Source organism: Camelina sativa, chromosome 8 (assembly GCF_030686135.1).
Source record: "Camelina sativa cultivar CO46 ecotype springtype chromosome 8, ASM3068613v1".
Lineage (NCBI taxonomy): Eukaryota > Viridiplantae > Streptophyta > Magnoliopsida > Brassicales > Brassicaceae > Camelina > Camelina sativa.
In genome coordinates this window covers 21507427-21573233 of record NC_141887.1, presented here as the reverse complement: position 1 = coordinate 21573233, position 65807 = coordinate 21507427, and the positions used below count along the sequence as shown (strand labels likewise).

Below are 65807 nucleotides of genomic sequence, written 5' to 3'. Positions count from 1 at the left end.
ATCTCGGCCATTCAGGCTGGGAAGATGATCGAGAAGGACCGTGAGGCTTATTTGGTTACCATATCTATGCCACAGTCAGTGGGAAAGTCTACGGTTAGCGGTATTCCGGTTGTAGAGGAGTTTGAGGATGTGTTCCTATCGTTGCAGGGGTTACCACCATCTCGGTTTGATCCTTTTACGATTGAACTGGAACCAGGGACGATGTCGTTATCCAAGGCTCCTTACAGAATGGCTTCAGCAGAGATGGCAGAGCTGAAGAAGCAGCTAGAGGATTTGTTGAGTAAGGGATTCATCCGTCCTAGTGTATCACCATGGGGAGCACTGGTGTTGTTTATCAAGAAGAAGGATGGGAGTTTCCGGTTGTGTAGTGATTACAGGGGTTTGAACCGGGTCACTGTGAAGAACAACTACCCTCTCCCGAGGATCGATGAGTTACTGGATCAGTTGAGGGGTGCTACTTGGTTCTCCAAGGTAGATCTGGCGTCGGGTTATCATCAGATTCCGATAGATGAGGCTGATGTGAGGAAGACTGCATTCAGGACGAGGTATGGGCATTATGAGTTTGTGGTGATGCCTTTCGGGTTGACTAACGCACCAGCAGCGTTTAGGAGATTGATGAACAGTGTGTTTCAGGAGTTCCTGGATGTATCTGTCATCATTTTCATTGACGATATCCTGGTTTATTCTAAGAGTCCTAAGGAGCATGCAGTGCATTTTAAGGCAGTTCTAGAGACGCTGCGAGAGCAGAAGTTGTTTGATAAGTTGAATAAGTGCAGTTTTTGGCAGTGTGAGATGGGTTTTCTGGGTCATATTGTGTCTGTAGATGGAGTTTCTGTAGATCCGGAGAAGATTCAGACTATCAGAGATTGGCCCAGACCGCAGAATGCCACAGAGATCAGGAGTTTTCTTGGATTGGCAGGTTACTACAGGAGATTTGTGCAAGGCTTTGCAAGCCTGTAGGAGATGTTGACTACTGCGCCAGTGTTGGCTTTGCCTGAGCAGGGAGAACCCTATGTGGTTTATACAGATGCATCTAGAGTTGGTTTGGGGTGTGTTCTTATGCAGCATGGGAAGATGATTGCCTACGCTTTGCGGCAGTTGCGGAAGCATAAAGGCAACTATCCTACTCATGATTTGGAGATGGGTGCTGTAGTTTTTGGCCTGAAGATTTGGAGATCTTGTCTTTATGGTGCAAAGGTGCAGGTGTTTTCATATCATAAGAGCCTGAAGTATATATTCACTCAGCCCGAGCTGAACTTGAGGCAGAGGCGATGGATGGAGCTGGTGGCGGATTATGATTTGGAGATAGCCTACCACCCTGGTAAGGCTAACTTGGTTTGCAGATGCTCTGAGTCGGAAAAGGGTAGCTTTGGATGAGGAGCAGGAGATGTAGTTTCTGGTAGGAGAGATCGGTGTGTTGAGTTTGTGTGCTGTGTCTCAGGAACCGTTGGGTTTGGAGGCGGTTGATAGAGTAAATCTTCTGAGCAGAGTGCGGTTGGCTCAGGAGAAGGATTTGAGGCTGGTGAATGCCTCAAAGGATGTTGATTCAGAGTATCAGGTCTTAGATAATGGTACTATCTTGGTGCACGGTCGGATTTGTGTGCCCAAGGATGAGGAATTGAGGCAGGAGATCCTGAGAGAGGCTCATGGGAGCAAGTTTTCTATTCATCCAGGAGCGACTAAGATGTACCGTGATCTCAAGAGGTACTATCATTGGGTCGGGATGAAGAAGGATGTAGCTAGTTGGGTCGCAAGGTGCGATGTGTGCTAGCTAGTGAAGGCTGAGCATCAGGTTCCAGGAGGGTTACTGAAGACTCTACCCATTCTAGAGTGGAAGTGGGACATGATTACTATGGACTTCGTGGTAGGTTTGCCAGTGTCGAGGACGGTTGATGCTATTTGGGTCATTATGGACCGGTTGACTAAGTCGGCACATTTTCTGGCCATTAAGAAGACTGATGGAGCAATGGTCTTGGCTAAGAAGTATGTGAAGGAGATAGTCAGGTTGCATGGGGTACCAGCGACCATTGTGTCCGATAGGGATCCTAAGTTCACTTCGGTGTTTTGGAGAGCGTTTCAGGCAAAGATGGGCAAGGTGCATATGAGTACAGCTTATCATCCCCAGACAGATGGACAGTGAGAGAGGACGATCCAGACGCTGGAGGATTTACTGAGGATGTGTGTGGTGGACTGGGGACGCCATTGGGCAGATCACCTAAGCTTGGTAGAGTTTGCTTACAACAACAGTTATCAGGCAAGTATTAAGATGGCTCCTTATGAAGCTTTGTATGGGAGGACGTGTCGTACACCGTTATGCTGGACTCAGGTTGGGGAGAGGAGCATTTACGGTGCAGATTTTGTTCAGGAGACCTCAGAGAAGATTCAGGTTCTCAAGCTGAACATGAAGAAGGCTCAGGATCGGCAGAGGAGTTATGCCGATAGGAGGAGGAGAGATCTTGAGTTTCAGGTAGGAGACAGAGTGTACCTCAAGATGGCCATGTTGCGGAGTCCGAGGTATATGGGTCCGTTCAGAGTGATTGAGCGTGTTGGACTAGTGGCTTATAGACTGGAGTTATATGAGGTTATGCATGCATTCCATAAGGTTTTCTATGTTTCTATGTTGAGGAAGTGTCTCTGTGAGGATGATCAATTGTAAGCAAAGATTCCTGAGGATCTTCAGCCTAACATGACTTTGGAAGCGAGACCAGTGAGGGTTCTCGAGAGGAGGATCAAGGAATTTCGGAAGAAGAATATTCCTTTGATGAGAGTCCTTTGGGACTGTGATGGTGTTGAGGAGCAGACTTGGGAGCCTGAGGCGAGGATGAAGGCAAGGTTTAAGAAGTGGTATGAGAAGCAAGCTGTGACTTCAGCTTGTCTAGCCTGGTCCTATCTATAATCCGTGGCTGGAGCGGGAATGGAGTATTCCAGCCCATCTCTTTTGTTTACTTGGTCGCTTGGGATGGTTGGTTGTGCGACTAAGTAACAAGATGAGGTGGTGCTGGGGATACAAAGTTTCTGTGAGGCGGGGTATTTGGAGGAAAGTTTCCAGAAATAGAAGTTTCTAAAAGTGGAAGGTGGTAAAAGTGGAAAGTTTTATGTCAGTTAAAATTTGTCCATTTTAGTGGGGAGAGCCGTGGAGGGGCTTGTGTGGCCTTAGTGGCGGACTTTTTTGTCATTGTGTGGCCTTAGTGGCGGTCTTTTGAGACATTGTGTGGCCTTTGTGGCGGGCTGTTTAGCGAGATGTGTGGCCTTTGTGGCGGGCTATTTAGCCAGATGTGTGGCCTTTGTGGCGGGCTGTTTATCCAGAATGCCTGTTTAGGCGGTCCTTCGGGACAGATGGTCTTTGTGACGGTCCTTCGGGACAGATGGTCTTTGTGATGGTCCTGTTTAGGACATTTGTGTGGTCTTTGTGATGGTCTTGTTTAGGACATTTGTTTGGCCTTGGTGGTGGTCCTGTTTAGGACATTTGTTTGGCCTTGGTGGCGGTCCTGTTTAGGACATTTGTTTGGCCTTTGTGGCGGCCCTTGCAGCAGTGAGATGATCCATGTGTGGTCATGAGGTATCCCAGTGAGGGGATATGTGGTTGGTAGGACATTGTGATGTCTTACGCGAGCCACGGGAAAGAAACCTGGATAGGGATAGGACTCAGACGTGTTCAGAATTGTTTGCTCGCGACTCTTGGGGGACTTAGCTTCTCCTAGTACTACCATATTCTGTGACATTATGGCTTGAGGGTATGGTTGGTATATCGACTTTGGATGACGATCCGGGGGCGCGCTGTAGGGTGGCAACCCGAGAGACGAGTATTGGATTTTTCCTTATAGATTATTGGCATGCTGGTTTAGGCCCAATGAGGAGCCAACATTATGGCATGCAGACTTAGGTATGATGAGGAGCCAATAAAAACTCAAGGTTTAGGCCTATGAGTAAAGGAAAGTCCAAAAGTCGAGAGCAAATAATGTCTGGAGCGTGAGTCTATCGCCTAGAAGTGACCTTTCGTAGATCGGTCGGAGGAGTGCGGGCCGTGGAGACGGTTGCATGAGAGTCCTTGGCTGATGGTTGTTCGAGATTCGAGGACGAATCTCTGTTGGTGGGGGAGAATTGTAACATCCGCAAACCAAAATATAGGTTTTTGGGATGGGTCGATCGACACCAATGTTGTCTGGTTCGATCAGTTCGATTCAATTATCAATTTAAACCGGTTTGGTATAGGAAAAAACACTAAACCGAGATATTTAAGTGGTTTGTCGACCAGAAGGGTTTTTTGAAGGTTGTCTTGTTCGCCGTTTATCATTTTTTGAGAGAAAAAGAGAGAAAACAAGAGTTCTTGAGCTTTTGAGAGAGATTGGTGAGATTCCTTGCTGTTTCTTATAACATCCGCGAACCAGAATCCCGATTTAGAATATGCATCGATCGATGCAGGTGGAGCATCGCTCGATGCTGACTCAATTTCGTGCGTTTTGACTTAAGTTAAACGCTGCGTTTTGGGAAAAGGGAGAAGGAAACCCTTAAGTCGAGCTTTTGTCTCATTCGACGTGTTTTAACCGTTTTCAAGAAAATGAAAGAGAGAAAGAGTTTTGTGGGTGTTCTTGGTGTTTTCTGGATATTTGAGGCTGTTCTTGTGGAGATCTGTATCTGGAATCGTTGTAGGAACTTCGTAGAAGTGTTTTCTTGCGTGGTTAAGGTTCAGAATCGTCTTGGCAAAGGTAAGTGCAGGACCATGGCTTAGCTAAGCTAGAGAACTCTTTAATCTGCTTGTTGTGTGATGTTAGACTTGTTAGATTGATAATTCGGACGTTAGGAAGCTTTCTTGTGGCTTGGGATCGAGTCTTGTGGTTGTAGGAACGAAGATCCGGCGAGAAGCTTTGGGGAAAACATGATGCTCGGCATTGCATCGGTCGATGCATATCTTGCGTCGGTCGATGCAAGTGCGAGGACGACGGTAAAACTTTAGGGTTTTCGTGTTATGTCGAGCATGCGTTGGCTGATGCCGATTGGGTGTCGGTCGATGCAAGTGTAACTTGCATCGGTCGATGCAGCTTCTGTGTCGGTCGATGCATCCCCATGTGGTGTCGGTTGATGCATGTTGGTGTCGGTCGATGCAGAGTCCTGGTTTGTTATTTGTTGTTTATTGATTGTTGTTTGATGGTTAGAGATGACTTTATTGCTTGTGTGTATTAAATACTCATGCATTGCAATATGTGTTTGTGGTGCAGGTAAAGGCAAAGTGTGATCGTGGAATCAAGGCAATGAAGAGGAGGATGTTCTAGTGGTTCGTTTGGTTGTCTGGCTTCGGTTAGGTTGCTAGAGTTGAGTCCTAGAATGTTGTTTAGGATTGTTGGTTCTCTGGTTTATACTGTTTAGATTATTAGTTTATGAATTGGAATTAATGTTGGAATATTGGTATCTGTGATTTCCGCTGTTGGTTGTGTTTGTGGTTAGGGGGCTAGTTGGTATGGGACCACTAGTTGTAGTTTATTCATCATTATTATTATTATTTTATTATTAGATATTGTATTATTAAAAAAAAAAAAAAAACGGGTCAGGTCGTTTCAGTTTGGTATCAGAGCCCTTACGGTTCTAGGTTTGGGTTCACTAGGTTTCTGTTGTGATGTTTGGGATTGCATGTTTGATTGATTATGTGAGTTAGTCAATTGTGTGTGGCATGGAGTCCTAGAACATCCTCTTCGAGCCTACTGTGTGATTTCATGGTGAGTATATGTTTCTGTGTTGTAGTACAAATTGTTTGCGTAGTCTTCTATTCATGGTAGTGCAGATGGCTAGAGATGGTGCTGTTGCTGGTCGTGGTCATGGACGCGGACGTGGTCGTGGTAGAGGCAGAGTCCCAGTGGTTAGTGAGACCGAGGACCAGAGTGTGACAGCAGAGGGTGTCGGCGAGTCGAAGGGTGTCCAGGGGGATTCCGTGAGTGTGGTGGGAGGGGGCAGTGTTGATGCTTCAGTGGCCGATGATGTTAGGACCCCAGGTGCGGGTGTCCCAGTGGGTGGAGTCCCAGGTGTCGACCTTTCGGGTTTGCTGGCACAGTTGTTAGAGCGGTTGCCGCCAGTGGCACCAGCTCAAGCTCAGGTATTGCCACCAGTGGTGGCGGAGGAGCGGCAGCCAGTGGCTGTGGATGTGGGGGTCCATTCTCGTTATATCAGTATGCTGACAGAGATGGGTTGTATTCGTACCGAGCGGTTTTTGGGAGGTACTGATCCTACCGCTGCGGAGGCGTGGAGGACGAGTGTGGAACGTAACTTCCATACTCTGAGATGTCCTGAGGAGTTTTGGGTGGACATTGGGGTCCATCATTTGACTTGTGATGCTCAGTTGTGGTGGAGTTTTGGAGTTCAAACGAGAGTATTTCCCTAGAGAGGCACTGGATAGTGCAGTTCCTTCAGCTAGCTCAGGGGACTCGGTCAGTGCGGGAGCTTGACTTGGAGTTCAGTCGACTTCTGAGGTATGGGGGTCGGGATATGGAGTCTGAGGAGGCTCAGATCAGGAGGTTTTTTAGGGGCCAATGTGATGACTTGAGGATTCACTGTAGAGGGCAGAGTTATGCTACGCGTGCGGAACCAAGAGGAGATGGGTTCTAGCAAGAGCGCCATTGGAATAAATTTTCTCCTGCGTGATGAGAAAGCAAAATTTTACTGTTCAACCAAAATAGTTATTTCTTTATTAATTAATTAATTTATCTATTTTTTTAATTACTTCTAAAACAGGAAAATACTATTCAAGGCTCTGTACATCATTCTCTTATTGAAAGGTTTGGAGATCCATTATGTGAAGGAAGTCTTATTGAAATTTACTACAATTACAAACATGGATCAACAATTTTGTAAAATACCTCCTGAAAGTTTTCGATTTAGAAATCATGAGGATTTAGCTAAACTGAAAGATATGACACAACACGGTAAATACTCTTTATTTTAAATATTCAATTTTTATAAATATATATTTAATTGATGTGTTTTCTTTTTCCCTATACAGATATAATTGGATATAACAAAAATATTGAAAAATGGATGTTCGTACTCCTACTACACCCATTCTAAAAATGGTTATACTAATTATCTTATTAGAAAGTTACATACTTTTTTCCTTGATAAATCTCTCTACTTACTTTACTAGTGAGAATTGCTATTATCTTATATATTATTATATTTTTTGTTTTAGAAAGTTGGATTTTAAAACTTAGACATTACCAAGATTTTAACGCAAGGTGAGGGAGTTTGGACGTATAACACCCGTGAACTAAAACTGTGCGTTTTGGAGAAGGGTGTCGATCGACACCAAGGGGGTGTCGGTCGACCCCAATGTTTTATGGTTCGACCAGTTCGATTTAATTATCGATTTGGACCGGTTTGGTTTAGGAAAAACCACTAAACCGAGATATTAAGTGTTTTGTCGACCAGAAGGGTTTTGGAAGGTTGTCTTGTTCGCCGTTTATCGCTTTTGAGAGAAAAAGAGGAAAAAGAGAGTTTTTGAGATTTTTGGTGAGATTGGTGAGATTCCTTGTTGTTCTTGAGAGATCCAAGGCTAGGAAGGAATTAGAAGCTTCAAAGAGAGTGCAATCAAGAAATCACAAGTCAAGCCAATTCAAAGAGAGTGTTTTTATCTAACAATCCTAGAACGGTCAAAATGCAAAACGGAATCGAGTCACAGAACTAGAAACGAGAATGCATGACGAGAAACTAAAATGAATGAAAACGGAGACAAGTCTAAGCATAAACTAAAAAGCAAGAAACGAAACAATCTCAGGAATGTAATAAAAATTACAAAGAAAGAAGTCCTAAGGATGGGATTAATTGATGTCGGTGGAGTATCCTAGTCTATAGAGTGCTTAACATGCCACAAGCAAACCATCCCTAAACAATGAACATCACTTCTTAGCTAATCCAATCTCTTGACAAAAGCTACTCAAACTCAACCACTTCAAAACCTAGCTCTCGCTAGAGAACCATGATCAAGCATGGCATGAAAAACAAGTTCATTCACGTCAACAAACATCATAGACAACTAATCTCTTAGGCTAGGAACTTAACTCTCTGGCACTAGTTGGTCAGACATTTCATCGAACACATTTTGGGTGCGGAAATGTCTAAAACCTAGTTCCAATTGATCAGATAGAAACTAGCATACAATCAAAGCTCAAACACTCTACATCCTAAGATCCTCCACCTAATCTATCCCATCCTTAAGAACCACCACACTACTCAGGTCCGAAAATCATCATCAAGGATGCATACACAGAAAACATTGAAACAAGCATTATTAGGTAGATAAAAATAAGATGAACAACTTTGTAGAAGGAATCAAATGCAAAATCTGAATAAATCTCGAAGATATCGGAATACAAGTCTCATAACGTATTTTGTGGCTAGGTTAAAAACCTTCTGGGAAAGAAAACAATACGAGATAAAAGATTCGATCCCTCAGCAAAGACTTAACAAAATGTATATATAGTAGTCCAACATGGAAAGCCCTAAAACTTAAAACGACAAGGTAAAGCGTCGGTTTGGTAATCTCCTAAAGCGTGTGAAACCAAACGTCTTTCTTCCTGACATGTGCGATCGAGTCCGTGCGCGTAGAATGGAATGCAACGTCATCATGGCTCGGACGGACGGTTGAAGAGCGTGGCGGGGGAGCATGGCTCGATCAGAAAAGCTGGAGTGCGTGGTGGGGGAGCATGGCTCGATCAGACAAACTAGAGTGCGTGGCGGGGGAGAGTGGCTCGGACGAGAATGGCTTCCAACGTCTCCTAAATACCTGAAATACTCCAAAATGCACAATGTATGCAAGGATGATGCAAGAACTATCTAGACAAGCAAAGTGTATAGAAAGGACTAGAAAATGATGCAAACCAATGAGTTATCCTAGCTAAATGCATGATAAAAATATGCTAAGGAGAGACAAAATATAGACATATCAGTGAGTGCATGACCATGGCTAATCTAAGCCTTTGATTTCCTTGGTCTTGCCTGTTGTTGTTGTTTTGTGTGTTTTTTTCTTGCTGGGGAATTGGTTGCTACAGGTTCCTATCGACGTATTTGGCTTGGGTTTTGAGTATTGGACGATTTGGAAGTGGTTGGGAAGCGAGATTCGACTCTTGGCTTAAAGCGGATTGTGGTTGCAGAGGGAGTGTCGATCGACACCACTTGGTGTTGGTCGACACCAGCAAATTAGGCATCGATCGACACTGTGGGGTAGTGTCGGTCGACACCAAGGCCAATGCCGATCGACACTTGGCTGGTGTCGGTCGATACCTCCCTTCCAGCGAGACGATGTTTGGTTTCCTGGTTTGTATGTCTTGTTTGTTGATTGTTTGGAATATTGGTATCACTGTTGCTTGTGTGTATAGCCCAGTAGATGAGAGGATTGCCTCACTGAGTGTTTATCAAATACTCATGCATCTCAATATGTGTTTGGTGCAGGTAAAGGCAAAGTGTAATCGTGGAATCAAGGCGATGAAGAGGAGGATGTTCTAGGGACTCGATTGTATGTTGTCTGGCGTTGCTAGGTTGCTAGAGTTGTCTTTAGAAACATTGTTAGGCTGCCGGTTTCATGTTTCATGATGTTTGATTATGGAATTGTTATTATGGATTATTATTGGTTATTTTATTATTGGATATTTATTGGTATTGTTATTTCGGCTGTTGTTTGTTGTTGCGGATAGGTGGCTAGTGGGTATGGGACCACTAGTTGTAGTTTATATTATATTTATATTTATTGTTTATTAATTTAAGAAAAAATGGGTCAAGTCGTTTCAGGACGCAAGGTTATCTCTCCAAGAGAGGAAGGCGGAGCGAAAGTTCTCTCTATGGTGGAGGAGGTTAGACGCAAGGGTTTGTCCATAAGGGAGGAGGACAGAACCGAGGTTCTCTCCATGATTAGTAGAAACGACCCGACCCGTTTTTTTTTTTTAAATAAGAAATAATAATAAGAATAAATTCACTACAACTAGTGGTCTCATACCCACTAGCCACCTAACCACAAACACACTAAACAATGGAAATCATAATACCAAATAACCAATAATAAATATCCAATAATACTCCAATATTTATAACATAAACAATATCTAATACTCAACCAACAAGAAACATAAAACCAGCAACCTAACAATGTTTCTACTGACCCAACTCTAGCAACCTAACAAAAGCCAGACAACAACCAAACGAGCCACTAGAACATCCTCCTCTTCATTGCCATGATCCCATGGTCATACTTTGCCTCTACATGCACCACAAACACAATGAGATGCGTGAGTATTACCAGAAGTACTCAATGAGACGATCCTCCCATCTACGAGCTATACACACAATCAAATCAAGAGTACAACTACAAATAAAATATAACAAACCAACCATTTAAACAGAACAACCAATAACACTTTCACCACACCTACACATCATCACACAAAACAAGTCATACAACCCAATCGCTTAGATAAGCTCATGGTCACGCACTCACCTTAACAAGTGATTCCCGAAAATAACAACAACCAAATGAGAGGCTCTCCAATATCCAAGAACAACCAAACTCGCTCCTACAACCGATCACAACAATAAACAAACATTGAAAACAAACTGCCAGAAAAATCAGAAAAGAGCAACCTCACAAGTGAAACCACAAAATTAAACGAACCGTTAACTTTCTAATCCCTCCGGTGAACGGCAAGGTCTGTACATCCTGAATCTTTTCACAAAATTTCAGCACGATCAGATCTTAGATGAAACCGAAATCGATCCCGAAACACCCGCTGGTCTCAATCCGCGACTGAGACGAAACGCCCCACGAAACTGCCAATATGTCCTTTCCTTTACTCATAGGCCTAAATCTTGAGTTTTTTATTGGCTCCTCATCAGACCTAAATCTACATGCCATAATGTTGGCTCCTCATCGAGCCTAAGCTCGCATGCCATAATATCTAAGGAAGTCCAATATTCGTCTCTCGGGTTGCCACCCTACAGCGCCCCCCGGATCGTCATCCGAAGTCGATATATCAACCATACTCCCAAGCCACAAAGTCTCAGAATATGGCAGTACTAGGAGAACCAAAGTGTAATGACCCTTACCAAGGGGTAAATTATAAAATAAAAACCCCTGGCCAAAGGACCTGGAAAGGACATGAAGAGAAGGCAAGGAAGGAAGGTAGAAGAATTACTGAAGAAGTGTCCGAGAAATTCTGGATGGACCGAGGATGGCCGATGGTACCATGTACCGTACCGGACGTACGTTGAACGACCGGACATACCAGGCGAACGCCGAATGGACAAGGACTGTGTCCTGGATGGGAAGCGAGAGTGGGAAGGAACCCACTAAGGAGGGTGAATTAAATATTAAAAAGTAGAGTTAGTGGAGTCTCCACTAAGTGATTATTTAATCACAAAATTAACTAAGTGGAATTTTCCACTAAGAGTTAATTTAATCTCATGGAAGTAAGTGGGAGACAAGAGAAGATTCTCTTGGACAAGTGTTTTGCTCACTTAACAAGTGTACACACATGAAAATTGGTGGCTTAGAAGAGGGACACTCTTCAAGCATGCATTGGGACAAGTTGTCGCCTACACTCTCTATATAAAGACCTATATCCTCTCTCATTTCGCCAAAAATTCTAAGGGAGAAGAAGAGAAAGAGAGAAAAGAGAGGAAGAGAGAAAGAAGAGAGAAAAAGAGAGAGGTGTTGCCGCAAGGGAGAAAGAGTGAAGGAGAAAGGAAGCAAGACAAGACTATCGACTGTTGCAAGGTGTTGAGTCGAGTGGGAAATCGATTTCAACAAGGGAAGGGACTCAAGTGTGCTGTGAAGGAGCTTCATCAAGAAAGTCCGACCACTCCTTACAAGAGATCGCCGGTTTTCTGTGAGTTCAGGCACATATTGCTCCGGCTAGATGGGGATTAAAGACATCCATCTAGTGAACGGTTTGCATGAGCATTTAGTTGCATTTTTACTTGAATTTCTTTTGTGATTTTCTTGTTTAAATGCATGTGCTGTGAGGTTATACCAGTTACTAGTTCGAAATGTTCTAGTAACAAGGGTGATAACTATTGTTGATACTTGTAAAATTATGAGCTTAAAAACCATAAGAACTCAAGTATCAACCTTGTGGAAGTCTTAATGCGTTTTAGTCTGCGACAAAGTCCGGCTAGCGTAGTAAGACTGGGGTATTGCTGTCCTTCCTATTCCGTACCACATGAAGCTGCGACATGCAACCCATGTTCGTGTGTTTGTAGGGTTGGTTACGAAGAGCTCGGAGGTTACTGGGCTCGCTACCCTGGCCTAAGCTGTCTACACAACGGTGTGGCTCTAAATGATGTCCGGTTGCATGCCTTTTTGGTTGCAACGCGGTTGTTCAGAAGGGTGTTAAGGAAAGGAAGCATACCGGGCCCACAAATTAAAACTTGTTTATAACTCTTTGTTTTTATTCAAGTTCGTGGTGTTGCATGTTGTTGCATGTTGTTTCATGTTGTTGCATGTTGTTGCATGTTGATGCTTGTTGTTGTGATTGCTGGCTAGATGAATTTGCGTAGCTCATTATCTTCCGCATGCTATCTCTGATTGGTTGTTGGTTGAATGCTTGCTTGCATGTTGTTTGTTATTGGGGTTTGGGATTGGGGCTAATCTCTTTGCAGGAACCCTGAGCTCACTAAGTAATCTTATATTACTTATGATAAATATTTGTGTAGCAGGTAACCCTAGAGGGAACTAGAGGGCGTGGTGAACGATAGGAACCCGGAGTAGTTTTATTTTGTATCTATTGTAAAATTCAAGTATGTTTCTTTTTGAACCAAACTTTGGCACTAGGCCATATCTAAAGCTCTACCATCTTTTGGTATCTATTTTGTAATAAACTCTTTTTATTTATCAAAGTATTCGGGTTTCTTTTCAACGGGCGAGTGGTACTGATATAGACTTTATCCGAGTCAGCTCAACGCACGGTGTGTCACAAGGGTTGCAAAGCCTTAAGGATGTGCCGTGTGGTCGGGAACCTCACCGATGGACTGGCCAAAGGTTCCTGATCCGTTCTTGCACCCGGCCGGATTGTTGGTGAACGTTTCCAAAGTGGCGTCCCGGCGCCATACGGCGGTTTGGGGGCGTTACAACGGTGGTATCAGAGCATGGTTATGAGGCTATATTACTCGTGTTTTCAAATGTTTTATCGAGTGAAAATGGTCGTAGTGGACACTTAGGATAATCCGGTTCGTTCATCACTTAGGGTTAGATGGGATTAAGTAAACCTTGTTGATCGTGGATGCAGATGTCTGGTAAAGGATCCGAAAGGTCTAGATCGTTGCACTTTTCGCCGGACACAGGGAGGGGTTCAAGTCAACAGTTTGGTCCGGAGGAATGGGGTCCGCATTTTGGGGATGATCAAGGGGAGGAATTGTTTCCAGACCTATTCGAATCAAATATGTATATGCCTGAATGGGATGTACCTGTCACGACGCCGAGGTACACACCATCAAGTGATACTCGGTACAGTACGCCTGAGAATATGTACCAGCCGGCACCAGGATTTTCATCGATTGGTCAGTTCGCTGCCAATCCAAACCAGAATGTGCCAAGGGGAGACCAAGTTCGTGGAGGAGGCTCGAATGAGCCGAGTGTACCAGAGACTCAGCAGACACTTAAGATGATTCAAGATCTTTGGAATCACATGATCCAGCAACAACAGCAGAACCAAGGAAATCGGTCAGCAGAAACTCCATCAGACCACTTTCTAAGATTGGTGGTGATGATGAGGAATCTAGGACTTCGCAAGTTCAAAGGAGATCAGAACACGGTCTTAGCAGATGCATGGACAAGAGAATTGGTGACTAATTTTGAAATGTCAAGATGTCCGAAGGAGTTTAGAAGACCAATCGCAGTCAACTTCTTAGAAGAGGATGCTCGTGCATGGTGGGATAGCGTAGTTCCTCGCTATAGATACCAGTTTATATCATGGGGGATATTCAGGAGAGAGTTTGAGCAGAAGTACTTTCCACCAGAGTCACACGATCGACTAGAGAATCAGTTCTTGCGACTGGAACAAGGTGATATGAGTGTTCTCTAGTCACACGATCGACTAGAGAATCAGTACTTTCCACCAAGTTTTCACTAGACTTCGGAGATATTTGTATCAAGGTAATGACGATGAGATAGCTATGGCCCAGAGATTCTTTAACGGACTCAGGCCAGATATAAAGGGAAGGTTGCACGCTGTGACATACAGAAGCGTTGCAGAAGTGAAAGAGAGAGCGGTGAGTGTTGAGGAGGGCATTGAAACGGAAAAAGAGATTATGGCCCGAGATAAAAAGAAGGAACTAGTGCAGCAAAATAAGGTTGTGAACCTTCGAAACGTGAATCAAGTAGCGGGACAAAATTGGGGTGCAGGTCGTGGTAAAGTCAGTATGACTATTAACCAAGGAGGACGTACCGTGAGCAACATGGATCCTAGGGGATGCTATGTGTGTAGTCAACTTGGGCAATTTGCTCGAGCTTGTCCAACCGTTGTGGAAACGAAGAATACTAGTCTGTCGTCCGTCACATGTTTCTACTGTGGCGAGATGGGACACTATGCGACCTCATGTCCATCGAAGCCGACCAAACTGAACGCCCAAACTGTGAACCGTGCCCAGCCAGTGCAGCAAGTGAAGGAACCCCCAGCGAAGAAGCAAGCAACCCCAGCAAATGTTTTTGCTTTAGGAGTAGAGCCACCCAAACCTCCAAAGCCTGCAAAAGGCCCTATAACAGGTTTGATTGGGTTCTAACTCTCTTGTGATTGATTGTGAGTTTGTGTGATTGTGTGTTTAGCTTTTGCATTGCATTTTTATATTTGCCTTGCATTTAGGAACATTACAAGTTAGAGGTAACCTGATAACTCTCTCATTTATATGTTTTTAGCATCTTTTTTTGTCCATATTTTGCATTGTTCATACCTCTAACTTAGCATTTTTAGGTCATTAATTGTAGAAATTAACTTTTAGACCATTTAGGGTGTTGCATTTCTGCATTTGCATATTTTGGATGAAAACAGGTGCTAAAGAGCCAAAAATAGGAAAAAACAAGGACAATCCGAGCATGTACCCGAATGAGCCATTGAGCTGCAAGAACAAGTCTGAACCCCAACACGATCGAGGAGGATCCAAGACCATGAAGAACAACCCGAAGATCCACCCGAGGAGTAACCCGACTTCACCCTCGTGTACCCCATCGAGTAGACCATCGGGCAAGTCTAGGAAGCTAGGTCAAAGGGGTTTCCATATATAAACGCCTCCTCTCCTAGCTCGCAAACGAGCAGGCCGCAGACTCTCAAACCAGAGAGCGAGAGCTTTTGTGAGAGAACTGAGCGACTCAAACATTTTCCTTTTCGTTTTTGCATTTTTATTTCATAGTTTTTATAGTTTTCTTAGATTTATATCTTGTACTCTTTCTACTCTACCCTATCTTTTAATACAATGCAATTTTCATTCATTTTCGTTATTATGTTCCTTGTTGTCATGTCCGAGTAGTGTAGTAAAGTTTCTAGAGATGGGATAGATGATTTTGTGTTCTTGATCGGTTAGGATGTTTTAGTTTGATTGTAAATGATTGATAGATTTCCTTCTAGGTTGGTGTTCTTAATGCTGTCAACAGACCGAGAGGTTGTGATTAGATCTAGGGCGTTTCAGCGACCGAGAGGTGTAGATGAGATGCGTGAATTAGCCAATGCTAGAGGTTTACTTGACTCTGAGTAAGAAATTAGATGAGTTTGAGTTTACTGACAATAATGAATTGTTCTTAATGCCTGCTTGTTCATATTGCTAGTGCGAGAGTGTGGTAAGTGATCAAGGTTGATTGTTGCTAGTGCGAGAGTGTGGTGACAAGGTTTTAGAGATTCATTGTCTAGGAAATAATTGCTTGAGGCATGTAAGGCATCCGTACTGGTCTAGAATACTTAGGATTTGATTACCCCATCCTTAGGAGCTTTCGTATTTTATTTGTTTACATTTTCTTTACTTACTCGACTACTTACCCGATCAGTTACAAGATAACCTGCATCGAGTACTACCTCGAGTTGTTCATATCTCATTTGCTTACTCGATCACCCCACTCGATCATGTACTCGATTGCTTGCTTCGAGTGCTTAGGTCGTGTGGTTTCTTTGTTTACATTCTTTTCTTTTATTTATTCTAGGACTGTTAGAATAAAAACCCTATCTGCTTGGCTTGACTTGTATTGTTCTGATCATATCCTTCCTTCTAGCAATAGACAACCATTTGGATTGATAACCCTTTGTACTACAACTGCATAGGGAATTGATACCCTGGGTGAAAACTTGCTTATCAAAACCCCACACATGTATTGTTCGATTCGGGAGCGTCCAATAGTTTTGTGACTCCCGAACTGGCCGACAAGTTCGGAGATTTGTGTGAAGAGGAAGAAGTGAACATCAATGTCTACACTACTGGTAATCAACCGCCTCTGAAGACAAGAAGATTGTTCAAGGAAGTGTCGATAGTCTTGCAGGATACAAACCTCCCGGTGAATCCTCTAGTGATGTCGTTGGAGAGGTTCGATGCTATTTTGAGAATGGATTGGTTGTCGGAGCACCAAGCCCATATAGACTGCAGCAGGAGCAGAGTTGTATTTGAAAATGGAGGAAGGACACCTCTAGTTTTCAACGGAATTAGCCCGAGTAAGACGGCATACTTCGCATCGGCAGTAAGGATTGGAAGATAGTGTGATGAAGAGAATTTTTACCTAGTCACTCTTACCGCCATGGGAGTAGATGACAAGGGAGACATGGGAGTTGAGGACATCGAGGTAGTCAAGGACTATGAAGATGTATTCAGGCCATTAGAAGGATTGCCTCCACCAAGGAACCATCCTTTTACCATAAATCTTGAGCTCGGAGCTGCCCCGATTGCTAAAGCACCATATCGCATGGCACCAGCCGAGTTGGCTGAACTCAAGACTCAGTTAGAGGATTTGTTGGAGAAGAGTTTTATTCGACCGAGTTCATCGCCATGGAGAGCCCCACTGCTATTTGTGAAGAATAAGGATGGAAGCATGCGTTTGTGTATTGATTACCGAGGAATCAATAACATAACCATCAAGGATAAGTATCCGTTGACATGGATTGATGAGCTGTTAGATCAACTTAGATGAGCAAGTTGGTTTTCGAAGATTGATTTAGCCTCCGGCTATCATCAGATCTCGATTGCAGCACAAGATGTGATAAAGACGGCATTTCAGACAAGATATGGCCAGTACGAGTTCGTGGTAATGCCGTTTGAACTTACCAATGCACTGGCAGCATTCATGCGTCTAATGAATGAGGTTTTCCATGATTATTTGGATTGATTCGTGATAATATTCATTGATGACATCCTTATATATTTACGGAGTGTAGAGGAGCACGCGGTACACTCTTGATGCATCTGTGTACACAACATACGGTGGAAAAGGAGCATTGACAATGGCACCAATTTTAGCTATGCTCGAGCCAAATCAGTCGTATGTTGTGTACACAGATGCATCGAGAGTTGGCGTTGGATGCGTTCTGATGCAAGGAGATAAAGTAATTGGCTATGCCTACAGACAGTTAAGGAAGCATGAGGAAAACTACCCCACTCATGACCTAGAAATGGCAGCCGTGGTGTTTGCGTTAAGGATATGGAGATCATATTTGTATGGAGAAGCTGTTCAGGTATTCACAGATCATCAGAGTCTTAAATACTTTTTCACACAACCAGATCTTAATTTGCGCCAGAGAAGGTGGATGGAATTCATTGCCGATTATGACTTGAAGATCCAGTACCACCCAGGCAAAGCGAACGTAGTGGCAGATGCCCTAAGCCGAAGGAAAGCACAAGTTGATGTCGAGAAAGATATGGAGTCTCTAGCGGATGAATTGAAGAAAGTAAGGCTTCTAGCCTTAGAAGGAGAATCTAGTGATCCATTGGGTTTACAAGCTGTAATTCAAGCGAGCCTCCTACATCGAATTCGCGAAGAGCAACCCAAGGACGAGAACCTGAAGAAAATTATCGAGGAGTTGAAGGGTTTAAACAGACCAAATGCTAGTGGTTACCACTTAGCAGATGATGGCACCTTACTCCTTAATGGGAGAATAACTGTACCTGACCGAAATGGACTAAGAGAGGAGATATTGAGAGCAGTCCACAGTTCAGCGTTAAGTATACACCCTGGGAGCACCAAAATGTACAAGGACGTGCGTAGGTATTATCATTGGCCTGGACTGAAGAGAGCAGTAGCAAAATGGGTAAGCCAATGTGATTCATGTCAAAGAATCAAGGTAGAGCATCAAGTGCCAGCAGGATTGCTTCGCAACTTGCCCATACCAACATGGAAATGGGACTGTATCTCGATGGATTTTATTACTGGTCTACCAACCAGGAAGGGACGAATCAATGACGCAGTTTGGGTAGAGGTTGATCGTTTAACCAAGGTAGCCCACTTGGTTTCAATAAAAAGCACGGATCAAGCGCCAATTTTGGCAGAGAAGTATATAGACGAGATTTTGAAGTTGCATGGAGTGCCAGCAAACATTGTCTCCGACCGAGATCCAAAGTTTGCATCGATATTTTGGCAAGATTTGCAGAGGGCGTTGGGAACAGATGTTCACATGAGCACCTCATTCCACCTAGAGACTAATGGTCAGACGGAAAGGACTATCCGAACCATAGAGGACATGATCCGACTATGCGCATTCGAATGGTCTACAGATTGGGAAGGGAATTTGCCATTGGTTGAATTTGCGTATAACAATAGTTATCACTCAAGTATCGGCATGTCACCATTTGAAGCAATGTACGGAAGGCCTTGTCGAACACCTTTGTGTTGGACCGAAGTTGGGGAAAGACAAGTTTCAATCACAAGTTGATTGATGAGACGACAGAGAAGGTCAAGTTTATTCAAGAGTGCATGAAGAAAGCCCAAGATCGCCAGAAGAAGTACGCAGATCGTCAACGGTGGGAAGTGGAATTTGAAGTCGGGGATATGGTGTACTTGAAAGTAGCACCACAAAAAGGGAAGGATCGGTTTGGTAAAGCAGGAAAGCTCGCGGTAAGGTTCAAAGGACCATACTGGATTGAGAGAAGAGTTGGAGAGGTAGCCTACCGGCTATCTATGCCAGAGACTATGCGGCTACATAAAGTCTTCCACGTTTCACAACTACAAAAGCATGTACCGGATCCTAACATGATTGTGCCCAAGCCTATCGAGGAATTGGAGCCAAATCTCACATACCCCGAGGGACCGTTGGAATTAGGGACAAGAAGGACTCGGAAGTTGAAGAACAGGAGCATCCCTCAAATCCAAGTATTCTGGGGAAAACATAACCGAAAGGTCATAACTTGGGAGGATGAGGATAGGATTCGCAGCAAGTATCCTCAGTTGTTCATCGGAGAAGATGAAGCAGGGCCATCAGATCCTTATGGAATTCGGGACGAAATCTATTAAGGGGAGGGGGGAGAATGTAATGACTCTCACCAAGGGGTAAATTTTAAAATAAAAACCCCTGGCCAAAGGACCTGGAAAGGACATGAAGAGAAGGCAAGGAAGGAAGGTAGAAGAATTACTGAAGAAATGTCCGAGAAATTCTGGACGGACCGAGAGATGGCCGATGGTACCATGTACCATGTACCATGTACCGTACCGGACATACGTGGAACGACCGGACGTACCAGGCGAACGCCGAATGGACAAGGACTGTGTCCTGGACGGGAAGCGAGAGTGGGAAGGAACCCACTAAGGAGGGTGAATTAAATATTAAAAAGTGGAGTTAGTGGAGTCTCCACTAAGTGATTATTTAATCACAAAATTAACTAAGTGGAATTTTCCACTAAGAGTTAATTTAATCTCATGGAAGTAAGTGGGAGACAAGAGAAGATTCTCTTGGACAAGTGTTGTGCTCACTTAACAACTGTACACACATGCAAATTGGTGGATTAGAAGATAGACACTCTTCAAGCATGCATTGGGACAAGTTGTCGCCTACACTCTCTATATTATGACCTCCATCCTCTCTCATTTTGCCAAAAATTCTAAGGGAGAAGAAGAGAAAGAGAGAAAAGAGAGGAAGAGAGAAAGAAGAGAGAAAAAGAGAGAGGTGTTGCCGCAAGGGAGAAAGAGTGAAGGAGAAAGAAACCAAGACAAGACTATCGACTGTTGCAAGGTGTTGAGTCGAGTGGGAAATCGATTTCAACAAGGGAAGGGACTCAAGTGTGCTGTGAAGGAGCTTAATCAAGAAACTCCGACCACTCCTTACAAGAGATCGCCGGTTTTCTGTGAGTTCAGGCACATATTGCTCCGGCTAGTGGACGGTTTGCATGAGCATTTAGTTGCATTTTTACTTGAATTTCTTTTGTGATTTTCTTGTTTAAATGCATGTGCTGTGAGGTTATACCAGTTACTAGTTCGAAATGTTCTAGTAACAAGGGTGATAACTAGTGTTGATACTTGTAAAATTATGAGCTTAATAACCATAAGAACTCAAGTATCAACCTTGCGGAAATCTTAATGCGTTTTAGTCTGCGACAAAGTCCGGCTAGCGTAGTAAGACTGGGGTATTGCTGTCCTTCCTATTCTGTACCATATGCAGCCGCGACGTGCAACCCACGTTATTGGGCTCGCTATCCTGGCCGAAGCTGTATACACGACGGTGTGGCTCTAAATGAAGTCTGGTTGCATGCCTTTGTGGTTGCGACGCGGTTTTTCAGAAGGGTGTTAAGGAAAGGAAGCATACCGTTCCCATAAATTAAAACTTGTATAAAAATCTTTTTTTTATTCAAATTCGTGGTGTTGCATGTTGTTGCATGTTGTTGCATGTTGTTTCATGTTGTTGCATGTTGTTGCATGTTGTTGCATCTTGTTGCATGTTGTTGCATGTTGTTGCATGTTGTTGCATGTTGATGCTTGTTGTTGTGATTGCGTGCTAGATGAATTTGCGTAGCTCATTATCTTCCGCATGCTATCTCTGATTGGTTGTTGGTTGAATGCTTGCTTGCATGTTGTTTGTTATTGGGGTTTGGGATTGGGGCTAATCTCTTTGCAGGAACCCTGAGCTCACTAAGTAATCTTAGATTACTTATGACAAATATTTGTGTTGCAGGTAACCCTAGAGGGAACTAGAGGGCGTGGTGAACGATAGGAACCCGGAGTAGTTTTATTTTGTGTCTATTGTAAAATTCAAGTATGTTTCTTTTCGAATCAAACTTTGGCACTAGGCCTTATCTAAAGCTCTACTATCTTTTGGTATCTATTTTGTAATAAACTCTTTTTATTTATCAAAGTATTCAGGTTTCTTTTAAATGGGCGAGTGGTACTGATATAGACTTTGTCCGAGTCAGCTCAACGCACGGTGTGTCACAAGGGTTGCAAAGCCTTAAGGATGTGATGTGTGGTCGGGAACCTCACTGATGGACTGGCCAAAGGGTCCTGATCCGTTCTTGCACCCGGCCGGATTGTTGGTGAACGTTTCCAAAGTAGGGTCCCGGTGTCGTCTGCGGTCCGCCCGGCCATACGGCGGTTTGGAGGCGTTACACAAAGTCCCACAAGAGTCGCGAACAAACAATTCTGAACACGTCTGAGTCCTATCCCTATCCAGGTTTCTTTCCCGTGGCTCACGTATGACAACACAATGTCCTACCAACCACATATCCTCTCACTGGGATACCTCATGACCACACAAGGATCATCTCACTGCCCCACGGGCTGCCAAAAAGGCCAAAGAAATGTCCTAAACAGGACCGCCACAAAGGCCAAACAAATGTCCTAAACAGGACCGCCACAAAGGCTAAACAAATTTCCTAAACAAGACCGCCACCAAGGTCACTCGTCCCGAAGGACCGTCACAAAGACCACTCATTCCGAAGGACCGCCTAAACAGGTAACTCTGGCTAAACAGTCCGCCACAAAGGCCACAGATCTGGCTAAACATCCCGCCACAAAGGCCACACATCTAGCTAAACAGCCCGCCACAAAGGCCACACATCTGGCTAAACAGCCTGCCACAAAAGCCACACATCTGGCTAAACAGCCCGCCACAAAGGCCACACATCTGGCTAAACAGCCCGCCACAAGGCCACACAATGGCTAAACAGCCCGCCACAAAGGCCACACAATTGGCTAAACAGCCCGCCACAAAGGCCACACAATTGGCTAAACAGCCCGCCACAAAGGCCACACAATGTCTCAAAAGACCGCCACACACGGGCCTAATGACTCAAAAGTCTGCCACGAAGACCACACTAGCCCCTCCAAGGCTCACAACCACTAAAAATGGACAATTCTAACTCCCATTAAACTTTCCATTTTTAGAACTTTCCACTTTTGAAATCTTTCCTCTACTAGAAACTTCTATTTCAGGAAACTTCCCCTCAACACCATCATAGTCCCAAAAGACTCTCATCAAAGGAATCTTCTTCTTCCGAAGTTCCTTGATCCTCCTCTCGAGAACCCTCACTGGTCTCGCCTCCAAAGTCATGTTAGGCTGAAGATCTTCAGGAATCTTAGCCAACAACTGATCATCCTCACGGAGACACTTCCTCAACATAGAAACATGGAAAACCTTATGGACCCATATACCTTAAACTCAACTTAGTGTCTGTCAATGACCAATTCGGACCCCTCAGCATGGTCATCTTGAGGTACACTCTGTCTCCTACCTGAAACTCAAGATCTACTCTCCTCTTATCAGCATAACTCCTCTGCCTATCCTGAGTCTCCTTCATGTTCAGCTTGAGAACCCTGAATCTTCTATGTGGTCTCCTGAACAAAATCTGTCCCGAACATGCTCCTCTCCCCCACCTGAGTCCAGCATAACGGTGTACGGCATGGCCTCCCATACAAAGCCTCATATGGAGCCATCTTAATACTCGCCTGATAGTTGTTGTTGTAAGCAAACTCTACCATCAGGTGATCTACCCAATGGCCACCCCAATCCAACACACACATCCTCAGCATATCCTCCAGCGTCTGGATCGTCCTCTCCGACTGTCCATCTATCTAGGGATGATAAGTTGTACTCATATGCACCTAGTGCCCATCTCTGCCTGAAATGCTCTCCGGAACACTGAAGTGAACTTAGAATCCCTATCAGACACAATGCTCGCTGGCACCCCATGCAACCTGACTATCTTCTTCACATACTTCTTAGCCAAGACCGCTACTCCATCAGTCTTCTTAATGGTCAGAAAATATGTCGGCTTAGTCAACCGGTCCACAATGACCCAAATAGTATCAAACGTCCTGGACACTGGCAAACCTACCACGAAGTCCATAGTCATCATATCCTATTTCTACTCTGGAATGGGAAGACTCTTCAGCAATCCACCTGATACCTAATGCTCAGCCTTCACTAGCTGACACACATCGCACCTCGCAATCCAACTAGCCACGTCCTTCTTCATCCCGACCCAGTGATAGTACCTCTTGAGATCACGGTACATCTTAGTCGCTCCTGGATGAATAGAGAACATGCTCGCATGACCCTCTCTCAAGATCTCCTGTCTCAACTCATCATCCTTAGGCACACAAATCCGCCCATGCAGCAAAATAGTACCATTAGCCGAAACCTGATACTCTGAATCAACATCTTTTGAGGTATTCACCAGCCCCAAATCCTTCTCCTGAGCCAACCGCACTCTGCTCAACAGATCTGCCCTATAAGCTGCAACCAAACCCAACGGCTCCTCAAAAACCGCACACAAGCTCAACGCACTGATCTCCCCTACTAAAGACTCCAAATCCTGCTCCTGAGCCGAAGCCGCCCGCTTCCGACTCAAAGCATCAGCAACCAAGTTAGCCTTACCAGGATGATAGGCTATCCCCAAATCATAATCCGCCACCAGCTTCATCCACCGCCTCTGCCTCAAATTCAGCTCGGGCTGAGTAAATATATACTTCAGGCTCTTATGATCTGTAAACACATGTACCTCTGCACCATAAAGATAAAATCTCTAAATCTTCAGGGCAAAAACTACAACACCCATCTCCAAGTCATGAGTAGGATAGTTGTCCTCATGCTTCCGCAACTGCCGCGAAGCATAGGCAATCACCTTCCTATGCTGCATCAACATACACCCCAAACCAACTCTGGATGCATCTGTATGAACCACATAGGGTTCTCCCTGCTCAGGCAAAGCTAACACTGGAGCGGTAGTCAACATCTCCTTCAGGCTTGCAAAGCCTTCCTCACACTCCTGTGACCAAAAAAAAGGAACATCCTTCCCTGTCCACTTAGTCAACGGAAGGGCTCTGCTCGCAAATCCCTGTACAAACCTCCTGTAGTAACCTGCCAAACCAAGGAAAATCCTGATCTCTATGGCATTATGCGGTCTAGGCCAATCTCAGATAGCCTGAATCTTCTTCGGATCTACAAAAACCCCATCTGCAGACACAATATAACCCAGAAAACCCATCTCACGCTGCCAAAAACTGCACTTGCTCAACTTAGCAAACAACTTCTGCTCCCGCAGCTTCTCCAGAACTTCCCTCAAATGCACTGCATGCTTTTCAGGACTCTTAGAATAAACCAGGATGTCGTCGATGAAAATGATGACAGATACGTCCAGAAACTCCTAAAACACGCTGTTCATCAATCTCATAAACGCTACTGGTGCATTTTTCAACCCAAACGGCATCGCCACGAACTCATAAACCCATACCTCGTCCTTCTACTTGACAAACAACACTGACGCTCCCCACGGTGAAGTGATAAGACGTAAGAATCCCCTCTTTTCTTCCTCACCTCTACTAGACTAAAAATCAAGTATGCTGACATCAACTCACCACCACCCGGATATCAACACCTCTTGTCCATCCAAGAACCTCTAGTAACTTGTCTCTTAAGGAAACTTCCACAAGATAGATTATTACAAAATTAGCTTCCCGCTTAGCAATTCTCCACAGCAAATCATCAATAATAGCGTAATAAAACAAACAAGTACCATACGTTCGCATATTCTGATTCACCACATCAAATGCTTTGCAGGTCGCTAACTCAAACCACTTGACTTATTCCCTCCAACAAGCTTACCAAAACCTTGAATCTAGCAACCCTATCCATCTCCAATGAACTTCATCCAACATCGTCGCAACGATTAATTTATCCTGCCATGAAGGCTTCTCGTGAACTTATGTATCTGGTAAACATGCCTTTCCCGGCTCATACCTACTGCAACTCCCCTTCCCGGGACTCCAGCACCACTGGCCGCACAATCATGATGCAACAGCCACATATTCATGACCGCTCTGGTCATAAAACCCTGACCCACTGTGCAACACCTCCGAAACCCGAGATTAAACCACCAGCACTCTCTCGAGGTCTACATTCAGTCATTATGTTTATACTCACGTCCTACGCATCGCTTGCTCCCAACTCTTCCACCCTTAGGTCGCAACCTTCGAGCCATACCGATCTCACTCTTGGACCATAATCCTCAAGACCTCGGTATTAGGAGAACTAATCATCCCCTCAGGGGAACATCATCCCCTCTGCCACTCTCGGAGCCCACAGCCCCTTGAGCTATCGGTGTTCTGGGAAAAACCACCATCCCCTCAGAAGCAACAATCCTTAAAGGTTTTAATCCTCCATCCTCCTAACATAAGATGGAAAAATCCTCAACATCCGCAGCCCTAGGCTGCACCCAGCCATATGCAGTACAACTAGAGCCTGCACTAGTACCCCTCACGGTAACCGCTCCAACAGCACGTCAACAGATCAGCCAAGCGATCATCTCGATCCTGGGCTTCACCCGCTGCAACCCCACACCTTGGTTCTCAGCACATCCGGCACACTTACCGGCTGAAACCCTCTCTGGTCCCTTCTGATACGCTTGCGACCCTCTGATATTCCTCCTCGTGGAACTCTGGACCACACACTAGCTGGCCTCGGGAACTCGCTCGACCACGGCCACGACAACGCCCACGTCCACGACCAGCAACTCAACAACCTTTAACCACTGATCTTCCAAGAACAGAGGCTAAGAAGCATAGAACAAAACAAAATCACACAAAGAAACATAACAATAACTCACCGTGGAATCTCATTGAAGGCTCGAAGAGGATGTTCTAGGACTCCATGCCACAAACAATTGACTAACTCACATAATCAATCAAGACATGCAATCCCAACATCAACAACAGAAACCTAGTGAACCCAAACCTAGAACCATAAGGGCTCTAATACCAAACTGAAACAATCCGACCCATTTTTTTTTTTTTTAAATAAGAAATAATAATAATAATAAATTCACTACTACTAGTGGTCCCATATCCACTAGCCACCTAACCACAAATACACCAAACAACAGAAATCATAATACCAAATAACCAATAATAAATATCCAATAATAGTCCAATAGTTATAACATAAACAATATCTAATACTCAACCAACAGGAAACATAAAACCAGCAACCTAACAATGTTTCTACTGACCCAACTCAAGCAACCTAAAAAAATCCAGACAACAACCAAACGAGCCACTAGAACATCCTCCTCTTCATTGCCATGATCCCATGGTCACACTATGTCTCTACCTGCACCACAAACACAATGAGATGCGTGAGTATTACCAGAAATACTTAGTGAGGCGATCCTCCCATCTACGAGCTATACACACAAACAAATCAAGAGTACAACTACAAATAAAATATAACAAACCAACCATTTAAACAGAAAAACCAATAACACTTTCACCACACCTACACATCATCACACAAAACAAGTCATACAACCCAATCGCTTAGATAAGCTCATGGTCACGCACTCACCTTAACAAGTGATTCACAAAAATAAAAACAACAAAATGAGAGGCTCTCCAATATCCAAGAACAACCAAACTCGCTCCTACAACCGATAACAACAATAAACAAACATTGAAAACAAACTGCCAGAAAAATCAGAAAAGAGCAACCTCACAAGTGAAACCACGAAATTAAACGAACCGTTAACTTTCTAATCCCTCCGGTGAATAGCATGGTCTGTACGTCCTGAATCTTTCCACAAAATTTCAGCACGATCAGATCTTAGATGAAACTGCAATCGATCCCGAAACACCTGCTGGTCTCAATCCGCGATTGAGACGAAATGCCCCACGAAACTGCTAATATCTCCTAGAATATTAACTCAAATTCACTTCTGTAAAAAGGAGAGTCTACGAAAATCTATTAGCTACAATCCTCCTAAAAATCAATACCTTTCGAAACGATTTGACCAGTCGGACCCTCCTTCTCCCAAACCCTAACAGCTCTGTTTATCTCTTCTTCTTCTACACCATAAAACCAAGGGTTCTCACACTTTCTCTCCCTCTCTCTCAATGTCAATGTCGACACAAGCACAAAAGAAGAGAGGAGGCGTGACATGAGAGAAATTAGGGATTTTTTTGGTTTAATTAGATTAAACCAGGATTTAATTAAACCAAAATCTGTTAAAACCTACCTCTTTGGTTTACTCAACACATTCCAAACTCTAATCCTGGAACACGGATGTTATATCTTTTTGAACAATTCTTGCATTCACTCCTAGGGTGAACCCATTCATTCACTTCTCCATATTTTAACCAATAAAAATGTGCCATGTGATAACATATTTAAGAGATTTATTTTTAAGAAGAACCTAAAACTTAAAAAACAAAGAACAATTCTTGTGTTCACCCAGAGATTTATTTTTAAGAAGAACCTAAACTTAAAAAACAAAGAACCTGCATACATATAGATATGTTAAATAATAACAATAAGTAAAATATGTATATCATGAATATTGTTTTAACATACATATTGTTTAACCCATAAAATGATATTCGCCAGCTCTTTTCGTGAAGAGTTCTTTTTCGGTAAATCTTGGATATTTTGTCAAAATAAAATCCTCAAACATACTATATATAGAAAGATAAGATCACCACAAATGTATATGAGTAAAGATAGTGGATTATATATATTAAAATGTAAGTAATTTGTGACATGTAACTTATATACCTCTCAAAAGACTGAAAATAGTCACAATTCCGTAAAACATATGCGTGTACGCAATGATAGTTATCATCTGAAAGCCATATTTCATTCATTTATCTACTGCGACGGCCAACGTGGGTAAATATAGAGGGTGCTCAAGGGACATGATATACAAGGGCTTCGCCTTTATCAAATCTTGTTAACCTAACCAAATTATCAAAAAGTAATTATTGACATTAACATATCATATTAAAATATTCAATCTTAATTGTTCACCTTGATTTTGTTTGTATATTCGCAGCAAAGTAGTGTTCAGAGAAATAAGCAATCTCGTCATTGATATATGATTCAACAATTGATCATGCCGCATATCTTTTGTTCTTTGCTTTTCCTTTCAACTTTTTAAAAAACCTTTCAAAATGATACATCCACCGATATTGGACAGGGCCTCCTAATTCAGCTTCGTAGGGAAGATGTATAGGCAGGTGCTCCATAAGTTCAAAAAGATGGTGGAAATATCTTTTCTAAATTGCAAAGAATTAAAACAATGTTCTGTTTTAGAATTTGAAGTAGACTTTTATGCAAAGTTATCGAGCATAAGTCCCGAAAAAATGTTCCTACAATATTTTATTCAAACTTCATCACATTAATTACGGAAAAACTTTAATCACTTCATATATATAGAACTTTAAGTAATTAATTAATATACCTGATAACGCAAGGTGGACATTCCGGTCAAGGAGTTCTGCAAAGATAAATGGGAGTAACCGCTCAATAAAAACATGGCAATCATGGCTCTTCATACTTGAAAACTTTCCATTTTCCATATCAACACAACTAGCTAAGTCTGACGAATAACCATCTGGGAATTTAACAGAGTGTTTCATACATTCCAATAAGCTTGTTCTGGCTTTATCTGTCAATTTATAGGGCGGGAAAGGTGCTTTACCCCTACTATCAAGATGTAGGTGTAGCCGAGAACAGAACTTTGCAATATCCAATCTTGACATGACGAAATCTTTTGATTTACCTTTCACACGCATAAGAGTGTACATGATGTTCTCCAAAACATTCTTCTTTGTATGCATCACATCAATACTATGTCGGAGATTAAGGTCCTTCCAGTACGGTAACGACCATAATATGCTTTCCTTGTGCCAGTTATGGTCCTTTCCATAGCCAGGCATCGTTCTTTCATGACCATTTCCACTGACGTCCTTGGTTTTTGGTGGATTTACACCATTCAACCAATCAGAATAAACTTGCTCACCGGTCAGAGACTCTGGTGGATACTCTCTTGTAGCGTCTTTTCCTTTTAGGAAGTCTTTTTTATTCCTCCTTAGAGGATGACCAGGAGGAATAAATCTCCAGTGACAATCAAACCAACACATCTTCCTTCCATTAGGTAGATAAAAAGACTTTATATCGTCAATGCAAACTGGACAAGACAATTTACCATGTGTTGTCCATCCAGATAACATGTCATACATAGAAAAGTCACTTATCGTCCACATCAGCACTGCTTTTAGATTGAAATTTTGGCTCAATGACACATCGTATTCATCGACTCCAGTAGACCACAACTCTTTTAACTCCTCAATAAGAAGTTTGAGAAAGATATCAAGACTAGCTCACAGATGGTTTGGCCCAAAATTCAGAATTGTAAGAAACAAGTACTTTGTATCCATGCACATACCATGGGGTAGATTATATGGCGTCAATATCACAGGCCATAACGAATGGTGACGAGACATCCCAAATGGATTGAACCCATCAGTACACAGTCCTAGATACACGTTACGGGTTCTTCAGCAAATTGAGAATTTAGTTCTTGAAAATACCTCTACTCCACCACATTAGAAGGATGACTCATTTCTCCCTCCTTTGCTTGGTGCTTGGGATGCCATCGTATTGTTGTTGCAGTCTTGTGACTCTGATACATTCTCTTCAGTCTATCAGCAATAGGTAAGTACCACAACTATATGGTACTTTGGTTCTGCGTCGGTCATTCCTAGACTTCCATCTTGGTGCACCACAAAACAAATATTTTTCTTCCTTTTTGTCGTCTTTCCAGAATAACATACAAACATCAATTGTATGATATGCGAGTCCTAAATTGCGCATCAAATTTTTTTTTCTCTTAATGTGAACCCGCAGCCTAGTTTCTTTCGGGTAAATAATCACTCAACATTTCATAAACTAAATTCACTAACTTTTCACTCATATTATAATCTGCCTTATTTTTCATGACTCTAGCAGCTAACGATAATTGTGAGTGACCTTCAGGACAACCATCATATATTGGATTTTTTGCACCTTCTAAGTCATATAATTTCTTTGAATGGTTAATTATTGGTTCTTCTACATTCTGATAACCCCCATCCCAGTGATAGTTATCATCAAAACTCACATTAGAAAGAAATGCATCATTCACCATATCCACATATCTATCTTCTATTACATTATTCACTTCCTCACTAACACTTATAAATGTCGGATCAACAGTACTCGTTCCTATATCCATATTAATTTCTTCCCCATGCTTATACCAAACATAATAATCTGGCATAAACCCATAACTAAAAAGACGATTCCAAATTCTAGTCCCCAGAAAACGCTTCCCGTTTTTGCACTTACTACAAGGGTAAGAAAACTTACCCCCGTTTTCTTGTGCAAATGGCTGGCTATATGTAAATTCCATGAACTGCTCCATCCCGGTTCTGAACTCTTGTGAAAAATTTCATGTCACCTCATTGATCCTCTTGTACGTCCACTCCAGGAAATTACTATAATTTTAACTTCCTGACATTATTATAAATCTCTATGACCACATTTTTCTTCTAGTGCTGTTTTGTGTTTCTACGAGTGAGGAGAACGATTGGTGAGCTTTGTTTATATAGGCTTATCTAGCGACTAAAAAATGACTATAACATGTAGTCCCCAAAAAACAGGTACACCTACCCCAGAATGATGAAAACGTTTTTTAAACCAACTTTTAGCGACTATTTTGCCACACAATTCCGATCCACAAAAGTGTCGCAATTTAGTCGCCACATTTACGTCGACTACATTGGCGAATACTATATTAGTCGCTAATTTGACAACTATTTTTTGGGGACAATATTCACAACTTCCTTGTTTCATCGCTATTTAGTCGCCATTTACTGACTAATTTAGCGACTACTTGTTTTTGAGGAAGAACAGTTTCATGGTACTAAAGAACAACAAAGAGTGCTTAGTAATACCTGGAGAGCAAATATAGCTGCAAGCATGTGGAATGATGCTATGAATATGGGGTCATGATACAGTACTATCTATTTTTTTAGATTATTTTCATTCACGACACTTTGATCTCTCTCTCTCACTTTGATCTCTCTCTCTCACTCACACTTTGATCTCTCTCTCACTTTGATCTCTCTCTCTCTCTCGCTCTCTCTCTCTCTCTCTCTCACTTTGATCTCTCTCTCTCCTAAACACAATCAAATCTCCTAAACATCTCTTAAATATTTCAACATTCTAAAATATTAAAATCTTACCAAATCCTTTAAAATATAACTTAACTTAAATAGACCCTTCTTAGTATTTTTCTAGAATATAATACTTATTACTTTATTTACTTAAAGACTCAATTGATTATATTTACTTATTACTTTATTTACTTAAAGACTCATTGTAATTTTTTAACTAAACAACTTAAACTTCAGAAGATGTAACATTAACAACATAAAATTAATGACTGAAGTCCAATTTTTTAATCAATTAAAACCACAAAAATAATCAATATATGTAATCTTAAGTTACAAAATAAACAAAGTTGATAAAGAAATATCAATTCGTTATTTACACAACTATTACCAATTACTTCAAACTAATCATTCATCAACATTAAACACAATTATCTTATGAAAATAAAGAATTCGTTTCACTTTATCACAAAATATTAAGGATCTTCACTTCCTGTGCGGTACCGCGCGGTTTTGTTTCCTAGTAATATAAATGACATAACTAACGGCTGCAACAAATGCTTTCTCTGAGGAAAACAATTAGGAGAAGGCGGTTTTGGTCCAGTTTACAAGGTAATAAGACTTGAAACAATATACTGAGCTTGTATATTAATTATTAGATAATGTAGTTTGGCTAAAGTTCTAAGAAAATAAATTAATTGATAAGGTAGTGACTACAATGTTCACAGAGATAGTTTAAATTTCAGCTTGATTACTTGATGGATAAATAAATAATTTTGTGCGCCAGGGATCGGAAAGCTAGCAAATGGGATGGATGTGGCGATCAAAAGTCAAGGTTTAACGGAGTCCAAGAATGAAGTTGTTTTGATAATAAAGCTTCAACACAAGCATTTGGTGAGGCTTTTAGGATATTGTGTTGAGGGCGACGAGAACCTCCAAATTTACGAGTACATGTCGGATAAGAGCTTTGATGTTTTACTCTTTGGTGAGTGGTGAAAAAATTTATTCAAAACTACTAAATTCTGAATTAGAAACCATAAATATTAGTTTAAAAACATTTCAACATTTTGAGTTTGGGCAAATATAAAGTCTGATTGGTAACGAATCCAAAATTGTACAGGAAAGCTAAGATTTTAGAAAATTTTAGGGAATAATGCAAAGTTGTAAGAAAGAGCTGTAAATGAAAGGTGTACAAAAAAACTGAGAGTAAAGTTTTTAGTAAAGTTTTTGTGATTGGTAAAAACTCAAAATTGTACCACTTGTACTGCTTTGTTTTTGTCACCAATCACACCAATAGTGGGAACTTTTAAAACGCATTAATTAAAGAGAATTTCATAAAAAATGTCATTTTTAAAACAAAATTTATGAGAAATGTCAGTTTGTATTTTTCTTTTCTAAACTACTACTTTTAAATTATGTGCCACATATAAAAAAGACAGAAATACCTTTAAATTAAAGAAATAAGAGAGATGAGACATGTGAGCGACTGTTTTGTTTTGTGTGGCTCCCAATGGAGCATTAATGACATGTTTTTCATTCATTAGGTTGTGTCTCGGTAGACAATATTTAGGACATTATAACAATAAGTAATTATTGTCCATCCATAACATGGTAGACAATGTTATTATAAGTCACGTTGTGGACAATTATTTTATGTCTATCTAATTATTGTAATACAAGAGAACGTTGGACAATGATTTTTATTCAAATTTGGATAGTAATGATAATTGTTGATATTGTTGTCTATCAAAATGTGATAGGCAATCTGTTCAATTAGTGTAAGACAAACAAGTCTTTTCTGCACAAACTTTTTCATTGCTCATATTAGTGATTGGCCAAAATAAAATACATTTAGAGGATCAAAAGAGTAGGGTTTACATAATAAAATTCTGAAGGTAGATAGACAAAAACGCAAGGAGGGACAACAGACAAATATGTCCATCGTAGGTCAGAGCATTTGTTGTCAGCAAACCTGAAATGTGAACAAAAAATGGTCAAACCAAACAGATATAGTCCACTTAAGAGAAAGAAGGACATAATAGTGGTGGACAAAAATCTTTCATGTTAAAATTGGTCCACTAGACTACAGACCTGCAGTGTAGATAATTTTTTTGTTAGCAATTGACACAAAAGGTCAAACCAAACATATATGTTCCATTAATTATGAAAACGAAAGACATAATAGTGATTGACAAAAACTTTGGCTGTTGAATCTGGTCCACCAGAACTACAGACCTGCAGTGAGTACAACATTTTCTATTAGCAATAGACAAAAAGGTTTAAACCAAACCGATGTGGTCCACTTAAGAGAACAAATAACATAATAGGGATGGACAAAAAATCTTAGTCGTTGGATCTGGTCCACCGAATTTGCAGACTTGTAGTGTTGACATTTTTTTGGTTAGAAATGGACACAAAGGGTCAGGCCAAACGGATTTGTTCTACTTAAGAGAACGAATGACATAATAGTGGTAGAGAAAAACCTGGGTTGTTGGATACAGTCCACCGTTTCTGCATAAATAGAAATTCTCCATTAAGTGTTGGCGGCGGACTGAAACAGATGGAGTTTGACATAGAGAGATTCAATTTGTGTTGGCAATAGATTGAAAGAGTCAGAGATTGAAGAAGATGAAAAGTTGAGAGAACCTGAGATAGAAGAAACGGAAAGTCGAAAGAATGAGGAGAGAGATTTGTGTGTTTGAAAAAAAAGTAATAGGTTTATGTTTCTAAAGAAAAAGGACATAAAAGTTTTTTGACTATGAAGTTGTGGCAGGCATGACAATGAGTAAAAGAAAATGGCATTAGACAAAAAATTTGGTACTGTTCATGGCAATATTGACAAATTTCTCTTTTAATTAAAGCTTTTTTGAAAGTTTAAAAAGGAGTTTCTCTAACATAAAAATAACGATTATCGTCCCTTGCTTTGGATATTTCCTCGTGGGTCAAGAAGACTCGTTCAAAGGAACTTGTGGTCGGTCATACGAACATGGAGACTTGCAAGAAGAACTTGTTATTCATCTACTTGATAGTCTTGATGTTCTTGTCTTATCAAGTTTCAGATATTTCTTGTGCAACTAACACTATTTCTACCAATCAACCTCTAACACTATCTCTACGTATTTCTACCAATCAACCTCTTACCAATTTTGGGATTGTTTGGTTTGCCTTTGTGGCAGATTCAATCATGTGCAACAAACCACTTTGTGTGTTTTTTTGTTGTCCAAGGCGTCAATTCACTTCTTGTCTCTAGTGTTATCAAGGACTCCACGATGACGTTTATTGCTTAAGTGTTAGACTTGCTTTGCCTTATCTATCTATCTACTTTTATCTTTTGTTTTGCTTTGCTTTTGTAGCAGCAAAATTGAAAACTCTGAAGGCTTTTGCCTCTTTTGTAACATTTCCCTCCAAAAGGATGAATAGTAATTTAATTGTTTGGGTGAACAAAAACAAAATAAGCCCAAAACTTTCCAAAAATATAGGTGAAAATTTGAGATGTTCAAGTTAAAAGTATTGTGGATCGTTTGGGGTTTGCAACGAAACAGAAGAGTTACCGCGTGTAGTTGTGGTTGTATAAGGAATACCTTGTTTGAATGTGGAAAGGGAAATGATTGTTTTCAACCTCTTGAAAACATGAAATTAGCCATTGATCCACTCATCTTTACAGCAAGTCAGGTTCCAAAGTTGTGCCTCAGCTTTCCTATTTAGTTGCCTTGCCTAGCCTACGCAAATGATGGAAACAAGTGCTTGATATGGACAAGTGATGTCCTCAATCTACAACAATTCCAAGAAGATAAGAGCAAGGGACACACATTTTTCTTGGACTTGTAACTTCAAATATCTTTATATGCAGCTTCAATTCAAGGTAAGCAATTTCAAATTTTAATTAATCGAAATTTCCCCACAAGAATTATTACATCGTATCAGATAGAGCCCAAACTTTGACCTCGTCTCAGATGTCTTTCCACAAATGCTTCTCAACCGACATGTCCTCGATTTCATAGTTTTAATCTATTTCACCATAAATCTGGTTTATATAATAAACCTGATAAAAAATTGGTCATACCAAAAACTAAACCAAAATTAAAACCCGACCTGACCTAATACACTAGAACCCCATTATAATCCCAAAATTCTTAAATAAAATCCCAGAATCTTAAAATCTAAAAATCCTAAAAGCATAATCTTTTGAATTCAATCTCTACAATCATGAGCAATGTTTCATAAAATCTTCTCTTATTCACCTAATCAAAATCAAAATGGCTAACCGTTCTCGGTTTCATCATCGCTACCAAAGCAAACTCTAGATCATGATTGAGGACAGATAAAAAGCATTAAAGGAATAAACAAACCCACGAATTGTAGAAGGCTAGAAGCCATTAATGCTCTAGAAGATCTGGTTCCACTAACTTGACACAAACGATAGACGTAGATGAAGGGGAGAATACTATCCGATCTATAGACATCACCAATTTTTGTTTTCTTCTCTAACAAACTCAATCAATCGACGATGACCAATAAACAGAAAAAAAAAAAAAAAAAAAAAGAAAGAAAAAGAAAAACCAATCCCAGATTAACTAAGAAATTTTTTCGATCTGGAGTGATTATTTCTTATGTTTCTATTATTACTCCAAATATGTCTTCTCCACTTTCAATGAACAGAAGAAAAATAACAAAACGAGTCCCAGATTATTTCTATGCTTTGGGCATCATGATCGAGCCATACGGACAAATACGTCTATGGGACTCCGTAGTAAACCTCGCCGCTACCAATCTCGTCGTCTTCATCGTTTGCCAATGAGGTTTTTTGTGTTTTTTTTATTGGTGAATTAGTTTACCCAATTCACATATATAATTTTGAAATCATATTCATCTCAACTGTTTTGTTTCGGAAAAATTGAGTGTGATGTCAAAAAAAAAAAAAAAAAAAAATTGGGTTAAAGGGGTTTAATTTTGGGAAAAATGTCATTAAAATCCCCAACTTAGTATTTTTGTTGATTTAAAGCACAAATTCTGGATTTGGAGGTAAAAAACACCAATTTTTTTTTACTTCCAAATAATTTGCAAACTCTTGTTGACCTGGTCTTTTGAGGCAAAACGTTAAGTGGCCAAACAGAGAAATTAGACGGGATTAATTATCTGTTAACGAGGACCGTTAATAGCAAAACGACGCTGTTTATAACACCCTAAGACCCCCAAATTGAGAAATCAATTCTCATTTTCTCCAAATCACAAACCCTAATCGATTCTCATTTTCCCCAAATTTCAAACCCCAATCGATAATCTCTTTTCTTCTTCAATTTCTCTCTTTCTTCTTCGAGCCCAACAGATGAGTTCTAGCTCAGAGACATCGGTGGTAACATTGTTTGACCGTGGAGTGCCATTGAAGTGTGTTTGTGGAGTCGGAGTCATCAGTTGAATTAGAAGAAGAAAAGAGGAATCGCAAATTAGGGTTTGTGATTTGGGATTTTGGGAGGAATTGATAATCGGGTTCGATTTGAGGATGTAATTAAAGAAGAAAATGACGTCATTTTATCAACTAACAGATCTCGTTAACACCTAATTAACCATGTTTAATATCTCTGTCTGGCCCATTAACATTGTGTTTCAAACGGCGAAGTCAACAAAACTTCATGATTTAAATAGAAGTCAAGAGAAAAGTGAGAATTTTTTTTCAACAAATGAAGACTTCGTGATTTAAATCAATGAAAATACTAACTTGGAGATTTTAATGATATTTTCCCATTTAATTTTGTAACTGAATTACAATGGGTTGAAATCAGGTCTAGTCGTTAATAAACTTTGTTAGTTGGTTAAGTAAATAATAAACCAATTAAATCAAGCTCAATGGAAAAATAGATGATAACTTCTGTTTGAGGGAGATAGAAAGATAGAACTATGAATTTGGGGATATATAGATTGAAAAAGATTTCTGAAAAGATATCTGGAACAAGGACAAAATTTAAACTTTATTTGGTACGATATGATAGTTGTCATGGGTATATTGGACGTTTTCCCTTAAGTTGACTCGCTGGTCAAAAAAGACAGTTTCCAAGATCCAACACCAACATTGTAGAAACAAAGAAAGTTACCAATATGACTTTCGTGGAGAAGAAGAGGGTTGTCGACTGGGAATAAGATGTGTAATACGAATATAAACATCTTTTAATCTTCAAACGAACTTGTGGTGGTCATATCATACGAACATGGAGCCTTGCAAGACAAATGTGTTACTATTATTATTATTATTATTCTACGGAGTGTTTTTGTCTTTTCAAGTTTCAGACGTTTCGTCTGCAACTGACACCATTTCTACCGATCAACCTCTTCCAGGATTTCGGACGCTTATTTCCAACAGTGATATTTTCGAATTCGGTCTCTTCACCCCAACTCCAGGTATTGATTCTGGAAACTTCTACATAGGCATGTGGTACAGGCAATTCTCTCCACGGACTATTGTTTGGGTCGCTAATCGAGAATCTCCTATCCCAGTTTCTTTTTCGAGCTTGTTTTTGAAGATCTTAGATGGAAACTTAATTCTCCATAACAATCACACCAGTGAGACAATTTGGTCGACCGGTGTTAATTCTAGTAGGAGCAAGGATGTTGAGGTTGCTCTGCTTGATAGTGGTAATCTAGTCTTGAGAGATGGGGATAATTCTTCTGCAGATGTGTTGTGGCAGAGTTTTGATCATCCCTCGGATACTTGGCTTCCAGGCGCTAAACTCAAATTGGGAAGCCAACTTCTCACTTCTTGGAAAGGCTTGACAGATCCATCACCGGGTCTATACTCTCTCGAGTTTGACCATCATTCAAACTCCCTCACCACGATTTGGAACGGATCTAATTCATATTGGTCGAGTGGACCATGGGATGATCAACTTAAAAATTTCAATGGATTTCCGGAAGTGGAACTGAATAGTGTCGGGGGTTTCGTATGGAATCTGGATGAGTCTTACATCACTTATTCAATACCATCTCTGAATAGCACATATTATCGTTTGGCCATGGATGTTTCAGGGCAGCTCATGCTGAATGTTTGGTATAGAGACCGCCAATTATGGGAGTTGATATGGGCTCAACCTAGAGATAGATGTAAGATTTATAATTATTGTGGATCGTTTGGGATTTGCGACAAACAAGTGGAAGTGGTTAACCTTACGCCTTGTAGATGTGTTCCTGGTTTCAAACAAGCATTTGGAGAGAACTCGAATGATTACTCTAATGGTTGTACAAGGGAAACCAATCTTCAATGTGACAAGGGAAACGACGTGTTTCTTCCTATTAAAAACAAGAAATTAGCCACTGATCCAATAACATTGGTCTTGACATCAACCAACGTTATGACCTGTGCTTCAGCTTGCCAAGCTAATTGTTCTTGCGAGGCCTATGCGTATGACAGCAACAAGTGTTTGATGTGGACAAGAAACGCCTTCAATCTGCAGCAACTCGCTGCAAATGAGGGACATACATTCTTTCTTAAACTTGCCGCTTCGAACATCTCAACAGCAACTCTAAACAAGGGTACGCATTTTCAATAACAAATGTGACGGATGCGTTGAGATATATATTAAGCTTTATTAAAATCTTATACTCAGGAAAACCAAAACATTCTAAAGGCAGAAGCATTGTTCTACCTGTTCTACTACCATCACTACTAGCAGCTTCTGTATTTATCTTTGGATTGTATTGTTGCATTTCTTCAAGAACAAGAAGAAAAAGAATAATAGGCGGTGAGCTTGGTTTTGTCCTTTTTCACTTAACAAGATTTGTTCACAAAAATTCTAAAAAGAGGTGAGCTTTGTTTTTGCAGACGAAAAACAGAGCAGGGAGCTATTAGAAGGTGGGTTAATTGATGATGATGGACAAAATATGTGTTACTTAAATCTATATGACGTAATGGCTGCAACAAATTCTTTCTCTGAGGAAAACAAGTTAGGAGAAGGCGGTTTTGGTCCAGTCTACAAGGTAATAATTAAACAAGACGATTAATATTGAGGTTATTGTAAGGTAGTTTGGCTAAAGTTACTCAAGTGTTTACAGAGTGATATGATTATTAGGTTTTAATATGTTATTAGAATTATGATGTTATTCCTTTTTAATTAGATTTAAGGTTTTATATAGATTCCTTTTAATAGGAGAGATAGGTCGGTTTGTAAGGTTCTATATAAGAACCCTCTTATGCTAATGAGAATTCCAAGCTTCCTACAATTAACCTAATTCTCAAGGAGAGAGTTGGGTTAAAGGGAAGTTAGCTCTTAAATCTCTTGTTCTTTAAGTTTAAGCAACGGGTGTGATAACAAGATCTAAGGCCAAGACTTTGGCTCATAACAACTTGGTATCAGAGCCAACCGATTCAATGGGTGAGAACGATTCCGTTGCAGCAGAACTCGTAAAGTTGTTTGCAAAGATAGAGAGTTTGGACACAAAGATGGAAGACATGAAGAGGGAAATCTGCGACATTAAGGGAATATTGAATCCCTTGTGTTCAACGGTGGAAAACCTCAAAACAACTACGGAGACGCAACAAGCCGTGTTGGACACTGATAACGAAAAATGAATTCTTATTAGAAACCTTCAACCAAAAAATGAATCAATGTTTGTGGATAAACAAAGATCCAGTCCTCAAGCTTACAAGAGTTTAGTAGAAGAAACAACTCCAATAAACAAGAGCTACAAACACCGATTACATTACAGAGAGAAAGCAGAGAAAGGTGATTACAAAATCAGTTGTTTTGCACAATTTCGTAATGAATGAAAACGACGATACTTCCTCTCCTCTTAAGCTCACCACCTGAATCCACCAACACTCCAGTCACGTGCTTTACTCTAATCCAAAACCACCGACAAATACGTGTCACCCTGCTACTGATGTGACGCGTTCACTCCTTATTCATCACTCCTTTATTTCACACAACACCCACAAACATCCTTTATTAATATTATACCCTCCAACTTTCTTTATTAGCCAAACAGAGGAATTCCTGTAACAAAACTCCCCTCTTCCAAAGACCTTGACCTCAAGGTCTAAAATCAGGAAAACGCTTCTACAAGTCAAACAGGAATTCCCAGGTTGCATCTTCCACTCCTGCATTGGACCATTTCACCAACACCTTGGTCACCGCCCTACCCTGACGCTTAACCATCTGTCGCTCCAGAATCTCCTCAGGTTCCTTAACAAGCACATCATTCACTGACATTGGTAACTCAGTAGAAGTGTGAAAGTTCCCTACCAGCACTTTGAGTTGCGAAACATGAAAGACCGGATGCACCTGTGACCCAGAGGGCAACTGCAACTTGTACGCAACCTTTCCGCAACGATCAACCACCTTGTAAGGCCCATAGTACTTTGGAGCTAGCTTATCATTACCCCGCATCACCACTGATTGCTGCCTGTACGGTTGAAGCTTAACAAACACGTAGTCACCGATATCAAAGCTTCTTTCTGAACGATGCTTGTCAGCATACTCCTTCATCCTGTTCTGAGCACGCAACAAATGAAACTTCAACAACATTACCATATTCTCCCGTTCCTGCAAGGTCAACGCCACTGCCGCCACCTTAGATTCCCCCGGCAGGTACGGAAGATGAACCGGGGGTGGTCGGCCGTACACCACTTCAAAAGGAGTCATTTGAGTCGCCGAATGAAACGTAGTGTTATACCAAAACTCTGCCAATGACAACCACTTGCTCCATTCAGTTGGACGATCACTACTCATGCAGCGAAGGTAAGTCTCTAAACATCGATTCACCACCTCTGTCTGTCCATCGCTTTGAGGATGATAGGCACTAGAACATTGCAACTCCACACCCTGCAATGCGAATAACTCTTTCCAGAAACTGCTTAAGAACACTGTGTCTCGATCACTAACAATGGATTGAGGACAGCCATGGAGCTTAAAGATGTTGTCCATGAAAGCCTGAGCCACCGAAAGTGCAGAGTATGGGTGAGCTAAGGCAATGAAATGGGCAGCTTTACTCAACATATCCACCACCACAAAGATAACAGATTTCCCAGCAGATACTGGTAGTCCGTCAATGAAGTCCATAGAGATGTCGGACCAAATTGCCTCCGGTATTGGTAATGGTTGCAGCAACCCTGGATACGCCACCGTCTCATACTTGCACCTCTGACACACATCACAACCACGGACAAACTCTTGAATATCCTTAGTCATCCCTTTCCAGAAAAATAACCCCTTAGTACGATGGTGAGTCGCATCTCTGCCCGAGTGACCACCACTGCCCGAGCTATGAAGCCACTGCATGATCTTTTCCCTCACTCCCCCAGATGCTGGAACTACAATCTTATTCTTTCTTCGCAAAATTCCTTGTGCCCAAGAGAAATGTTTCTTTGTCTTCTCGTTTCTTTCAAAAGACAGGATTATCTCCTTAATTTCCCTGTCTGCTTCATACTGTTGCTGTATCAACTTGAGTAAATCACACTCAACTACTGTCATTGCCATGTGTAATATCTCTGAACCTTCCATGCGAGACAGTGCATCCGCTACCAGATTCTCTTTTCCCTCCTTATACTGAATCTCATAATCGAACTCCAAGAGTTTAGGTAACCATTGTTGCTGAATGGGTGTGTTTAACCTTTGTTCAAGCAAGTATTTGAGGCTGCGCTGGTCGGTTTTAATGACAAAGTGACTCGTCAACAGGTAGTGTCGCCACTTCTGCACCGCGAACACCACTGCTAACAGTTCCTTTTCGTAGATGGACAACAACAACTGTTTCCCTTTCAAATGTCGACTTATATAAGCCACGGGATGCCCATCCTGCATCAGTACCGCACCAATTCCCTGCGAACAAGCATCAGTCTCCACAACGAAAGGTTTGTCAAAACGAGGTAAAGCCAACACTGGTGCCTCGCATAGAGCTGTCTTCAGACCTTCGAAAGCACTTTGAGCTTCATCCGACCAATTGAACGCATCTTTCTTTGTTAGGGCTAAGTACTCAACCCTGTCAACAACAAAGTTACATTTGCTCCGCTTGGCAAACAGACTGTTCTCCTCCATCAACTGAAATACTATTCGTAAATGAGCAATGTGTTCTTCCATGGTGGCACTATAAATGAGTATGTCATCGAAAAATATGAGCACGAACTTCCTCAGGTGTGGTCTGAACACCGTATTCATCAGATTTTGAAATGTGGCTGGAGCGTTGGTGAGACCAAACGGCATCACCAAATATTCGTAATGGCCGCTATGAGTTTTAAACGCAGTCTTGTACACATCTTCCTTCTCCATCCTCACCTGATGGTATCCTGCCCTTAAATCAATCTTGGAGTACACACTGGAGCCTCCCAACTCATCCAATAGGTCCTCAATCAAGGGAATAGGGAATCTGTCTTTCACAGTCTGATCATTCAACCCCCTATAATCCACACATAACCTCCACGTTCCGTCCTTCTTCTTCACTAACACCACTGGTGATGCATAAGGACTAGAACTACTTTGTATGGTGCCTACCGTTAACATTTCACCCACCAACTTGTCTATCTCATTTTTCTGATGTACCGCATAACGATAGGGTCGCTTGTTTATCGGGTCAACACCATCCTTAAGAGGGATCTTGTGGTTGTGGTTCTCTCTGAAAGGTGGTAGCGTCGATGGTTCTTGAAACAACTTATCGAACTCCTGGATCACCAGCTCAATTTCACCTTTCCCATCTGATTGTTGCACTTCTGCATCTATCGCCAACAAGCTTAGGTCTTCCATTCTTCCCACGTCAGTCGTATATATCATAGAAATTTGGGCTTCACTCTCTCGAATCTTCTTTAACTTTTGAGCCCGTATCTCCCTGACTGACCCTGGTCTAATGCCGTGAAGCATCACATGGTCTCGCCCATATCTAAAACTCATCTCCAGCTTATTAAACTCCCATGAAATAACTCCCAGAGTCTGCAGCCATTGAATTCCGAGTACCATGTCACAGCCTCCCAACGGAATCAACATGAAGTCATTTGTGAAGGTCGTGTTCTGCAACTTCCACTGGAAGCCGTTCACTGCTCCACTAACATCCAACTTACGACCATCTGCCACCCTCACACTAGTCATTAACGAGATATCAACAAAACAACCCAGCTTCTCTGCAGACCGTGGGTCCATGAAGTTATGAGTAGCCCCGTGTCAACTAACATGAAAATGATTTTCTTTCCAAAGGTTCCCTTCACCCTCATAGTATCGTAATCCTGAACCCCTGACACAGCACTAACCGACACTCGTGGGGTCTTACGAACATCCTCCTCGATCTCCTCTTCCTCAGACTCAGATTCCTCTTCACCCCCTACTTCAATCAAGAACAACTGCTGTCGCTTGTGCTTCAAATAGTGGTCAGGCGTGTATTTTTCATCACAAAAGTAACATAAGCCCTTAGCTCTTCTTTCACTCATCTCTGCATTTGATAAGAATTTTTTAGCTCCCAAATCATCACCCTGAACAACTGACTTCTTCTCCGTTTTGAACTCCTTCTTAGGCGCAGCTCCTAGTAACCCCTTATCATAGTAACTGCGACCACCAGTAGACTTACTCTCCACACTGTTCTGGTGACTAGGCTTAAGAGGGTGAGCCTTTTCGTAAAGTCTTCCCAGCATCAAACAGTGATGTACCGTCTGTGGTTGAAACATCCTTACATGCATCTGAGTGTCCATGCGCAAACCAGCCAAATACGCACTTACAAGGTAATCCTCAGACATATTAACCCTTGTACGCAGCAGTTCAAATTTTTGATGGTAATCCACAATACCATCGGTTTCGTGCAACCGTTTAAGCTCCGCGATCGGGTCCTCCAACACATCATCGAACCTCTCCTTCAACTTCACTTTGTACGCTTCCCAATCACGAAGTAAATGGTAGTAAAGTCCAGACTGCACCAGTGCTTGATGCCAGTGAGCGGCATGACTATCGAAATGAACAGCCGCAGTTCTTATCTTCCTTGACTGTGGTGTTTTATCTAACTCAAAGAACTCTTCTACTTTAAACAGCCACTCTTTAACCCCACTACCATCAAATCTGGGAAAATCAATCTTACCAAGTCGGGTAAGACCATCGTAATGTTCCGGTGATGCATCACGAACTCCACCTTCCATCCTCCCAGCCCCCGTACAAACTTCCTGCGAGGTTGAAGCTCGTGGCGGACTCAGATCTCGAACCGAGTCGACCTGAACCGGTTCCTTCATCTTCGTCTCCGATAACAAACGGATCGCCGTGAACATATCCTCAATATTCTTATCAATCTTCCGGTTTTGATCTAGCAACTTCTCTTCTAATGCCTCAGTTTTCGAGATTACCTGACAGATCTGAGAGCTGAGCACTTCCTCCGCCTCGCGAACCACCACTCCAGCTTCGCGAGCCACTGTCTCCTTCAGAATCGCTTGCGAACGTGTTTCAGCCATGGATTCCGAGGCCGTTTAGCTCTGATACCTTTGATAACGAAAAATGAATTCTTATTAGAAACCTTCAACCAAAAAATGAATCAATGTTTGTGGATAAACAAAGATCCAGTCCTCAAGCTTACAAGAGTTTAGTAGAAGAAACAACTCCAATAAACAAGAGCTACAAACACCGATTACATTACAGAGAGAAAGCAGAGAAAGGTGATTACAAAATCAGTTGTTTTGCACAATTTCGTAATGAATGAAAACGACGATACTTCCTCTCCTCTTAAGCTCACCACCTGAATCCACCAACACTCCAGTCACGTGCTTTACTCTAATCCAAAACCACCGACAAATACGTGTCACCCTGCTACTGATGTGACGCGTTCACTCCTTATTCATCACTCCTTTATTTCACACAACACCCACAAACATCCTTTATTAATATTATACCCTCCAACTTTCTTTATTAGCCAAACAGAGGAATTCCTGTAACAGACACAACTTCAACGGCACTAGAGACGGTCGCAGGCTTGCATGAAGAACAATGTGATAAGACAAAAGCTCTTGTAGAAGAGTTACGACAAGAGCAGACACGGAGATGCAGAAAAGTTTGGTAACAGCAAAAGCCACAACCTTGAACGAGACTTCAAAATCTGCTGCAACACAACTGAATCAAGAGTTTGGTGAGCAAGCATCTGTGATGACAAAAGCCAATCAGATGAGAGAGGAACAGAAAAACGCTTACTCTTGTGGACCATGGCCGTTTTGCTTGGAGGAGAAGGAGCGAGGTCACCGACGAACAGATGGAGGTGGAGATTGGCATGTGAGACAGATTGGGGAGAAAACTAATTCTGACTTCTCACAAGGTGATTTCTGTGTGCAGAAAGGATTGAGAGGAGGGAAAGAGGATAAGCTTAGAAACGAAGGAGGTGGTGGTTTAGTTGAATACACCGTAACACCAGCCAAAATGGAGTTTCCACCTTATGACGGAACGGCTAACGCTGTCGAGTGGCTGCAGAAGTGCGAAGATTATTTCAAAGATCAAGGTATCTTCAATGATGATGCACGCGTTCGACAAGCAACCTTTGTCTTGACTGGTAAAGCGTATCACTGGCACAACAATTTGAGAAGGTTAGTCACACATAGGCTAGGCTGGGCTGAATTTAAAAGGATTTGTAAAAGTCGTTTTGGAAAGGCCGATGTCGTGAATCCAATTGGAGAGGTATGTAATCTACGACATACGGGAACAGTTGATGATTATTGTAACCAATTTGAGGAATGTTTGGGAAGACTAACGAGACTAACTGGAGACCAACAATTGTGGCAGTTTTGCGGTTGACTTACAGATAGTTTAAGGAAGGAAGTCGAGTATCTCCGTCCTGAGACAATTTTTAAAGCTATGGAATATGCTCGAGATAATGAATACAAGATCGATAATGACAAGCGGACACAGACGTTTGGAGGACATTTGGCACCAGTAGCTCAAAACTCGGTCTTGTTCCCTAGGACAGGAAATCGTGAAAGCTCCAAGGGTGGAAAAGACAAGGAAGCTTAGTTGCCCCAACAAACAGAAGATAAACCAGATCCTCAACAACTGTTTTTGAAGAAATTGACCACCGCAGAAATGGAAGAGCGACGAGCAAAAGGTCTCTGCTTCAACTGTGATGAATTCTTCACCTGAGGGCATGTTTGCAAACCAGTCCTTTTTCAGATCACGGTAGTCAATGATGGTGCTAATCAAGACGAAGAACTAATTGAAGAGGAGGACATGCCATGAGTTGAAGCTTGAGGACAAGCTTCAAGTGGAAGAGGGTAGTAATGATATGATTATTAGGTTTTAATATGTTATTAGAATTATGGTGTTATTCCTTTTTAATTAGATTTAAGGTTTTATATAGTTTCCTTTTAATAGGAGAGATAGGTCGGTTTGTAAGGTTCTATATAAGAACCCTCTTATGCTAATGAGAATTCCAAACTTCTAACAATTAACCTAATTCTCAAGGAGAGAGTTGGGTTAAAGGGAAGTTAGCTCTTAAATCTCTTGTTCTTTAAGTTTAAGCAACGGGTGTGATAACAAGATCTAAGGCCAAGATTTTGGCTCATAACACAGAGCTAGTTTAATATTAAGGTTACAATCTTACGATAAAATACTTTTGACTGCTAAGTGATTATACGGCAGGGAATGCTACCAAATGGGATGGATGTGGCCATCAAAAGGCTTTCAAAAAAATCAAGTCAAGGTCTGACAGAGTTCAAGAATGAAGTTGTTTTGATAATAAAACTTCAACACAAGAACTTGGTGAGGCTTTTAGGATATTGTGTTGACGGCGACGAGAAACTCCTAATTTACGAGTACATGTCCAATAAGAGCCTTGATGTTTTACTCTTTGGTGAGTGTGATGGAAATATTTATTCAAAACTACTAAATTTTGAATCTGAAACAAAGTATTAATTAGTTTGAATACTTATATGTGACTTCTCAACGTTTTTATTTTTGGGCTCATATAGATTCTTTAAAGTCTAGGGAATTGGATTGGGAAACGCGTATGAAAATAGTAAATGGGACGACAAGAGGACTTCAATATTTGCATGAGGACTCACGTCTCAGGATCATTCATCGAGATCTTAAGGCAAGCAATATTCTTCTCGATGATGAGATGAATCCTAAGATCTCGGATTTTGGAACGGCCAGGATTTTTGGTTGCAAGCAAATCGACGATAGCACCCAAAGAATCGTCGGGACATTGTAAGTATATCTTACGTGTTCAATTGTTTTAAACGCTAAAATTTTAGGATTAACTTTCATCATCGGTTTATTTCAGCGGCTATATGTCACCAGAGTATGCATTAGGTGGGGTGATTTCAGAGAAGTCGGATATATATAGCTTTGGAGTGTTGTTATTGGAGATCATATCAGGAAAAAAGGCTACAAGATTTGTTCATAACGACCAAAAGCACAGCCTTATTACTTATGTAAGTGTTCTATAGTTAAGTATCATTTATCTACCATACAGAAAGAGGAACTTACCTTATATCAATCACAAAATATATGTTCTTGATCATCTTCAGGCATGGGAATCTTGGTGTGAAACAAAAGGTGTAAGCATTGTAGATGAAGCATTGTGTGGTTCGTACGCTTCAAAAGAAGTGATGCTGAGCGTTCACATCGCACTTCTTTGTGTTCAAGATCATCCTAACGATAGACCCACGATTTCGCAAATCGTTTATATGTTGAGCAACGATAACAATCTCCCGATACCAAAACAGCCAACTTTCTCAAACGTCTTGAACAGTAACCAACAGTTAGCGTCAGCTGACTACGTGTTCTCCATAAACGTAGCAACACAAACAGAACTGGAAGCACGATGAACGATAACAATACTTGGTTGGTAAAAATGTTCCCATCCCCTGTATAATTCGATTAGTGTACGTAATTAAATAGCTTACGTTATTATATTTTAGTGTTTTGTAAGATTTCAGATTGGTTATTACAGAACATTCAAATAAAAATAGTTGTTGGATCCTGATAAGAAAAGAAACTCTCTCTTTTTATTATCTGAACGAATACGAGATACAACGTAACTAGAGAGGTCTCTAGACGCAGCTAGATCATAACCATCTCCCTCAAAGTCACATGCCACTCTATTCCCACACAAACAACATGCTCAACAAACTCTTTTTACAATGTTTATATACTAAAGATCACATTTCCATTCTCACGTGCTCCTCTATTGCTCCACACGTGCTACTCCTTCTTTGTATTTCCTCCTTATGTAGATCTGATGGGGTTTATCAATACCCTCTCCCCCCCCCCCTTCAAAATTCAGCTTATCCTCAAGCGCTAAAGTTGGAAATTGCTGTTTCAGCTCTTTAATAGATTCCCATGTATTATCATGGTCAGGAAGACCTCTCCAATGTACCAACGCCTCCAAAACACCATTAGTATTGTAGCGAGTATCCAACACCATCTCCGGTTCAATAACCAATTCATCATACTCATTCAACAACTCCAATAATGGTATGATCTGCTGATGCTCGCCTAACACCTTCTTAACCTGAGAGACATGAAAAACTAGATGGATCTTAGAGCCCTATGGTAATAGTAATCGGTAGGCTGCTTTACCAATCCTCTCCATCACTTCAAACGGACCATAATACTTCGCTGCTACCACCGATTGCTGCCTATATGGTCTTAGCTTCAGAAAAACCCAATCACCCACTGCATACTCAATATCTCTTTGATGTTTATCAGCATTGTTTTTCATCAATTGTTGTGCCTGCATTAAATGATCTTTGATTTGCGACAACATTAAGTCACGTTTCTTCATCAAATTTTCCAACTCAGGAACTTTCGTAGCCTGTCCTTCAAAACGTACTAACGCTGGTGGATCACGACCATACAAAACCTTAAAAGGGGTTGCTTTCAACGACGAGTGATAAGTCGAATTATACCAGAGTTCAGCCCAAGGTAAATAATGGTGCCAAGTCTTGGGATGAGAGGAAGCGAAACATCTGAGGTATGTTTCCAGACATCTGTTCAGAACCTCTGTCTGTCCATCAGCTTGTGGATGAAAAGCAATGCTGTATTTCAGTTTTGTACCAGACAATTTAAAACAGTCCTTCCAAAAGGCACTTAAGAACGTATTCCCTCTATCTGAAACAATTGAAGCTGGATACTTATGGAGCTTAACTATCTCTTTAGTGAATAACCCTGCCACATCAGATGCAGAGTAAGGATGTTTCAAACTCAGGAAGTGACTGTACTTGCTCAGCCTGTCCACTACTACCAAAATCATATTCTTTCCTTGGGATTTGGGAAGACCTTCTACAAAGTCCATAGAGATATCCTCCCACACCTGTTGCGGCAAAGGAAGAGGTTGGAGAAGACCCGTTGGTGACAATGTTGAGTATTTATGTCGTTGGTAGATATCACATTCTGATACATACTTCTGAACATCATTTCGTAAGCCATCCCAATGAAAAGATTGTTGAATCCTCTTAATTGTTTTCAATACACCGGAATGTCCTCCTAACAGTTGATCAAAGATCAATTAATAACCTAAAGTGTACTCCACCACGATCTAGTGGTATTGTTGTAACACTTCAGGATCAAATCCACAGAGACCAAACAATTACACTATGAAATTATGTAGATTAAAGATAGCTAAGACAATGGAAAAGTTTGTGAATCAAGTAACTATCTAAAAACGGAAAGTAAACAAATTGTTTTAATTCAAAAAGGAAATATTGGGCGCATGGAATCTATGGGGATATAATTCTCGGACTAAGGTGGAAGATGGGGATGCATTAAACACCATTCTAGAACTCAAATCACGGTTGTAAAGCTAACCTACTTTCGCAGTGTTAACTATCTATGCAATGAATTCACTAAACCCTAAACCGTCGTTTGGACCTAGCAAACCAACCAAGCAATAAAGTTTAAGTTTGATTTGTTCACAAGGTGCCTCAACTTCAATTTCTGTTGGCTAAGGTCCACCTTGCTCACCTAAGTTCTTTTCCAGCAACTCAACAACACTTTTGGTGCCACAATGAATTAAACCTATGATCATAAACTAGGTAGCTAATCTAGTTTAGGCTTTAAGAACAACTATAGATGAAGAACAAAAGAGATCAACCCCAAATCTAAAACACCATCATTAGAGAATCATAAACCCTTTGAAACCCGAAACCAAATAGATAAACTACTCAGACATGGAGAAATAGAAACAGCAAATCAAAGATGAATAAGACATAATTGAATTGCAAAAGAAATAGAAAAAAATGTTTAGAAATCTTCTCCAAAGTGTCAAGAAGGATTAGAGATCTTCTCCCTTAGCTCTCAATACAGAGTAGTCTCAGAAAATAAAGCTTATGTCTCTCGAGGCCGAGCCTCTAACTTAAATATAAAAATAAAACTCTAAAAGTCGGTTTAAAACGAAAAAGGAAAAGTTGCTTCGGGTATGAGATCGGTCGATCCCGAATGAGGATCAGCCGATCCTCGATGCTTTTTTTGTGTTTGCTCCATCTGCTTGCTAGTCCAATCGGTCTTCACCAAATTGGCTCTAGATGCATGTTCTCATCTCCAAAACACTCAGTTTCCTTCTAAAGTAGCCTAGAACCTGTACAGACTCATAAAAGACTAAAAAGACTCTGAAAGCACACTTAGACCTAATAAAATACTCAAAACAAACCCAAAAACTATGGGTAAAACCCTATAAAATACAGACACATCAACAGTTCATTATGATACTCACTCAAAATTAACAGAATGAACTTTGATTGTTTAGGTAAAACCAATCTACTTTTGTAACATAATCTCCCATTCCTCACTAAATGCTTCAACTTCGCAGACTGATTAGATAGACAATTTTGCACTTCTCTCTGAAAGTCTGCATCCTTGTCAAATTCGTCATAAATGTCATGGAGTTGCAATACTATTGGAACTGTCAAAGCCATAAGTGAATGGGACAGTAACAGTCCTTCCGGTTGAGTCATTCGGGATAACCCATCTTCTCCAGTATTCTCTACTCCATGCTTGTATATGATGTCAAAATCATAATTCAACAAATTGATTAGCCATTTCTGGTAATCCATAGTCACTTCTCTTTGGTCTAATAAGAATTTTAGGCTTTTCTGATTTGTATGCACTACAAAATGCCTCCCAAATAAGTAATGCTTCCATTTCTCAATAGACAAGACTATGGCTGAAATACGCAATTGGTCTTTTATTCTGCATCAATACTATGCCCAAACCAAAAAAAGATGCATCAACTTCAACCGTAAATATCTCCTCAAAATCTGGTAATGCTAAAACCGGTGCAGTTGACATTGCTTTCTTCAATCTATCAAAGGCCAATTGAGCATCTGAAGACCATTCAAAACTATCTTTTCTCAATAAATCTGTCAAAGGTCTCGCTAAGACCCCAGAAATCCTCTCAAGTCCTTCACTGACTTTGGAGTAAACCATTGTACCATGGCTTTTGTTTTTTCTGGGTCTGTTGAGACTCCTTCTTGTGAAATAATATGCCCCAAATAATCCACCTGCTTCTGTCCAAAAAGACACTTCTTCTTATTAGCAAACGATTGATGTTTCTCTAAAATCTCCATCACAATCGTCAAATTCTCAAGTTGTTTCTCTCTCGTTGCAATGTAAATCAAGATGTCATCAAAGAACACCAATATGAATTTCCTGAGGTGCAGACGAAACAACTCATTCATTAAGGCTTGGAATGTTGCAGGGGCATTTGTCAACCCAAATGGCATTACCAAGAACTCATAGTGTCCGTCGTGGGTTCTGAATGCCGTCTTAGGTACATCTTCTTCTTTCATCCTGATATGGTGATACCCTGCCCGAAGATCTAGTTTCGAGAATAACACTGATCCATTTAACTCATCCAGGAGCTGATCAATCATTGGAATAGGGAACTTGACAGTCATTGTTGCTCGATTTGATGCTCTATAATCAACGCAAAATCTCCAAATGTCATCTTTCTTCTTCACCAAGAGAACATGACTAGAGAAAGGGCTCTGGATATGGCGTATGACACCCGATGTCAACATCTCTTTGACCATTTTTTCCATGATCTCTTTCTGTGCATGTGGGTATCTGTAAGGTCTAACACTGATAGCATTATTCCCAGGTAGTAGTGTGATAGAATGTTCTCTGCCTCTGATAGGAGGTAGGTCTGTGGGAATGTCGAACACCTTGTCAAATCTCTTTAGCACTGTCTGAATGTCCATATCTAGAGGTTGTAATGCTCTTTGATTCATTTGTTGACTACATAATGCTACTTCCACGCCTCTCTTAGTGACTGAAAATCCACTCGACGGTGACTTCATAGAAAGTTTTGAAATGTATAAGTCTAACTCTCCTCTCAAGGTTACTATCCTGTTATTATATAGGAATGACATTTCATTCTTCTGCCATTTAACTCTGCAATCTCCCAGTGTACTCAACCAAAACACGCCTAGAATAATGTCGAGATTGCCTAATTCCAATACCACAAAGTCTGTGGTGAACTCCAACCCTTGAACCGAGAAGGTAACTCTCTCACAAACTCCCATGCCTTGTACTGTTATCGCAGTTCCTATTTTGATGTTTAAGTTGGGGTCCTCTCAACATTTCAGTCTTATTTTCTTCACTGCTGCTGGAGAGATAAAATTGCGGGTTGCTCCACTGTCCAGCATGATATGCACATCGGCTTTTCCCATCGTGCCTCTGACTTTGGTTGTTGAGTGAGAATAAATGTCTCTATATGACGGGAAGGATAAGGCCATACACTCACCGGTAGGTTCCTCCAAGTCTGTTTCTTCTTTGTCTCCTTCCAACACCTTTACTTCATATCCATTAAAGACGGTAAGGATTCATAATTCCTTGTTAGGACAATTATGAGTCTTCGACCATGGTGCATCGCACTTGAAGCATAAACCTCTCATGTCGGTGAACCTTTCCTAAACCTCTGCGGCGAAAGCCGCCGCTTGCTCCTCAGCTGGTAATTCGCGAATCGGCGACAAATCTTGCTCCATAACCATACTCAATCGATCGTCTTTTTGAACCAAAATTTGTGATTTCCTAACTTTTCTGCGTTTGATTCGATCGCAGATCACAAGCGCACCATTTGATAAGAAAAATAAACTCTCTCTTTTTATTATCTGAACAAATATGAGATACAATCTAATGAGGTAACAAGAGAGGCCTCTAGACGCAGTCAGATCATAACCGTCTCCCTCAAAGTCACATGCGACTCTGTTCCCACACAATGACACAAACAACATGCTCTACAAACTCTTTTTACAATGTTTATATACTAAAGATCACATTTCCATTCGCACGTGCTCCTCTATTTCTCCACACGTGCTGCTCCTTCTTTGTATTTCCTCCTTATGTAGACCTGATGGGGCTCATCAGATCCTCGTGTATGGTCAGTAGATTTAGTGAAACTGCTTATGTTGCTCACAGTGGTCTTTATCAGATGATACGAGATCTGTCATTACTAAACAATAAAAAATAAAACAGTTTTGTATCGCTCTATCCTCTATATACTTTTTATTTGATTACGGCACAAACACAAGAAAAGAACAGCAAATTACATTAATCATTCTCATCCTAAACTCTCATTAATCGAGTATTCAAGCAGAGCTAATCTTATACGATCATGCTCAATCTCTTAACGCGAAGATATAGGTGACATGACAGAGCTATGACCGGGAGATAGATACGGTGACCAAGACAGATTTGTTTCTTCCTCTGCAAGAAATCGATTACCAATGAATGGTTCAGGCAAAGGAGAAGAGAAACAACTAAACCAATGAAGAACATTATCAATACTCGGCCTTGTCTCTGCATCCTCATCGATACATAACAAAGCAATGTGAATGTATCTCAAGATTTCGCTTATCGAATCTTCTCTCTCTTCTTCTCTCATCATTTCATGGATCACATCGGTAGCTTCTCCTCTGTTCCAGCATCTCATAACCTAAAAGAAGACAAGAACTACGATTAAAGAACCACTTCACTATCATAGACACTTTTACTTTAATATAATAAACTCACATATTCGATTAAAGAGTCTCCGTCCACAATCCAAACCTTTCTTCTGCTAATGATCTTCAAGATTGTAACTCCAAAGGCATAAACATCAGATTTGACAGAAACACGTCCGCTTCGCATATACTCTGGATCTAAATACCCTCTGTAGATTATTTCAAAACGTTTTATGCATCAGTCTCTAACATCTTCAAAACATTTCCCCTTCAAGTATGTTTATATCACAAAACTTCACTTACACGGTACCAACAATATCAGTTGATTCAGCTTCGTTTCCACCTTGTTGCATCATCCTTGCCAATTCAAATCCCATGATTTTCGGTTTTAGATCTGAATCCAATAGAACGTTTGCAGGTTTAATGTCACGGTGAACGACCCACAGCCCTGATTCTTCATGAAGGTAACGTAAACCACAAGCTATGCCTTGGACAATGTTTCGACACATCTCCCAACTTAGCCGAGAAGCTCTGTGTGGATCTGTAACACATAAACACTATGACAGATAATGAGAGATTGAAAGTAGACGAGATTTGGAAAGGATACTCTGTTTTAGATTGTCTAACCTAGTATAAAACAATCAAGGCTCGAGTTAGGCATGAACTCATAAACAAGACAATAGTGGTCTCGTTTAGTGGAGAAACCAAGAAGATTGATAAGATTCTTGTGCCTAAGCTTTGACAAAAGATTAAGTTCATTATGAAACTGTCTATGAGTTCTAATTGAACTTTTAAGCAATATCTTCACTGCTATTTCTTGTCCACTTTGAAGCCTACCCTGCAAATAAAAACATATCTGTTTTTATTACAATCCCATGAAAGAAAAAAAAAACATTAGTAATTAAAGATTAAAGAGACAACCTTGTAAACAGAACCAAATCCTCCACGACCAATCACATCTGAGAACTCATTTGTTGCAGCTCTAATGGTGTCGAAGTCAAATTGCAAAACTGCATAATCTATTAGATAAACAAGTATAATTGATGGGTTATGTGTCAGATTTGAAAAAGATAATTGAAAAGATGAAACCGAGTACAGTACATACCGTTTATTAACTCAGTAGACTTCTTCTTTCTTCGTCTGAAAACGGTATCGAGAAGCGAAGTAACGGCCATAGTGAAGAAGAAAACGAAGACTAAGACGAAAACGAAGACGAAGACAAAGCGAAAACGTAGACGAAGACGAAGACGGTGGTTCTTAGCAAACAAGTCATTGCAAATATATTAGAGTATTTAATAAAATATAACTTATTATACAAGTTGTTTCTTCAACTATTTGACTTTGTCAATATCGATCCTGTCAAGTCAGTTGACCTTGACTTCTATTATTCATTTTGGATTTTTGGGTTTTCATTTGTTTTTTTCTTGGGTAACTTCATCTAAAACATTGATTATTTTTTTGTTAGTACATATTCCTTCCAGTGTTTTTTAGTTGTCATTCTAGAGAAAATTTTTTGTTTCATATTATTTGTCATTTTATGTTTACGATGTAATTTTATCAATCAAATTTCCAGTCTTATCCCTCACTTGTAGCTTATTAATTACTTTAAACAAATGAAACAATATATTAATGAAAGGTAAAATAGAAAATTAAATTGTTTTCTTAATATGTGTGAAATCACCTAGAATGACAAGTAATCTAAAACGGAGGGAGTAGTAATTTTCTTTTTCAAAATTACACCATAGGAAAGCCAAACGATCCACCTTTAAACCCTCAATGTCCGGAAAGCGATGATTATTTATACGTCTCGACTCTCGACCAGCAAAAAAATTGTGAAACCAACGTGAGGTTATTTGAGCCATGCCCGGCCCATGGGGCAAGCAAGTGAAGCCCTGGATTAGGGCATCAAATTTTTTGGGGCATATTCTAGCCCAAATATTTTATGTCTTTATGTAGAATTGTTTTTTTTTTTTTAATAAAATTTAGTTTTTATTAGATTTTTTTAAAAGTACCAAAGTTAATTAAAAATTAAAGTTTTATATAAGAAAACAATATATTAGTTATGTAGATATATCAAATTTATAGATGAAGTTTTATTAGGTTTATGAATAATATTAACTCATCTTTTGAATTGTTGGTGAATGATCATTAGATTAATGTTAATTAAATTTGTTGTCAATGAGTCTAAAATTAAAATTTAATTTAGTAAAACAAATTTATAACTCTAATAAAATAAATTTTCCATATTGGAAGAGTTTTAAACAATAACGAATGATTATGCAATATAATATTTATTTTCGTATAAAATTTTAAATGAACATAAAAGACAAAAAAAAATCAACAATGGGAACAAGCAAAAGGAACATATTTCGGTTTATAGATTTTGAATCTAAATTATGAAAATAATTGTTTATATTACTATTTTTTTATTTTATATACAATAATAAAAATGATATTTAATTTTTTTTTGGCTTAGTGCATCTAAAATTGTCGGACCGGCACTGATTTGAGCAAAACACACTTGTATTAGTCTTTAATCCGGAGACATAAAAAGCATTAAGAGATTTTTTTTGTCAAAAAGTATAATACATTCTCGCTAACAACAAAGCGGAGAAGAGATGCATAAACATAAAAGGATTTAGTTGGGTTGAAAATGGTATTCAACGATAGCAATGAAGGCGGATGAACAACTAGAGTATTGTGACTTTTATTTTGGGTATTCAAAGTTGTTAGAGGATACCAAAAACAAAAAAAAAAATACGAAGCTAAATAAAGTATTTAACATCAACTTTTCTTCCAGGGACGTACATAATATTTAGTGTTGTGAGATGTCAATTTTTCAAGGTAAATGTCATATACTATACGTTAGTTTGGAGGAGGAAACTTTTTGGAGTGTCGAGTCTCTGGAGGTCCAATGAACAAATCAGTCACCACTTCCATTTCATTGTCATCTATGTCCACTTCTTCAGTTGTTGTTGATGATGAAGTTCTTGCTACTATTCCTCTTCCTCCCATCTCACACTTCATGTCACACATTTCCTCAAAATTAAAACTCTCGTTTCGAAAAACAAATGATTTCATAATAATAGAATTAGAGAACAAATGATCAGTACGATACTAGTTGTAGAGAAGCCGTATGTTATTACTTAATATTAATACGTACCTTCTCCATCAGCATTTTATTTTCTGCAACGAGGTTCCTCTCCTAGATATTGACAAGAAATCGGAAAAATATGTTTAACCGTTTAATTAAGGGAATATGTTTATATAGTACCTAACCATTTGAAAAAGCTACAAGTGTTACCTTTTCTTTTAACTTCTCAATTTCTTCGCGTAATAATTGATACTGAAATTAGGAAATAAAGTAGGTAAATTAGTCGGTAAAAACAAGTATGTTGATAACATACTTCTTCATAAGAACTCGCTTAAAGATATTTTCAAAACAAACTCGTAACATAAGGTCCTTTTCTCATCACATATATGCATGCATGAATGATGCACATCATGTTTCTCATCACGTAAGTGTGCAGACTGCAAGTGTGTGTGTGCATTTGTGTTGTTTATAGGATGATCCCATGATTATATGTAATCTAGTTTATTGTTTACATAACCAGCACATTTGATAATCGACTTTTCTTATAAACATACATAAATCGATCCAACCACCACGTCAGTCTTAAACCTCGATGAAACAATAATAATATGGATGATAGGAGAAATTCTTTTTTACATCTAAACAATGAAATGAACACATATACAGTATGTAAGTTACCTTTTTGCCTCTTATTTTCATTAAGCTTCGGTCCAACTGGTTCTCCAATTGTTGTAACTCTTCTATAGAAGATGCGTCAAGTCCTTCTCCCATCATTTTTCTGCAAATGTATTTATATATATGTTAAATAGACACTTATAATGACGATATAATTTTCCATTCAGAACAAAAATATCCATAAATATTTTGAATCAAAAACCTTGTCGAAATCTCCAAATGTTCGATCTTTCTCGCCAAGCCATAGGTTTCATCCTTCGATTGCTGTCAATAAGGTTTGCTCATGTGAAATGCAAAACATATTTTATTAAACATAAATTTGTAAGTACAAAAATTAATACAAAATTATTCTCATCCATGTTCGATTGATATATAAAGTAGTATACATGTTTGGCATGTATATAGTATTTAATGGAAGTCGAAATAGATTTTATATTCAGATGAGTTCTTTTTTTTTTTTTTGTCATCTGAATTTTTATTATTGAAATTTGTTGTGGAACCATGGTGAAATAGAATGTCCAAAAGAGGAAACCATAAGCCAGCGGACGAAATTTATATCCCCAGAGTCTAAGGCCAGAAAAAAAAAGAGATTTCTCCGGAAACTAAACCCAAAACAAAATAAACTAAAGATAATACAACAAAACAGAAAATTTAAACCCAAATCGCAAGAGAGCAAACCCTTTACTAACAGAGAAGAAACCAAGCTAAAATCTTTAAAGAAGCAAAAATAAAACCAAGCTAATATTTAGATGAGTTCTTTAATAGGTATATTTTTCGTAAATGTAACTATGCATCTATAAAAGAGTTCTTTTTTCAAATGGAAAAATAAATAATGATTAAATAACCATGATATACACTAGCAAATATAGAAAGTCCAGTTACCTGTGAGTTATCATTTCTCTTATGGTTAGGCCCAAGATCTTGTATTCGCTTCTGATATCTTTCTACTGTTTTTGGTATACTGAAAATTTCAAAACTCAAATCAGTATTTCAAAACCAACAAAAAACAAAAAATCAAACCTAAGGAGATAATATTAAGAAGCAAAAGTCTAAGCTATATGTCTCAAACACTAATTACAAGAAAAAAGTATTATATATGTAACATCGAATTTTTAAGGATATACATAACAATTTTATATAATGTGATCTATTAAAAGTTATATTAATCTTCTGCTAATCTTTGGAATTAATGGAGTAAGAGAATCAATATATAACCAAAAGATAATAGTACATATTTAAAATGTTGAAAATTAATTATAAGAGATCGTCTAGCTAGTCATGTGGATATGACTTAATTAAGTAATAAATAAGATGGTGAACGGGTAGCTAATTGTGATATAAACTCCTCTCGGCTTACTTAAGAAAATTGTCATTTGTTTTTTTGTCTAATAAAGTATGTACATAAGATTAAATAATCATATAATTAGCATACAATGTAAATTATGACTACACAAGTATATAGTAATAAATAGAGAAAGCATAGAAAGAATCAACATATTCTGATATCTAGACACATGCTAATGACTCCTTCACTGTCATCACTGAGATAAAGAGTCCTTTGTACTCTGCGGGTGAAAAGTGTGGCAAATGCGTCTGTGTTACCACAATAAACATACATAGATCTATATCATGTACATAAATACATGCATCCACACATACAGACATTCAAAATAATATATATAAAATAGCAGAATAAACTATGGATCTAACTGGTATTACCGTATTAGTGGAATGGCAGAATATATAGTGGCGATGTAAAAAACAACGTTGCTATTTTTCAAATTTTCGATTTTGGTTTAGAAAGTTCTATTTTCCCAAGACACTGAAACGTTGTTCAGCTATTTACTACATAAAAAATAAATTCAAATATAAAATAAAATTTCAAAAGGGACATAAATTTTTCACCAAAAATGTCATTGATTACCATTTTATTCTTGTAGTATTACATATAGTATGGTCGAGTATAATAAATAGATACTCATGATCATACGGTATGATTCATACCTGACTGTTAATGTAGATGTGTACATATATATAAATGAAATGTACATGATTTATATGCATCATATATAGTGCAATACTTAGCTCCCCGTGACATCAGAATACTCAAATCTAATCAGTATTGATTAATTAATTAGTGTAAACACCATTAATTCAAATGACAAAATATAACTAAATTCATGCATATATGTTGTGGGATCTTTCTCCACATATGTGAATATAAGTAGTCTAATCCCATATAATTCAAAAAAATAAACTTTAAGGATACATCAATTATATTCAAATATACGTACGTACACAATACATGTGCTTGAGTATTATTATTATTATTTTTGACATCATGTGCTTGAGTGTTTGTACAGTAGTAACTGTTTGTAGTATATATGTATGCGTGTATCTGTGGATCTCTTTTTTTTTTTTGGACAAATCTGTGGATCTCTATGTATGTGTAAGTTCTCCCTAAATTGTATAAATGCACACACAAGAACAACATATAATATAGGGAAACCTGTACACCTCTAAATAAGGAAATATTGTTTTCCCCAAATCTGGTTAAATATGAAAGTGAAAATGGAATCTAACTTTAATGTCTAATTTGAGTAAGAACACTGTGCTTAAACTTACTGCTACATGAACTATAGTTAAATATCATTTCAAGTTTTAGCTTCCTTCTTTTGTTTACTGGAATTTTTTGTCAGTTTGTCCGAACTATCTCATAACTATTTACAAACTTTATTTTGCATTTCCAAGATGAAACCATGTGCGAATCACGTTTTAATCTAGAATCCTGACTTTTCTATTTCTGATTCTTTCTCTAAAAAATCAAGAATCTTCATTTTAACACGCATAAACAAAGCAGTGTCAATCGATCGAGTCTAGTAAAAAGAAAAAAAATGATGGACAAACTAAGTTATCATGGATTTCAGTAAATTATTCATATATGAAAATATCAATCCTGATGCATCGGATCAATATAAAAGAAATGAGTATATACATATACATAAAACATATATAGATGTAGAAAATATACCTGGAGGAGCTAGAGAACTCATAGAGTTTGCCTCTAGGAGAGAAGATGATTAGGGCAACTTCAGCATCACAAAGGACTGATAATTCAAAGGCTTTCTTCAAAAGTCCATTTCTTCTCTTGGAGAAAGTCACTTGCCTGCTCGTTGCGTTCTCTATCCGCTTCATCTCTGTCTTTCCCCTCACCATTCTCCTAAGTTAAGTAACCCATTATTCATAATCAGCACTTTAATTTTGAATTTTCCTTCTCTTTCCATGAAAAAAAATTCTTGATTACAGTAAATTAGATGCAAGCCATATTATTGAATTTTATGTAGAAAGATTTCTACAAGAACAGCAAACATGGAGAACAATAACAATTAAATAGAGAAAGATCAATCAGAAATTTAGCTAGGACAGAGTTGAGAAAGAAAAGAAAAGTTTACCTTCTTTCTTTTGTGTATGCTTTTTCAATAACTGTGCCTCTAATTAAGAGAAAGATGAGCGAGAGAGATGAGAGAGAGAGTCTTTTGGGTAGAGTCGGCAAGAGAGAAATGGAGAATTCTTGGAAACCCTAAATTTATGAAATCAGGAGCCAATGAAAAAATATGTGAGGAAAAACCTTTAATTTATTCTTCTATCCGTAAAATGACAATCTATAATTTAGGCTGTTTATATATTGGGTTATATATTTTATCCATTGTCATTTTTTCTATATACCTATGATAGTCTATAACCCTAGACCAAAGTGCTTAATTAAAGTACATGGGTATTACTTAATTATAGAAACAGCATTACAAGATATCCATTCTTCTTTTGGTAAAAGTTTTATATTACAAGAGCAAAAAATTTGGTGGAGAATATATTCCAAAAGACATATGGTTATTTTAACCGTTATATGATATTTTGTTTTTCGTAGCGTTACATATATTTATTATTTACATTAGACTCTACAAAAGAAACTAGGCATTAAGATAAATTTTACTTTTACGATGTAAATAGATCTGCGAAAGTTTTTAGTTAAGTTTGTTCTTGAAAAATAAAGTTTAAAAGTGATTTGCTCAAGCACCAATTGCTAATATTTTGTTATTCAAGTGATTATTTTTATACTATAATACAACCATGTACGTTATCACTGACCTCATCAGCGTAATTAGAAGACAACATGGATTTGTAAAGCTAACGGGTAAGATCAAGACACGTGTGCATTATTACCGACAACCTACAGTTCCGGTGTCTGTCAAAGTGAGTTAAGCAAATGCACTTAAAAGACAGGCAGCAACCCTGTCGGTTGCCAGCTCCTCTCGGACAAGAATCTTCGTCACACTCGCCGTTTGATCTCAGTTTACCAGAAAACCATTTCGAGGAACATTTTTTTTTTTTGGTATGAAGAAGAACATTTTTTTGTAAACAATTTACTGACTATAATTTAAAAGAGTATACATTTATGAAAGAGTAATATCAACTGTAGAAAATTCTAGACTTATAGTGATCGAATCTGAAGGTAAATATTTATTTTGCATGAATACAAATAGTTTTAACGTTTCTATTATGCTCAGATATTGTAGTTTATATATTTATATATATATATATATATATATATATATATATATATATATGTGAATGTGACCATGTCTTAGTCATACTTACATAAAATAAAATGGTAGTATATAAAACCCTGTGGATTGTGAAATATAAACAAATTCCCGATAGAGAGACGACGTTTAGCTCGGCTGCGACCATTTTCTCAGATGTGATACGATACAAATTAAGTCTGTTGAATTAGTCATAAAATATGAGCAAACGTGATTTTGTAAAAAAAACAAAAGCTATCATTTGAATACATATAATCTTTCCTTTTAAAAAATCATCACCTAACATCGATTACATCCCATAAAATCGCTAGGCCCACATTTTCCGTATCGATTAATGATTAATCTCCGCCTAACATCAATTATTTAATTATGCTTATCTAATTTGATTATTACCGGTCTAATCTGATTATTTTCTGTTTAATTTTTTATATTCCGATTGTTTTTAAAACTAAATATAAATCAAATATTTTTATTATTTAGACAATTAAATTAATAGTGTGTGATGTTTTATAATAACTAATGTACAAACTTTTAATGAAAATCATAAAATTTTAATTTAAAATTATATTTTTATGTGTTTACTATAATTTTGAAGACAATACTATAGTTTAATATTTTATTTAATGTTTTCTCTTTTAATATAAATAGAATTATACATGCATATCTAATACTATATATTTTTATTTTATTTTTAATTTAATAAAATAATCTTGAAACTAGTTTCTGATTAATCTCTGTTTAATCTCCAATTTTCTCGTTAGGCGCTAGGTTCACCCCGACCACCCAATTAGCGCCTAGCGATTTCTAAAACAGGAGATATAATGCACAGAAATATTCCAAATTGAAACTTCTTACTATTTCTGACATATATATATATATATATTAAATCTCTGCAAATAGAGATGTTCGTTCGTACGAGCATTGTTATTATAAACGAAACCACAATCTTATACGCGCCTGCAGTGATAATAAACGAATAACAATGCTACGTTTTATGACTTCTGTACGACTTCACATGGCCACTCTTTATCTTCTCTTCTTTATTTGCACTCATGGGTCATGGCATTAGCAACTCCCTTGCTTGTTGCATTCCTAATTTCTCTACCCACTTCCTCATTTTTTGTACTTTATTCTCTTCTTTTTGGCCTAAGTTATTATTTTTATACCGTAATTATTGTTCTACTAGCACTTAGCAGGTGCTTAGCCACTATTGGATGCCCTTAAAATTTTTCAATTAATTAGCATTTATTCTGATTCATCTTTTTAAATCTCGGTTACAGGTGTTGCACGCTGTGAGGACCACAACCTTTGCCCACAGCATGTTATTGTTTTGTTTTTGCTATAAAAATGATTTGGGGAATCCATATTTTATTGGTTAGGCTTAATGGCTTTGTTTTCTTATGTAAACTTATCTCAGCTTTAAGTTGTAAATTATACGGCATTGTTTTTTTTTGGACATCTTTAAGTTGTAAACTTAAACAATTCGTAGTTGTATTTTTTAAGAGATACTCTTTTTGTTCTATAATGAGCTTTTATTTCATCGACAAAGTTGAATTAGTGTTAATTTTTCACGTCAGAAGAGTCAGCAAACCCTGATTTCGACCTTCGTGTGGGAGATTAGAAAATGTGGTTTTGGTTTGGACCACTTTGCAATTATGCAAATGTGAGGACTTTGGACCACTATGCCAGATAGGTATGAATAAATGAGTCTTTTTATTAGAGTAGAATTATATATCTGTTAGCAAGTAAAGCTTCCGTATAAAAAAAAGTATCATGTAAATAAGTAAATTCATTTATTTATCTTTTACTTTTATGATTAGTAAACTGTTTTCATAACTCACATTTGTTTGATTTACTCTCGTTATTCGATGTCTTGTTGACAATTAAAGAAAGGCTGGTGCAGGAAAAAACTTACAAGATTATAATTAAGCATAAAAACGAAATATTCTTAAAATGATATACGCACATATATGAATACTGGGACAAAAAATATATGAGCACAAGTCCTTTGATTTTTTTTTTTTTAATGTGGTTACTATGATACATATAATAGATGAAATTGAACATATATGTTTTCACTGGAATTAAGAATTTAAACAAAATAATTTAACCAAAAATAATGTAACTCAAATTGTTTTTGTTGTTAAAGTTGTGGAATCCTAATTCGTGACTTTGAGTTTGAGCTTAATTTGCTCTATTTATGTTATCTCCATTCTTTTTTTTTATATCAAACTGATAATTTTCATTAAAACTATGTCTCACACTCACTCAAAAGAGGAGGCATTACAACCCAAATAAAGGGGAAATAAAAGATAACAAGGCAAGAAATGCCCATACAAACTCCAAAAGAGTGTAAACTAGGGATAAAGGGCAAAAAACAGTTTTCTCCGTTCCTTTAGTAATACAGGACGACCACACAAAAAAAACTTTCGTATTAGTGGGGGAGTTATGAACTTGGTAGTAACAAGTAGCCGCATAACTGTTTCCTCATCGAGAATCAGTACCATATATAGTTTTGGTATAATTGAATGACTCCAAAGTCAAAAAAACTAATATACTATTCGTTCTAGATCTAAAGAAATGCAATATTGACTAAGATCATAGGTTAAAAGCTTGATAAATATAGCTCACATAGATGTTTAAGTTAGGATAAATCAAATAACTCACATTGTGTGATAGATTATATATGGGATGTGAGATATTATGTTGTTTCATCTATTCTAGTTATAGTTTTGTATTTAAAGGTATATCGGTAGTTTGTCCCAAAACAAAAAAAAGGTATATCGGTAGATGAAATATAAGTAGAACCTCTAGGTTAACACTGTGTAGTTTTGCGCCAATGTTATTAAGAAGGCCCAATTATTTTCCATAATAAAACCTGTCGCAGTTAAAAACAAAATCCCTAGTCTTTTTCATTCATCTTTTATAAAATAAGAAAATAAAATATATATATATATTATTATAAAATTAAAAACTTAAATCGCTCTTTTATAAATCCAAACCGATATATAATTTATACTAATTGTAAAATCTAAACTCTAACCATCTCATTTGTAAACCCAAACCGACATATAATTTCATTTTAATTGTAAAATATAAACCTTAACTATCTCATGTGTAAATCCAAACCGACATATAATTTTGTTCTAATTATAAAATTTAAACCCTTACCAC

General features: G+C 39.2%; 4 protein-coding genes and 1 pseudogene across 9 annotated transcripts; 3 read left to right on the top strand and 2 right to left on the bottom strand.

Moving 5' to 3' along the window:
* Positions 1 to 18904: 18904 nt before the first annotated feature.
* LOC147940283 (uncharacterized) lies at positions 18905 to 19441 on the top strand. The gene has a single exon (XM_087461240.1). It carries the CDS (start codon positions 18905 to 18907, stop codon positions 19439 to 19441), a length of 537 nt encoding a protein of 178 aa, XP_087317366.1.
* Positions 19442 to 36199: 16758 nt separating this feature from the next.
* On the top strand, positions 36200 to 48319 carry LOC104707483 (G-type lectin S-receptor-like serine/threonine-protein kinase At4g11900). Of its 5 annotated transcripts, none has more exons than XR_015564724.1 (8): positions 36200 to 37792; positions 37889 to 38920; positions 38995 to 39129; positions 39210 to 39364; positions 46960 to 47170; positions 47300 to 47526; positions 47603 to 47753; positions 47850 to 48319. XR_015564724.1 is itself a non-coding variant. In XM_087463454.1 (8 exons), the coding sequence occupies exons 1-8, from the start codon at positions 37603 to 37605 to the stop codon at positions 48147 to 48149; spliced, it is 2412 nt and encodes an 803-aa protein (XP_087319580.1). In that variant the 5' UTR covers positions 36200 to 37602; the 3' UTR covers positions 48150 to 48319. The 5 variants fall into 5 exon arrangements, 2 of the variants coding, with proteins under 2 accessions (XP_087319580.1, XP_010422143.2); XM_087463454.1 differs by having other exon boundaries at positions 47289 to 47526; XR_015564722.1 differs by having other exon boundaries at positions 37122 to 38920; positions 47305 to 47526.
* LOC147940282 (uncharacterized) lies at positions 45281 to 46688 on the top strand (annotated as a pseudogene).
* A 5477-nt stretch (positions 48320 to 53796) lies between the features above and the next one.
* Positions 53797 to 55612, bottom strand: LOC104707481 (cysteine-rich receptor-like protein kinase 45). 2 transcript variants are annotated; one of them, XM_010423839.3, is made up of 6 exons: positions 55369 to 55612; positions 55185 to 55282; positions 54891 to 55101; positions 54567 to 54804; positions 54334 to 54472; positions 53797 to 54256 (listed from the first exon to the last, which is right to left on the bottom strand). In XM_010423839.3, the coding sequence occupies exons 1-6, from the start codon at positions 55436 to 55438 to the stop codon at positions 53948 to 53950; spliced, it is 1065 nt and encodes a 354-aa protein (XP_010422141.2). In that variant the 5' UTR covers positions 55439 to 55612; the 3' UTR covers positions 53797 to 53947. The 2 variants fall into 2 exon arrangements, with proteins under 2 accessions (XP_010422141.2, XP_087318796.1); XM_087462670.1 differs by having other exon boundaries at positions 54370 to 54472; positions 55369 to 55542.
* Positions 55613 to 56946: 1334 nt separating this feature from the next.
* Positions 56947 to 61683, bottom strand: LOC104707480 (agamous-like MADS-box protein AGL14). Its single transcript, XM_010423837.3, has 8 exons — positions 61485 to 61683; positions 61064 to 61252; positions 58915 to 58993; positions 58235 to 58296; positions 58036 to 58135; positions 57568 to 57609; positions 57427 to 57468; positions 56947 to 57284 (listed from the first exon to the last, which is right to left on the bottom strand). Exons 2-8 carry the CDS (start codon positions 61246 to 61248, stop codon positions 57129 to 57131), a joined length of 666 nt encoding a protein of 221 aa, XP_010422139.1. The 5' UTR covers positions 61249 to 61252; positions 61485 to 61683; the 3' UTR covers positions 56947 to 57128.
* Positions 61684 to 65807: the final 4124 nt, after the last annotated feature.

Bases quoted from the DNA above. Each gene is read 5' to 3' on its own strand.
- LOC147940283 (XM_087461240.1), top strand. From the start codon at position 18,905: ATGAAGAAAGCCCAAGATCGCCAGAAGAAGTACGCAGATCGTCAACGG.
- LOC104707483 (XM_010423841.3), top strand. From the start codon at position 37,603: ATGGAGCCTTGCAAGACAAATGTGTTACTATTATTATTATTATTATTC. The intron at 38,921-38,994 runs GTACGCATTTTC...TCTTATACTCAG, and splicing joins AACAGCAACTCTAAACAAGG to GAAAACCAAAACATTCTAAA. The intron at 47,754-47,849 runs GTAAGTGTTCTA...GATCATCTTCAG, and splicing joins AGCACAGCCTTATTACTTAT to GCATGGGAATCTTGGTGTGA.
- LOC104707481 (XM_010423839.3), bottom strand. From the start codon at position 55,438: ATGGCCGTTACTTCGCTTCTCGATACCGTTTTCAGACGAAGAAAGAAG. The intron at 54,805-54,890 runs GTTAGACAATCT...TATGTGTTACAG, and splicing joins CCTTGATTGTTTTATACTAG to ATCCACACAGAGCTTCTCGG. The intron at 54,473-54,566 runs GTAAGTGAAGTT...AATAATCTACAG, and splicing joins ACTGATATTGTTGGTACCGT to AGGGTATTTAGATCCAGAGT.
- LOC104707480 (XM_010423837.3), bottom strand. From the start codon at position 61,248: ATGGTGAGGGGAAAGACAGAGATGAAGCGGATAGAGAACGCAACGAGC. The intron at 58,136-58,234 runs GTTTTTGATTCA...ATACATTTGCAG, and splicing joins CATTTGGAGATTTCGACAAG to AAAAATGATGGGAGAAGGAC. The intron at 57,285-57,426 runs GTACGTATTAAT...TGTGACATGAAG, and splicing joins ATAAAATGCTGATGGAGAAG to TGTGAGATGGGAGGAAGAGG.